Below are 72,089 nucleotides of genomic sequence, written 5' to 3'. Positions count from 1 at the left end.
CCAAAACTCGCCTAGGACAACTGGAAGCTGCTAGAGACTGGAAAATTCTGGCAGATGTTGGACAACGGCTTATTTTCCCATCTGAGATTGCCACCACTAACCTTCAACCTGATATTGTCTTGTAGTCTGGATCAGCACGCCTTCACCTGGTAGAGTTAAGAGTGACATGGGAGGATGCTGTGGATGAGCCATACGAAAGGAAGAAACTTCGGTACGCTCAACTAGCTGCTGAAGGATTTGTGGCACACTCCACAACCTGGTTTCTAGAAACATTGGATTCAGTGGTCAAAAGCTGCGATACATAGTGAAGAACTTATCTGAAGCAGCAGGTAGGAGCAGCAACTGGCTCTGGAGGAGACAAAAAGATTCTGGTTGGGGACCACAAGCACAGTAGAAATAAAAAAACATTGATGTAAAGGAAGGTAAGTAAGCTGGGCTTAGCTAAGTGGGGGACGGAGGGGGTTGATGCTGGGATGCCAGAATCACTGTCGAGCCCTCTTAAGGTGTCTTGGGCTAGTCGACGAAACAACAAGATGGAAGGTGCACACTTGAAGACCCCAGAGAACTACCCTACTCAGCTCAGTCCAGATGGTTGTCATGCTGATGCGCTAGGGAGGCCGCACTGTGTGGTTGATCCCTGGAGCCAGCATTACAGCTGTTGTGTGTGCTGATGCACCAGGGGACAAAATAGGCTGATCCCTGGAGCCAGAATTACACTTCAGCCACAAACACCAAGCAGAAGGATATCTACATCATCAGATGGAAGGAAACACAGATTGATTACATTAGTTTACAGTAAAAGAAGCTGTGTCTTAGTTAGTGCTTATCTTGGTGAGAGCTGAGTCCAATATCAGCATGAAGTTTTAACACCTACTCTCATGTAATGAAAATCTTAAAAATAACTTTGTCTGTCCCCTCCCCCCGCACTCTCTCTGGTGCACTATGGAACTATCACTTCTGCTAACAATGCGGATTTCGTCTCTGCCTTTGCCTTCCACCTCTCTCTTGATTTCCTTGCTCTCATTGAATCCTGGCTGTCCCCTGATAACACTAACTCCTGCCGCCCTGTCCTCTCTCTACGTCCTGTCCTATACCCCGCGTCTCACTGGACGGGGAGGTGGGACTGTTCTTCTCCTCTCTCCCTCCTTACTCTTTTCTGTCCCCTCTGACCTCTCTTCACTCTCTGTTAACACCTTTTGAATTTCATGCAGTCCAACTAACCTGTCAACTCCTGCTAATTGTACTCTACCATCCTCCTCGACATCTCGCTCACTTTCTTGATGAACTCGACTATCTACTCTCCTCCCTCCACTCTCTGTCTACCCCAACAGTCCCCCCCCCCACCCACAAAGCTGGCTGTCAACTGGACCTCATCTTCTCCAGGGCCTGCTGCCCCTCCACCTTCTGTCACCCCCCTGGACCTCTCTGATCACTTTCATCTCTTTTTTTCTCTCCCCTCTCTCCCTGCTCATCCTACCCCCACTGTCACCTCTCGCCGTAACCTCCACTCTCTCTCCCCCTCTGTCCTTGCCTCCACCGCTCTCTCTCACCTCCCTCCTATCGACTCCTTCTCCCAACTCTCTATAGACTCTGCTACCTCAACCCTCTTCTCCTCCCTCACCTCCTCCCTTGACTCCCTCTGTCCCCTCACCTCGTGACCTGCTCGCCCCTCCCCTCCCCAACCCTGGCTCTTCTCTGTGCTCCGCTCAGCAAGAACCACACTGCGATCTGCTGAAAAGAAATGGAAGAGAACCAAACTCCCTTCTGCCCTAGACCTCTATCGCTCTCTCCTCTCCTCCTTCCTCTACTCTCTCCTCCTGCTAAATGTTCTTATTTCCAATCCATAATCCAAGCCTCCACTAACAACCCATGTAAATTATTCAATACCATCTCCTCCCTCCTAAACCCTCCCCCCTCCTCCTCCCTCCTCTATCTCCTCTGACAACTTTGCCTCTTATAAAATATAAAATCTCAGATATCCGCAAACTCTAACGCCTCTCCCTACCCCCCTGCACCCCCACCCCCTCCTGCTCCAACCCCGACACTGCGTCCCACACTAACTCACCTTCCTTCTCCACCTTCTCTCCCCTCTCAGACTCTGACCTCTCCTCTCTGCTCCAGGGTCATAAACCCACCACGTGTGCCCTGGACCCCCTTTCCACTCACCTCTTTCAAGCTGCTGCTCCTGCTCTACTTCCCTTCATTTCCTCCCTTCTCAAAACTTCGCTTCTTTTTGGTCTCTTTCCCTCTGCCTTCAAACACTCCACCTCCCTCCAGAGCTACTGTCCTGTCTCCCTCCTACCCTTCCTCTCCAAAACCCTCGAGCGGGCTGTACACCGCCAGCTCTCTTCAATCTGGTTTCCGCTCTGCTCACTTCACTGAAACCGCCCTCCTGTCTGTCACTAACTAACTAAACTCTGCCCGAGCTGCCTCTCTCTCTCTCTCTCTCTCTCTCTCTCTCTCTCTTTCTCTCTCTCCTCTGTCCTAATTCTCCTCGACCTCTCTGCTGCCTTTTGACACTGTCGTCACTCTATTTTACTATCCTCTCTCGCTGACCTGGGAATCTCTGGCACTGCTTTGGCCTGGTTCTCCTCCTACCTCTCCAACCGCACTTACCAGGTAACCTGGCGTGGAGCAACCTCCATACCTCGCCCTTTCTCAACAGGAGACCCCCAAGGGTCAGTCTTGGGTCCTCCCCTGTTCTCTCTCTCTCTCTCTCTCTCTCTCTCTCTCACTCTCTCTCTCTCTACACCCGCTCCCTGGAACCTCTCATTGCATCCTATGCTTTCTCATACGATTTCTATGCTGATGCTCAGATTTTCCTCTCCTTCCCCATCTCTGACTCCACCATCCCCTCCCGTATCTCTACCTGTCTGTCTGCTATCTCCTCTTGGATGCACTCGCATCACCTCAAACTCAACCTCTCTAAATCTGACCTCCTTTTCTTTCCCTCCTCCTCCCCCCTCCTCTGATCTCTCTATTGCCATTCCTCTGGAATCTACCACACTCTCTCCCTCCTCCTTAGCTAAGAACCTCAGTCACCTTGGACCCCTGCCTCTCTTATTCCCAGCACATCTTCACTCTGGCACGCACTTGCCGATTATTTTCTTCCTGAGGAACATACAAAGAATCCGACCCTTCCTCACCAACTACGCAACCCAGCTCCTGGTCCAGGCCCTGGTACTCTACCGCCTAGACTACTGCAAATCCCTCCTGGCTGGCCTCCCTGCATCCGCCACCCGTCCTCTCCAGCTCATCCAGAACTCCGCTGTTCGCCTGGTGTTCTCTCTGCCTCAGTTCTCCCATGCAACTCCACTGCTTTGCTCACTCCACTGGCTCCCGATCACCGCTCGCATCCAGTTAAAGACTCTTGTACTCGCCTACAGATGCCTTGACCAGACTGCACCCAGCTACCTCTAGACCCTCATCTACACCCCCACTCGACCTCTCCGCTCCTCCTGCACTAGAAGACTGGCTGTACCTCCTCTACGCTCCCTTGCCTCCAGAGCCCGCTCCTTCTCCACCCTCGCCCCGCAGTGGTGGAATGACCTTCCTACAGATGTCAGGACTGATAACCTTCCGGCGCCTCCTCAAGACTCACCTCTTCAGACAGCACCTGTAGAACTCCTCTTTTCCCTCTGGAATATTTATCACTCTTTCTTAATGCACTTTACTTGCTCTTATCTGCTCCCTATTTTACTGCATTTAATCCTGATTTTGAGTAATGTAATCTGTCACAAGTGTTTTTAATCTGTAGTATTTTGTATGTAATTTAACTGACACTTATAAGAACATAAGAACATAAGAAAGTTTACAAACGAGAGGAGGCCATTCAGCCCATCTTGCTCGTTTGGTTATTAGTAGCTTATTGATCCCAGAATCTCATCAAGCAGCTTCTTGAAGGATCCCAGGGTGTCAGCTTCAACAACATTACTGGGGAGTTGGTTCCAGACCCTCACAATTCTCTGTGTAAAAAAGTGCCTCCTATTTTCTGTTCTGAATGCCCCTTTATCTAGTCTCCATTTGTGACCCATGGTCCTTGTCCCAGGTCAAAGAAGTCCCCTGGGTTGACATTGTCTATACCTTTTAGGATTTTGAATGTTTGAATCAGATCGCCGCGTAGTCTTCTTTGTTCAAGACTGAACAGATTCAATTCTTTTAGCCTGTTGCTCTTCTTTGCACTCTTTCTAGAGCAGCAATATCCTTTTTGTAACGAGGTGACCAGAACTGAACACAATATTCTAGGTGAGGTCTTGCTAATGCATTGTAAAGTTTTTACATTACTTCCCTTGATTTAAATTCAACACTTCTCACAATATATACGAGCATCTTGTTGGCCTTTATTATAGCTTCCCCACATTGTCTAGATGAAGACATTTCTGAGTCAACATAAACTCCTAGGTCTTTTTCATAGTTCCCGTCTTCAATTTCAGTATCTCCCATATGATATTTATAATGCACATTTTTATTGCCTGCATGCAATACTTTACACTTTTCTCTATTAAATGTCATTTGCCATATGTCTGCCCAGTTCTGAATGACCTTCTCTGAATGACCTTCTCATTTTGAATGACCTTTGCTGCTGCAACAGGGTTTGCCACTCCTCCTATTTTTGTGTTTAGGAGGACATAGATATGTCCAAACCAAAGGGGTAAACCAAAGGGGTACTAATACTACTGTGATTCATTAAAACCTTAAATCGAATGGGTCTGTGTGAGCTTCTTGATTATTAAAAGTCATCTGGATATGTTGCAAAACATAACCGAGCCTCCTCCATGTTTCACTGTAGGTATGGTGTTCTTTTCTTTGAAAGCTTCATTTTTTCGTCTGTGAACATAGAGCTGATGTGACTTGCCAAAAAGCTCCAGTTTTGACTGTCCAAAGAACATTCTCACAGAAGGATTGTGGCTTGTCAATATGCATTTTAGCAAATACCAGTCTGGCTTTTTTATGTTTTTCTGTCAAAAGTGGAGTCCTCCTGGGTCTTCTTCCATGGAGCCCACTTTCGCTCAAAAAGCGACGGATGGTATGATCAGAAACTGACGTACCTTCACCTTGGAGTTCAGCTTGTATCTCTTTGGCAGTTATCCTTGGTTCTTTTTCTACCATTCGCACTATCCTTCTGTTCAATCTGGGGTCGATTTTCCTCTTGCGACCGCGCCCAGGGAGGTTGGCTACAGTTCCATGGACCTTAAACTTCTTAATAATATTTGCAACTGTTGTCACAGGAACATCAAGCTGCTTGGAAATGGTCTTGTAGCCTTTACCATTACCATGCTTGTCTATTTTCTTTCTGATCTTCTCAGACAACTCTCTCCTTTGCTTTCTCTGGTCCATGTTCAGTGTGGTGCACACAATGATACCAAACAGCACAGTGACTACTTTTCTCCATTTAAATAGGCTGAATGACTGATTACAAGATTGGAAACATGTGTGATACTAATTAAAGAAACTAATTAGTTTGAAATATCACTATAATCCAATTATTTATTATCTTTTCTAAGGGGTACCAACAAATGTGTCCAGGCCATTTTAGAATATCTTTGTAGAATAAGCAATAATTCATCTCTTTTCACAGCTTCTTTGCTTTATTCTATGACATACCAAAGGCATGCAAGTATACATGATAAAATAGCTTTTAATTTTATCACTTTTCAGGAGGAATTAAGCATTATTTCAATGAGCTGTAAGGGTACCAACAAATTTGAGCACGTCTGTGTGTATATATATATATATATATATATATATATATATATATATATATATATATATATATATATCCCTTTTAACGTCAAAAGACATCCTCCTTATTTGGTTGGCTTCATTGCATGTATAGATGTGGTTTAACAATTAACTAAAACATATTGGATAGGGGCTGGTAGAAGGCTCATAGCAAACTTCTAAGCATGCAACTATATATCCAATTATTCTCACTTAAATCCAGTCTATCAGGAACAGTCAAAATATAACAGTCCCATTTAGCCATTCAGTGCTTTAAACTAAACGTGACCTCTCTCTGTTTTTCTCTTACAAAAATACTGTTCAAGCAAGTTCCGAACCACCTGCTTCTCTATCTCTAGAAGACTCTTTTGTAAATATTTTCTCAGATGTATGGCATACCATGGTCCTATGCTATTGATCCCCCTCACTTGTACCAAGAGGTATTTCTTATATGTAATAGATCACTGTGACAGAAATATGAGTACTGGTTGTAAATCTCCCTCCAGACCTGTGAGGGCGCTAAGTAGTGAAAGGGAAAGGCTTTGGACGGGCTGGCCTGACAGTTCATTTCCTGGGTCAGGAAGTCGGTCAGCCTGGAAGAAGGCGAGACTCTGTTGCAGGAAGGTATTGACTCGGAAGGTAAATGAGGTAGCAGCTGCAGGCATTAGAGTCAGCTGCAATCGTTTACCATCATGCATGATAGCATAAAGGGGCCAGAGAATTGTAAATCTTTTCCTTCGTTTTTGGTTTTGAAATAGACCCAGAAGGATCTGTGCACTGTGTATTAAGAGTATCGTGAGTGTTTGTTTTGTTTGTCTTGTCTATAAATGTTACTTGTGTGTATATAGACGGCTAACACGTTCCGGAGCTGTTGCTAAGGAACAGTGAACCCTTAACAGCACTTCACTATTTGTCTTTAAACAGTATCACCCACCACGAGCACTACAGCACGCACCCAGAACTACTGACCATGGTTGTATATTGTGGGAGAGATACTGTGCTTATTGTTTAGGGCTGCAATCCCTGTTACTGTTCTCCATGTTTTACACATCACTGTGTATAACTGGAGTTTATTATTTGGTTACCAGACCTGGATTATAACAAAAATAAAGCAACTATTTTCCATGCCAGATTACAAATCTCTGTCTGTTTATTCCTGCACTGCATCACCTTTGCACCTGTTCATAATCAGCAACCACTTTGCCACAATCACTCATTATAGAAACCTTGGATTCCAAACCCCCAAACATCACCCTCTGCCTGGTACTGCAAATAAGCAAAGGTTACCAAGATTAATTACCTCCTCTTTGGCATGTCTACTGTATGCTTGACTGTGGCAGGATGACAGAGGTTTGAGGCTCAGAGACAGTGGAAGGGGCAAAATAATGATCTTTATTAAACAAAAATAATCAAATAAATAGGCACAAGGGCCCAAACAAAAGGTTTAAACAAAATACAGAAATGTAGGCTGGGCATTAGCCTTCACTACACTTCTTTCTCAAAAAAACTAAACAGCACAGCACACCAACAAACAAACTCACCCAAAAACCCCTCTCCCACAAAGGGTTTCATCTGCCCTTTTATAGTCTGTGGCTGGAGCCCAATTAACTAATAATTAACAATTAAACACTTAAGGCTCCAGCCACATTCTCACATGTATTTTACAGGGAGGAATTTAACCCCCTCCCTGCCAATCCAAAACAAAACAAGAATCACAAAAACATAATGAAAACAGTAAAAATAACAACAATAACAAAACACAAATTATTGGAGCGAGCTGGCACCCCATCACATTTCCCCACCCTTGTGCGCAGCACACTTGGCCCCAACGGCCACCTCCCCCCTTTGTCCCAAAGTCCCGGACAAGGGGAAGCAAGTGGCCCATGGGGGCGGCCATGGTGGGAGGTCTTCCTTCTCCCATTGCTGAGGGAGGGTCAGTCCATAGCCCGGTGCCCTCTTGGCGGGACCGAGACCTGGAGAAAGGGGACCCAGGTGCATTGGATGGGGCGTCGGGAGCAAAGGCAGGCGACCAGCCGGCTGCAGCCCCAGGCAGAGGTGCGAGCCCAGGCGACAGTGCAGCGACGTCTGGGCAACCAGGGGGAGCGGAGCAGGAGACTAGGCGACCTCCTGTGCCTGGTGGTGCTGCGACCTGGGAGTCAGGCCCAGCGACCAAAGGTCCAGACATGGAGCCTGGGTGTCCGGGAGCCCAGGCCGAGGGATCCAACCCCCAGGCGCCGGGCTGTGGCAGAGGGGTGGTGGTCGGGGCTGTGGTGGATTTGGTCTCCTCACCTCCCCCCCCTTCTTCGTGGCCGGCAGCTCCCCTTTGTGAGGCTCCGGCCACAGTACTTCCTGCTGCCATTCAGGACTGGCAGCGACTCCAGGCGAAGCAGGACCTTCGGCGACCCCAGGCAAAGCAGGACCTTCGGCGACCCCAGGCGAAGCAGGACCTTCGGCGACCCTAGGAGGAACAAAAGCAGAGCAGCAGGCAACCCCAGGTGATGCGAGGCAGGCATCCTTGGGCGTGGCCAACATTGCAGGAACCTCCGGCCAGGGTGGCAGTGGCCAGAGTTCCTCTTCTCTGTTGGCAGCAGGAGGTAGAGCCCGCTCCAGCTCCTCTGGTGGCGGACGCGGGAACAGCAGCTCGTCTCCCTCTGATGGCGGAGGTGGGAACAGCAGCTCGTCTCCCTCTGATGGCGGAGGTGAGAACAGCAGCTCGTCTCCCTCTGGTGGCGGAGGCGAGAACAGCAGCTCGTCTCCCTCTAGTGGCGGAGGCGGGAACGGCGACGCTGGTCCTTCCGGCGACGCTGGACCCTCTGGCGACGCTGGACCCTCTGGACCCCCTGGCGGCGCAGGACCCTCTGGACCCCCTGGCGGCGCTGGCCCCTCTGGCCCCTCTGGCGCTCGGGACAGTAGCTCCACCCCAGGCAACGGCGGACCAGCAGCGACCCCAGGCGACGGCGGACCAGCATCCCTAGGAGAAAGCTCATTGAGAGTTTCTCTAGACGATGCAGGCAGGCAGGCAACCCCAGGCGATGCGGACAGGCAGGCAACCCCAGGCGATGCGGACAAGCAGGCATCCTTGGGCGGTGCTGTGCCTCTTAGCCGCCGGGCAGTTTGTCCCCGCGCTCCCTTCAGCAGCCGGTACAGAGGCTGGGAGGGACCTCCAGCATCTTCTGCTGGCGGTGGAGGGAGAGACAGCGCCGGCTGTTCCCCCTCTGCTGGCGGTGGAGTGAGAGACAGCTCCAGCTGTTCCCCCTCTGCTGGCGGTGGAGGGAGAGACAGCTCTGGCTTACATTATCGGTCTCTCTAGTCTCCTATGGCTTGGTGAAGGACATCAGGACGAATGACAGTGATGGAGGAGGTGTCGATGAGAGCTGTGCAGGGGACCCCCTCAATGAGGACAGGAGCGCGCAGGAAGGCCCTGTCACCAGTGCGGCCCATAATGCGGGGTTGGCTTGGTTGGAATTCGGCTGCGGCTGTGTTCAACTGCTGGGCCCGCATTTTCCCCTCTACACTGACCCGTTCCTGTTTCCCGACAGTTCCGTCACCCCCTTTTCCCGGGGCTCTCATTGGTGACAGTCAGCGATGAGGTGCCCAGGCTGTCCACACCTCCAGCAGCTTCACTCTCTCACTCGTCGAGGGTTGGTAGTAGCCGCTCTCACATTATAAGTGAACTCTGGTTCGCTGTCACTGCCCGCAGTGTCTCTCCACGTATGCTCCTTGCAGGGGGCGTGTCTCGTTGCTATACGTCCTCTATCTCTCACTGTGTTCTGCAGTGCCTGATCTCTCTCTGCATGACGTAATGGTCACTCTGCATCTGCAGAGGTTGTCAGCCCTCTGTTCTCCATTAGCAGTCTGGCTTCCCTTGCAGCTGTCATTTGCAGGAGTTCTCTTCTGCTTGAGTTTTCCAAATTGTTCTTAATCGGCCGCCGGGGAAGGTTCCTCTCCCCCGATAGTGAAGCGCTGTGGGGTAGACAGCAAGGGAATCCCTGGTTCCAGCGTGACATTTGCTTGGGGTGGAGCTCTGGCTGCCCATCTCTCTTACTACCAGTCTGGCTATCAGGCAGCGTTGTCGTGTCGATTTCCCGGCTCTGTGCTTCCTTGTAGACCTTCTCTTCTTGCTCCTTCTCTCTCCAGCGGAGATTCTGTTCAATCCGCTGCGTCTTCTCTTTGCCCCTCCAGAGCTCTTTAATTATTGGCATTGACTTCAGCCAAGCCATAGCCCACTCTCTGCTTCTGACGGGCGCTCCGAGCTGAGGAGAAAATTCTCCAAAAGTTTTAGACAGGTGTGAAAAAATGCTGTAAAGTAAGAATGCTTTCAAAAATAGACATGTTAATAGATTATATTTATCAATTAACTAAATGCAAAGTGAGTGAACAGAAGAAAAATCTAAATCAAATCCATATTTGGTGTGACCACCCTTTGCCTTCAAAACAGCATCAATTCTTCTTGGTACTCTTGCACACAGTTTTTGAAGGAACTCGGCAGGTAGGTTGGCCCAAACATCTTGGAGAACTAACCACAGTTCTTCTGTGGATTTAGGCAGCCTCAGTTGCTTCTCTCTCTTCATGTAATCCCAGACAGACTCGATGATGTTGAGATCAGGACTCTGTGGGGGCCATACCATAACTTCCAGGACTCCTTGTTCTTCTTTACGCCGAAGATAGTTCTTAATGAATTTCGCTGTATGTTTGGAGTCGTTGTCATGCTGCAGAATAAATTTGGGGCCAATCAGATGCCTCCCTGATGGTATTGCATGATGGATAAGTATCTGCCTGTACTTCTCAGCATTGAGGAGACCATTAATTCTGACCAAATCCCTAACTCCATTTGCAGAAATGCAGCCCCAAACTTGCAAGGAACCTCCACCATGCTTCACTGTTGCCTGCAGACACTCATTCGTGTACCGCTCTCCAGCCCTTCGGCGAACAAACTGCCTTCTGCTACAGCCAAATATTTCAAATTTTGACTCATCAGTCCAGAGCACCTGCTGCCATTTTTCTGCACCCCAGTTCCTGTGTTTTCGTGCATAGTTGAGTCGCTTGGCCTTGTTTCCACGTCGGAGGTATGGCTTTTTGGCTGCAAGTCTTCCATGAAGGCCACTTCTGACCAGACTTCTCCGGACAGTAGATGGGTGTACCAGGGTCCCACTGTTTTCTGCCAATTCTGAGCTGATGGCACTGCTGTACATCTTCCGATTGCGACGGGAAGTAAGCATGATGTATCTTTCATCTGCTGCAGTAAGTTTCCTTGGCCGACCACTGCGTCTACGGTCCTCAACGTTGCTCGTTTCTTTGTGCTTCTTCAAAAGAGCTTGGACAGCACATCTGGAAACCCCTGTCTGCCTTGAAATTTCTGCCTGGGAGAGACCTTGCTGATGCAGTATAACTACCTTGTGTCTTGTTGCTGTGCTCAGTCTTGCCATGGTGTATGACTTTTGACAGTAAACTGTCTTCAGCAACCTCACCTTGTTAGCTGAGTTTGGCTGTTCCTCACCCAGTTTTATTCCTCCTACACAGCTGTTTCTGTTTCAGTTAATGATTGTGTTTCAACCTACATATTGAATTGATGATCATTAGCACCTGTTTGGTATAATTGTTTAATCATACACCTGACTATATGCCTACAAAATCCCTGACTTTGTGCAAGTGTACCTAGAAGAATTGATGCTGTTTTGAAGGCAAAGGGTGGTCACACCAAATATGGATTTGATTTAGATTTTTCTTCTGTTCACTCACTTTGCATTTAGTTAATTGATAAATATAATCTATTAACATGTCTATTTTTGAAAGCATTCTTACTTTACAGCATTTTTTCACACCTGCCTAAAACTTTTGCAGGTGTGAAAAAGTATAGGGAAGAATAGCAGACGGGAGATATATTAACCCTTTGCGGTCCATTGTCGGACCTGGTCCGACATTGCAATTATTCCTATCAGGTCCATTGTCTGACCCTGTCCGACATCATTATAGAAACGCAAAAAACGGGTTTTAGTCGTTTTTTCTCCGGAAAAAGTCGAGAAAACCATTCAATGGCCGAGTGGGAATGACAGGAGCCGAGACAAGTCGAAAAAAAAAAATAAAAGAAAAAAAAAGGCGTATCTCATGAATAGTCATACATGCCCCTGGTATCAGATAACGGGGCGGTCATAAGTAAACAAGCTGGCTGATAGAGAGTCCCCGCACAGAGAACACAGACATTGATCCAATAATGGATCGCATTATTGAGGAGTTTGGTGATAAAACGAGTGATCAGGAGATGATTGATTGGTATGTACAACTATTATTATTATTATTATTTATTTCTTACATAGGTGAAAGCTATAGCGAACGAAAGGGTGGGGCGGGGCTGGAGATGCCTAGTGAGTGCTTTGTTGATATGCAGGGCCATTTAAACCCGTTTGACTGTGTGGTAAAGTATGGGGTAGAATAGCAGAAGGGAGATATATTGAACTACATCTCCCAGAAGGCAATGGTCTATTTGGGTATAACAAATTAGTTAATTACACAGCTGGTTACAATTAACTAATAAGGGCTGGTATAAAAGACCAGTGCAAACAGTCATTGGGGGTGGTGTTGGTATGCGGTGTGGTTGTAACACTGCTGAAGGAAACAAGGAGTTTTGGTAGCTCAACTGGAAATAAAGATAAAAGCTAAAAAGATAGCCTTTTGATTTAAGGGGAGCAGGAATTAGTCCTCTCCTTTTATAGACAGGGACTAAACGAGGGAAATCACCAAAGTTAAGGTTAAGCTGTTCACAAGTATAGCACGTATTATATTGTACTTCACCACAAGCACTGACAGCACTCATTTTGGACTTGTGATCGTGTGTGTGTCTAATTGTGTGTGTTAGTACTGTGCTTATTATTTACGGAACTGCAACCCTTTTGATTACTGTGCAATACACATTGTTGTGTATTGCCAGTTCATTATTATTTGCTGGCTGGTCATCAGACCATTGGATTAATAATCATTAAATTAACCATTTCACCCGTACTTTGTTGTCTGTTTGTTCTTGGGATTACTGCATCCGCACCACACCATCTGCTACTAATTACCACTTTGCCACACAGCCCCATAACATCAAAGATCCACCACCATATTTGACAGTAGGTATGAGGTTCTTTTCTGCACACGCATCCTTCTTTCTACGCCAAATCCACCGCTGGTGTGCGTGGCCAACGAGCTCTATTTTTGTCTCATCTGACCATAGCACCCGGTTCAAATCGAAGTGCCAATGCCGTTTAGCAAACTCCAGGCACTTACGTTTGTTGGTTGCTCTCAATAAAGGCTTTTTTCTGGCAACCCTTCCAAATAGCCTGTTGGCATGGAGGTGGTGTGTAATTGTAGATTTGGAGACTTGGTGACTCCAAGATGCAACCAAGTTCTGTAATTCTCCAACTGTGGCCCTTGGATTTCCCTTTGCCTCCCAAACCATCTGCCTCACTGTGTGTGGGGGCAAGATACACTTGCGTCCTCTACCAGGCAAGTTTACCACTGTTCCAATGGTTTTGAACTTCTTAATTATTGCCCTAATAGTGGTAAGTGGAAAATTTAGTTTTTTAGCTATTGTTTTGTACCCATTGCCTGATTTATTACTTGTTAATAAAAAAACTTTTTCTCTGAGCAATTGTATTAGAATAAAAGAATATGGTTTTCCCATATATTTGAGCATAAAATATAGCTCATTATCTGTGTTGTTTATTTTATACAGCCTTTTTTGCTCATCTTTATCAAGGGTGCCAATAATTTTGGAGGTGACTGTATATAATATTGTAAGTTATATTGAAAATGAAAAAATGTAGGGATCGATTCTGGGCGTGGCTTCTCAAAATAAAAACTGTTTAGTAGCGCAGTGACAGCGCCCAGCCAATCAATGCTGAATAGGTTGGGGAATCTGCTTTCCAATCTGCTGGCCAGGCAACAATCCTTTTGAAAGACTGAATGCACAGTAGCACAGGTCAGTCAGAACAGCAAGTAGTAGGTCACTCGTAGAGAGAATATGTAAACCATGCTTCACGACACAGGAGATTGCTACATTAATAGAAGAGGTAGAGGCACTGTGGCAGGATGGCTCGCAGTGGTGAAGTGTGGTGACGTCACGGACCAGGAAGTAACTGAATCACAACAATGGATGGGCGGGTGAAACTGAACACAACGGCGTTCAGCTGATTTTATTAGTAAACAAAACAAATGATTTGAACAAAACAACAAAACAAAAGGGCATGAGGGCCAAACGAATCAGACAGACAAACAAGTAAGTGTCGTGCTGGCTAATCCAGCATGTTTTAGCAATTGTTATTTCTGTCTCCTCTCTATCTCCCCGTACCTCCTCTCTGCACCCAACCCTGCAGCACGGACAGCTGCAGATTCTTATACTCTGGCCAAGGGGTTAACTAGCTGTTAATTATCTTATTACCCCTCGGCCACAGTCTGCACGCGTTTGGTAAGGATGCATGACTGTCAGCTAGTTAAATAATCAGTAGCTGATCAGTCATGCATCCTCACAGGGTTTTTAAATTATAAATATAAAAAACAATAACAAAAGACGCAGTGCTTTTATCCGCGCCGCAAACAAAAATACAAATAATAATAAATAGGGGCAGGACACTCCGCCACACATGCTCCCCCTTGTGCGCAGCACACATGGCCTTTTCGGCCAGCTCCCCCCCCTTATTCCCTAAAGTCCCGTTTAGCAGTCCCGGCCCAGGAACAGGGGAAGCAAGTTGTCTCCGGGGGTGGCCATGGCGGGATGTCTTCCTCCCATCCCAACAACTGTAGCGTCCCAGTGGACCACGCACAGGCCGGCTCCTCTGGCCAAAAAAATTTTGGGGGTGGTCTCCAGACCTGCCCCCCCTTCTTCATGGCCGGCAGCTCCCCTCCGTGGGGCTCCAGCCACCCGTTCTCCTGCAGCGAAATTGCTGCGGGGGAAGCTGGTCTCCTGACCTCCCCCCCTTCTTCGTGGCCAACAGCTCCCCTTCATGGGGTTCCAGTCATAGTATTTCCTGCCGCATGGCAGGACTGGTAGCGACCCCAGGCAAAACAGGACCCTCGGGAGGCGACAGCAGCAGCTGCAGACCCTTGGCAGGCAATGGCAGCCGCAGCGGACCCTCGGGAGGCGACGGAAGCAGCAGCGGGCCCTCGGGAAGCGACGGCAGCAGCAGCAGACCCTCGGGAGGCGACGGCAGCAGCAGCGGACCCTCGGGAGGTGAGGGCAGCAGCAGCGGACCCTCGGGAGGCGACGGCAGCAGCAGCAGACCCTCGGGAAGTGACGGCAGCAGCAGCGGACCCTCGGGAGGCGACGGCAGCAGCAGCGGACCCACGGGGGTGAAGGCAGCAGCAGCGGACTCTTGTGAGGCGACGGCAGCAGCAGCAGCAGCGGACCCTCGGGAGGCGAACTCGGGAGGGGAGCCCCTGGCCATGGAGGCGGCAGCGGGAGCTCCACTTCTCCCTCGTACCCTGTAACTGGTGGCTCTCCAGGCGATGCGGAGCAACAGGCAGCCCCAGGCGACACGGAGCAACAGGCAGCCCCAGGCGATGCGGAGCAACAGGCAGCCCCAAGCAATGCAGAGCAACAGGCAGCCCCAGGCGATGCGGAGCAACAGGCAGTTGCAAAAACAAAAATACAAATAATAATAAATAGGGGCGGGACACTCTGCCACAGGCACGCAGGGCACTCGTTTATTATTTATAATAATTATACAAGGCACATTATTTCATTGCATTGACATTACTACATGTAAAGTGTAAAATACTTACTACCCTCCCTGATCTGTCTACCAGTAGCAGCAGCTGATTCATTTTCTGGCAGGACATGAAGTGCCGCATCACGTTCCCTCTGAGCTTGTAATGTACTAGAGTTTCAGTGTAACCAGGGCTTAAATTCTAATGGAATATTTCTCAGAGCCCAAACGTCCATCCCCACCTCCCGTCCGCCCCCATTTGTGAAAAGATCATGTAATATATTTGCATATGAGTGCATGTTCGTGCATTTGTGTAAGTTTCAGTATTTAATATACCGTTAGGTACTAACATTTATTAGCAAATTAAATGAAATACAAAGTTTTAGTAATTAAAAATAATCTAGTCATCTACAGTTTGTGTTAATCCTTCTTCTGGCTTTAGAAGAGATGCGGCGTGCCTGTGTTGTTACTGTGATATGCTTAAATGAAGTTGCTGAAACTAATCAGACTGCAGTTGTTTGATTTCAACTCGTCAGTCAAAACGGAGACTAGCTGCTATCAGGGCCGGTTTTACAATGTTGCCGGGCCCACATTCGGAAGGGGCCCATAACGACCTAAATATGTTTGTTACACATTGTGATACATTTCAATAGAAAATATGTGTTTATATTGTAATGACTTCAGGAGGGCTGGCGGCCCCTTTAAGATCCTCGGAGGACCTCTGTGATAGGCAGGTGGCTGGAGCGCTGATTGGGCGAGAGGCGAAGGCTACCAAGAAGTTTTCATCAACTGGATTCTCAGAAGCAAGAGGGGGAGAAGGTGACGAACCACCATTATAATAGCTATACAGCCGTTTCATCCACTGTTGTGATTCCCCCCACTGGAGCCTCCATGGCGGAGAGAGATAGAGAGGACGGGGAGTAACTGAAGTTGATAACACACTTCAACGAGCGTATGTTCAAAACATTCTGCTGCACTTTGAAATCATGTTCAAAACACTCCCTTTCAGGACCGAAACACTATAGCAACGTACGCCGAAAACACTCCCCTGTAACACAATCAAATCAATAAACAGTTTAACCCTTTGCGGTCCAATGTCGGACCCTGTCTGACATCATCAAAAAGACGCAAAAAACGGGTTTCTAGTCGTTTTTTCTCTGGAAAAAGCTGAGAAAACCATTCAATGGCCGAGTGGGAGCGACAGGAGCCAAGGCAAGCCGAAATAAAAAAAAAATAATGGGCGTATCTCATGAATAGTCATACTTGCCCCTGGCATCTGATAATGGAGGCCATAAGGAAACAAGCTGGCTGTGACTGCATCAGCGCTCAGAGAATATCACAGACATTTGCAGAGCTTTTTTCACATGTTATAGTAATAAAATAATGACTTGGATTGCATTATTGAGGCGTTTGGTGATAAAACGAGTGATCAGGAGATGATTGATTGGTATGTACGACTATTATTAAACCGTGTAACAAATTTTTTATTTTTTTTGGTTCCTGGGTAGTAAGTGTTATTTCCTAATTGCTTATGCCTCAAAAGTATAGAAAATGGCTATTATTCCCCACAAACTTTGCTTTTGTGACCAGGACAGTGATATTTTGAAATTTACCTATTTTCCAGAACATTCCAGATAGATTCAATGCTGAGTAAACTTGGAGTAACTTTTAGAACTTTCTAGAACTTTCCAGTAATATAAATAGTAGTATAAATACAGGGGCCTTAAGCCCACCAGTTCAGTTTAGTTCCAGCTGCCTAAGTGAATACATATCTGCATTTTTCTGAGATGGCATCAAGGTCATAGGAGACTTCAAAATGGTGGCATTCCTGATGGGTCTCCAAGACGGTTTTACCAAGTTTCCCTGCTATCTTTGCCTTTGGGACAGCAGGGACACCAAGGCCCACTACCACAGACGGGACTGGCCACAGCGGACCGAGTTCTCTGTGGGGAGAAACAACGTCAAGTGGGAGCCACTGGTGGACCCCCGGAAGGTGCTGATGCCACCACTGCACATCAAATTGGGCCTTATGAAACAATTTGTCAGAGCTCTAGATAAGGAGTCGGCAGCCTTCAAGTACCTTCAAGACTTCTTCCCTAAGCTGTCTGAAGCAAAGGTCAAAGCCGGTGTCTTCGTCAGACCACAGATAAAGAAGATCCTGGAGTGCAATGAATTCCCCAAGAAGCTCACTAGTAAGGAGAAAGCGGCTTGGAACAGCTTTGTCGCAGTGGTTCGGGGCTTCCTGGGCAATCACAAGGCCGAAAACTATGTGGAGCTGGTTGAGACTCTGGTGAAGAACTACGGCACAATGGGCTGTAGGATGTCCCTCAAAGTCCATATCCTTGATGCTCATCTTGATAAATTCAAGGAGAACATGGGAGCGTACTCGGAGGAGCAAGGCGAGCGCTTCCACCAGGATATACTGGACTTTGAACGCCGCTACCAAGGACAGTATAACGAGAACATGATGGGAGACTACATTTGGGGGCTGATTCGTGAAAGTGATTTACAGTATAATCGTAAATCTCGAAAAACTACTCACTTCTAAATCTTTTGTAGTCATTTTTGTATTACTTTAGTATAAATACATGTTAATTTGGATTCATATGTTGTTTTTTTCTGACTTTATGTGAACGAAAAGACACAAATTCGCCCGTTTTCTCATTGGAAATAGGTAAATTTCAAAATATCACTGTCCTGACGCGCCTGACACGCACTTAATAAATGGACTGCAAAGGGTTAATACTAATACCGTATTTTCTAATAACTGCTTAAATAAATAAAAACAGCTACATTCAATACATTTAGCCCATCAGTTTTATCTCATAAATGTATTTTGTTTTTAGCAGTCTATATATTTTCTTCAAAACTTGCGTAAAACGTGTGTGTGATACTGCTAATCTAAATATATCTAAACAAGGCTAAATACCAATGTCATTCTGTATTTGACTGTGTGAGAGCTATTTACAATTTAGCTAACTAAACAGAATGCAATTCTGCCTTAAGTTTATTGTTGATATTATGTACAACATCACAATCCAACCACGTGCAGAGTTTCAACGCAATGGGTAGACCTGTTGGAAAAGGAGATACCAACTTTCAAGAAATAATCAGTTATTTATCAAACAGGAAATACCCAGATGCACTTAAAGGCAACAGTGGAAGAAAGTCTAATTCTCTGAGGCAATGCCAGTGTTTTTTCATTACAGATGGCCAACTAATATACAAACACAAGGTACACAAAAAAAACGACAAAGGTGAGTGTGACAGAAATAGAATGACCTTTGGTGGTAAATCTCCCTCCCGACCTGTGAGGCCGCTAAGTAAGGGGAACAGAGTACCCTGGACTGTTTGGCCTGACACTTCATACCTAGGGTTAAAAGGAAGTCGTCATCTAGAATGGGGGTGGAGCTTCAGTGCACTAACTCATCGACCCGGAAGGGAAATGATGTGGCAGCCGCAGATTGGAGGAGCGGCTGCAATCGTTTACCAAGGGGTCATGTGTGACGGTACAAATAGGGGACGAAGAGACGTAATCTGTTCCTAAGTTTCTGGTTAAAGTATTGAGCTCGGAAGAACCTGTATTATTGTATTGTGAGTGTTTTGTTTGTTTGACTAATTGTTACTTGTTGTTATTAGACAGCTAACACGTTCCAGAGCTTTCGCCAGAAGCCAGCACGTACCCGGAACATCACTGCACCAGAGCACGATAAATCGTATATTCACCACGAGCACTACTGCACTCACTGAGGACTGGTGATTGTGTATGTGTATTGTGTGTTTGTCTTTGTGATTATCATGTACTTTATTTGGGACTGCCCCGTGCATTAATTATACAGAGCAGTACACATTGTTGTGTAATGCCTGCATTTCATTTATAATTTCTGTTGGTCAGTTTCGACCCTTGGATTACAATTAAAAAGCCATCACTTCATCAGAACTGTGTTGTTTGTTGTTGTTTGGAGCACTGCACCTGTGCACTACAACCCACTTTGCCACAGTGAGCCACAAAATAGTTACATTCTACAGTATGCACATCACTATGTTACTATTTGTTATAATATTAATTAAACATATTTTACATATTAAAAAGCTTTATTAAACAAGATAACATATTCAAAATATGTTGTATAGCGAAAACATTTATAATCCCTTGAGAATGATTGTTGTTTTTTGAGAAAAAGAACTCAAACCAGTATGCTTGAAAGAAGGTAATCCGTTCCCTTTCAATTCGAAGATGACCGCCAAATCAATACTTTTCAGATATGCCTGCTTGTCAGATATTCGCTGAGCATTTTATATCAAAGCTGCTGATAGGCCCCTCCACGGAGTGACGTCCTCGGTCATGCCTCACTGAGGTAATAAACGGTCATTATGCGGAGACGTCAGTCTCTTTTGCCTTTCACAGACAGTAGGTAAGGTGGTGAGTATTACTCTAACCCTTTTTTCCAGTTGTGATTGACTCTTTAGAGCTCCTTCTTCGACTTTTTGTGAGTTCCCTTGCAATTAATTTTTGGAAGTAGGCTTGCCACTTCTCAGGAATCAGAAACTCGGCAACTGAAGGCTGAGCTAACGCATACGCGACTGCGTTTTGTTAAAAAGAAAAATCTTCATCAGTCTACATCGCTCGGCGATTGTAGCCTGCTTTCTAACCTCTGCAGCTTGCTGCATGTTCCTTTCTGTATTTTCCTCTGCTCTTTGCAGCTGTAAAAAAAACGGAGAGAAGGGAGACACGACCCTCTGGCGAGTCCAGCCTTGCTCTGCAACCACTGTTGACTCGAGGGCTTTGGGCGACCTCAGTACACCCACTCGGTGTGTGCAGCCTAGCACCCCTACAGGCCACCGATTACTACTGATTTTAAAAAAGAACACTCCAGTTTGCTGTCGAGTGTCTCTCTTCTACTGCATTGCAGTTTTAAAAATAAATAAATAACCGCATGCTTCCTCCATTAGGCCTTGGCCTTAGTGTTGAGCAGACCGTGCGCATCACCACTCACCCATAATGTGGTGTGTTAGTGTGTAAAATAAAAAAGGAAGAGGTGTGTTTTCTTTTTTCTCTTTTTCTGTCTCTCCCTTCTCCAGGTTCATGACTGCACTACGCGCTGCACTGGTCGTGTGACTGCACTGCAACTGTCTGCAGGCTATGCTCCACACCATTGCAAGCTACATGCTACATGCTACGAAGCGTTGAGGTACACAGCCCCAATGCCTCTGTACCTCAACGCTTCGACGCACTCGGTGCCTCGAGGACTTCAACACCTCAAGGTTTTTTGAGCTCCAAACATTGCGCCCTCAGTTGCCTCGGTGCCCCTGCACTCCTTAGCCTCAGTGTCTCGGTGCCTCAACACCCTTGGTGCCTCGAGGACTTGCCGCCTCAGCACGTCAACGCTGGCGGTGCTTCACCTAGCACACTCTATCCCCTCAAGGTTTTTCGGTTCCTCAGTGCTACACAGCCTCGGTGCTTCAGACCCGTAGACGCTCTAGAGCTAAGTACCCCGACTTTCCACCCGTGCACGTCCTGCAGGAGGAAATTGCCTCCGCAGGACATACACACCCTGTGTGTAAGATGCCTGGGTATCGAGCATGCCTCTGCTGCCTTGGCAGACAGGTCATCCTGCTCTTTTTGCACTGGGTCCAAAGAGAGCATGCTGCAGAAAAAAAGGCACTTTTCTCAAACGAGAACCCTACAGCCAGCCTAGGAGAGCCGTCGTTGCCCTTGGAATCCCGGGCCTCCCCGCCCCACTCTCCGAGTCCTACGCAGAGTATTTCTTGTGAGCAGGTTTCACGGTGCCCCAACAGATCCCAAGCGCAGGTCCCAGATGCGGACAAGTCCGCATTACTAGACGCGCCTATCTCCCCTGGCCATACATTTGGACTAGCGGTAGAGGAGATCTTGCAACACTTTTACAGAGAGCGAAAGGCATCCCAGCAGGTAGCTGCGATGCTCCCCTTGGCACGGGGAAGGGTGAGGTGTTGGCATCCAGCAGTTGCCACGGTAACCCAGACTATCCCGGTCCCTACGGCACCACGGAGCGACTTGAGGCACCGCCTCCAGGCCTCTGCGGCAAGGACTGCGGAATGTCCGACGTGGGACCCCAGCGCACCAGCACCCAGGGAGACATTTTCACGTTCCTATCCGTCCAGCGCACAGGAAATATCTCTGCTTCGCCTTTCAGGGGATCATCTTCGAGTTCTCTGTGCTGCCATTCGGCCTCTCCTTAGCCCCCCTGCAAGTTTTCAAAGTGCATGGATGCCATCCTAGCTCCCTTGTGGCAGCAGGGAATCAGGGTGATGAATTACCTGGACGACTGGCTGATTTGCTTCCAGTCCCAGGAAGGAGCAGTGGCCCACACAGCATCAGAATTGTAACAGCAGGTTATTATTATTATTATTATTATTATTATTTATTTCTTAGCAGACGCCCTTATCCAGGGCGACTTACAATTGTTACAAGAGATCACATTATTTTTACATACAATTACCCATTTATACAGTTGGGTTTTTACTGGAGCAATCTAGGTAAAGTACCTTGCTCAAGGGTACAGCAGCAGTGTCCCCACCGGGCATTGAACCCACGACCCTCCGGTCAAGAGTCCAGAGCCCTAACCACTACTCCACACTGCTGTTGCCCCTGGGGTTCTCCCTCTGCAGCTGCGGAGGTCCACTTGGCGTTGACGCCCTAGCGCACAAATGGCCCAAAGCGCTTTTATACTCTTTCCCACCTATACCACTGCTACCTGACTTCCTCGAGAAGGTCAGGAGAGAGGAAGCGACTGTTCTCCAGGTGGCCCCCAGATGGCCCAGGAGAACTTGGTTTTCGAACCTCTGCCAGCTGCTGCAGGGCCAGCCTTGGGAGATCCCACTGTGCATGGATCTCCTCAGCCAGGTGAAAGGCACCCTCTGGCACCCAGAACCGGGCAGACTCCAGCTGTGGGTCTGGCCCCTGAACGGGACCGTCTGTGCGCCCTAGGGCTCTCAGACGCATTAGTTAGTATTATTATTATTATTATTTATTTCTTAGCAGACACCCTTATCCAGGGCGACTTACAATCGAACGCTAGGGCTTCTTCCACAAGGTGTTGTACGCCTATAATTGGAAATATTTTCAAAACTGGTGCATGGCCAGAGGCCATGATCCCGTGTATTGCCCTATAGCAGTTATTTTACAGTTTCTGCAAGATCTACTAGAGGCGGGTAAATCCTCCTCTACGTTGAAAGTGTACCTAGCAGCCATATCTGCTTGCCATGTTTGCTCATATACATGCCACGTTCCCATCGACTCAGTATCCCCGGGCGCTCATATTCTCTCGACCCGTTTTCTAAAGGGTGCTCAGTGGTTGCGACCTCCTATAAAGGACGTCCTCCCCGAATGGAGTCTAGATTCTGTGGTATTAGAGGCTCTCCCAAAGGCCCCGTTTAAGTCAGCTCTTCATTTGTCATGGTGAACGGACCCAAGGTCAAGCTCTCTCTAAGCAGCGACTGTCCCATTGGATAGTGGACATGGTTTCGACTGCGTATAATAATGCCGGCCTACCCCCACCTGGGAGGGTGGCCGCGCATTCAACCAGAGGTGTGGCTAAGATATAGGCTCTAGGGTCCTTGAGGTTGCACACTCACACCACCAACACTAGATGGCGGTAGCGAGATGTCCCTCAGATGCTGTCTGCGCATTCTCCCTTAAGACAGTTCTGGTATACTTTCCCAAAAGTATTCAATTTGGCGTCATCTTCGAATTGAAAGGGAATGATAGGTTACGGATGTAACCCTGGTTCCCTGAAAGAGAAGATGACCGCCAACCTTGTGAGGTCGCATCACTCGCATTTGCGGGTTCAATACAAAAGAGACTGATGTTTCCGCGCAGTGACTATTTATTACCTCGGTGAGGCGGGACTGAGGACGTCACTCCGCGGAGGGGCCTCTCAGCAGCTTTGATATAAAATGCTCAGCGAATACCTGACAAGCAGGCATATCCCAAAAGTATTGATTTGGCGGTCATCTTCGAATTGAAAGGGAACTGGGGTTACATCCATAAGTTAGCATCGTTAGCCACAGATTCCAATTTACTGCATTCGTGTGTGTGTGCGTGCGTGCGTGTGTTTCTGTATGTAGAACTGTTTTTTTTTTAATGTGTGTATAGTTAATTTTGGTAATTTTTATTTTTTGTTTGCTTTGTATTTCAACTCTGTATTTTGATATACAGTACGTTTGTACGGTTACACTTTCTATTAGTACATTGTAATGTTGGTTAATTCAGTTCGCTTTAGCTGAAAAACAATTGGGGAAAATACAAATGTAATACCATAACTGTAAAAAGCAACGTAATTGATTTTAACTTAATGTACTGTCGAGTGTTTTGAGCTTGAGAGTGTTTTGAAAGTACGTAGTGTGTTGTTTTGAATGTAGAAGTAGAGTGTTATGAACGTGACCTGAGTGTTTTGAAAGTGACTAGTAGAGTGTTTTGAACGTACACTAAAAATACTCCCCAGAGTAGTTTTTTGAGTGAGAGTTTTGAGCGTACTACACCGGCATATTGCCTGTGCAAGCTTGCAGGCGTGGGTGAGAGGCAGAGGGGGAGTGTAAGCATATAGGACGAACTATAGTGACTAAGAAAATGATGAAAAAACATTTAAGCGGCGCTGTGGCGGAGTGTCCCGCCCCTATATATATATGTGTGCTGTTTTATTATTATTTGTATTATTATTGTTTGCGGCGCGGATGTAAAGCCGCTGCCATTCTTTATTATTATTTTGTATTTTTGATTTTAAAACCTTGTGAGGATGCGTGACTGATCAGCTACTGATTATTTAACTAGCTGACAGTCATGCATCCTTATTAAACTCGTGCAGACTATGGCCAAGGGGTAATAAGATAATGAATAGCTAGTTAACCCCTCGGCCTGCAGCTGTCTTTGTTTAGGAAGGAGGGTTCAGAGTTGGAGAACGAGAGCAGAGACGTTAAAAAGATAACGATTGCTAAGTGTGCTGGTTTAAACACCAGCACGAGACTTATTTGTTATTTGTTTATTCGTTTGGCCAACACACCTTTTGTTTTGTGTCTTTTGTGTTTGTTTAAATCTTTTGTTTTGTTTATTATTTAATAAAACACTGAGTGCCGTTGCACTTCAGTTTTGCCCCGCTACTTCCTGAGTCTGTGTTTCTGGTCTGACGTCACCACTGCAAGCCATCTGTCACAGTTGGTGTCAGAGTGGGATATAGCACCACCAAACATCAGGTCAGAAATACTGCAGGTTTTTTTTGTTAAAAGGAGTTTTTTTGTTTTGGGGGAGAAAGAAAATGGGAAGAAGCGGTCGAAGGAAACAGCAGCAACAACGACAGCAGCAAGTGCAACAGCGCAGGGCCAGTTGCAGGTCCCGCTGCGTCTCTGCTACGCCGGACGTCTGCCTCACCTTTCTAGATGAGGAAGGGTGGTGCTTCCTTTGTGGCGAGGTCAGGTACCTTCCCCTTGTCAAAAACCCACCATGGCAAGGGGAAGAGGAGGATTGCCCAGAGCAGGAACCAGAGGATGAGGAGGCTGAGCGTCTACAGCCCAAGACTCCACTGGCAGGGGATGAATACTTGTTGTTCCCACCTCCACCAGCAGAGGGAGAATGCCTGCTGGTTTCACCACCACCATATTCTGAGGGAGAGGAGCAGGAGCTGCCTCTGCATCCTCTGAGGTGGACTGGTCCTCTCTCCTCAGAGGGGATCTGGGACTGGCTGACGGAGCCTGAGAGGGATATCGTTGAGGCCCTTCCTGCTGTGATCAACCTCCTGTGAGAGATGGGGAGCGCTGGGAGGCCTGGGAACAGCAACACCACCCAGCATCCCTCCCAGACATCGCAGCCATGGTGCTCAACTACCTGGCTGCAGATATGGGAGGGGCCCCGCTGCTGTTTCCAGCGCCAGAGGGAGAGGAGCCATCACTGCCATCTCCAGTGCCAGAGGGAGAGGAGTCATTGCTGTCTTTTCCAGTGCCAGAGGGAGAGGAGTCATCGCTGCCTTCTCCCGCGCCAGAGGGAGAGAAGTCATCGCTGCCTTCTCCAGCGCCAGAGGGAGAAGAGTCATCGCTGCCTTCTCCCGTGCCAGAGGGAGAGGAGCCATCACTGCCTTCTCCAGCGCCAGAGGGAGAGAAGTCATCGCTGCCTTCTCCAGCGCCAGAGGGAGAAGACTCATCGCTGCCTTCTCCCGCGCCAGAGGGAGAAGTCATCGCTGCCTTCTCCAGCGCCAGAGGGAGAAGAGTCATCGCTGCCTTCTCCAGCACCAGAGGGAGAGGAGCCATCGCTGCCTTCACCAGCGCCAGAGCGAGAGGAGCCATCGCTGCCTTCTCCAGCGCCAGAGGGAGAGGAGCCATTGCTGCCATCTCCAGCGCCAGAGGGAGAGGAGTCATCGCTGCCATCTCCAGCGCCAGAAGTAGAGGAGCCCTCACCACTGTTTCCACTGCTTCGCCTGGGGTCGCTGCCGGTCCTGCATGGCAGCAGGAAGTACTGTGGCCGGTTTCCCAGCCAGCCAGCCATGAAGAAGGGGGGGAGGTCAGGAGACCAGCTCCCCCAGCCACACTTTCGTAGTAGGAAACACTGCGGCCGGAGCCCCACGGAGGGGAGCTGCCGGCCACGAAGAAGGGGGGGAGGTCAGGAGACTAGCTTCCCCAGCCACACTTTCGCGGCAGGAGAAATGGTGTCCGACAACCCAGAGAAGGGAGCTGCTGGCCACAGAAAAGGGGGGGAAGGTCAGGAGACCACCCCCACAGACAGCCAGGCGGTTGCCAGGATTGTCTTGGCCGGAGGAGCCAGTCTGTGTGTCTTTTGTGTTTGTTTATACAGTATCTTTTGTTTTGTTTATTAGTTAATAAAACACTGAGCGTAGTTGCACTTCAGTTTTGCCCCGCTACTTCCTGAGTCTGTGTTTCTGGTCTGACGTTACCACTGCAAACCATCCTGTCACAGGCACTCAGAAACATGATGTGTCAAAGACAACTTCTGTGTCCATCTCCTGTCTTTTATAATGGTTACACAAATGGGGGCCCACAAATCTGTTTGGCACCAGGCCCACAAAATGTTAATCTGGCCCTGGTTGCTATAGTATTGTGGTTACTGTATTGCCACTGACAGCAAACACTTTCTTGATTATTTTATTTTTTTTTATCTTTACTTGCTATACTAAATTTAAATAAATAGATAGGACAGCGAGGAAGCAGCATATTTAACATTGAGAGACAAAATTCAGAGGGCGTGTGCACAACAAGAATGGAGACTTTCAAGAAGCAGGCAAAAGGTAAAATACACAAATACTGTATTTACGTATTTTCGGGCGGATTGATTTGGAACAGTGATTAAACATAATTTGAAAGATAGCATTCAAGGTCCTTCATCAGAGATTTAAGCCCTCGTATTGACCAATCAGGTTAAAGGAAATCTCCAATCCATTTTTTTATTCTTTATAATGTTTCAAACTTGTGAAACTCATACATTATCAGGCAGCGAAACCGATATCTTCTTTCAGGTCTGCCGATAGTAGTGACTTATTTCAATCACGGAAACAAAGCAAATACATTGTGTTAAGTTTACGCAACAGTTAACTTGTTTAAAGGTGCACATGATACACGCACACACACACAGCACTAGCAACAACCAGGGAAAGAAAGGACAGACATACACATACACATACAGATACAGAAGTGGCACTCCTGTTATGCTGCTCTCCATATACTGCCATATAATAAATTGCCACAGTCGTCGTGAAAATAAATGTAGTACTCCATTGTATCTGCAAAATTGGATTTTTTTAAATTCATATATTTGTTTATTATTAATTTCTGAATAATAATGTTAGTTTCTTACATTTTGTCATTTTTTTCTTTTCTTTTACTTTTCTTTCTATGTCAGTCCAAGCGCATGCAGTTGTTCAATTGTTAAAGTTCCTGATTGTGACACTAAATAAACCTGGTTTCAGCGGGTCTAACACACTGCTCATTATAATGTCTTCATTATAAATCACACATGAGAAATCAGCCAATCACAGAGCAGAATTTCCAAACATTCCTATACCTCTTACCTTGTGTATAAATGCAATCTTGTGCATAGAATTATCTGTATTGAGTGTCAACCTGAGGAGTATTTCTTTTTTTGGGGGGATTTCAATTGTACCGTTGAAGACTCATTGAAGATCAATGGGGCGTTGAGCTGTCCTTTTCCGGTGCGCAGGGGGGGTGTGTCAGGGGTGCCCCCTTTGGGGATGCTATATTCATTAGCTATTGAGCCACTAGTTCACAGACTGCGAACAGTACTAACGAGTGGTGGTTCCCCATTGCCCTATGGTACCAGTGAGAATGACCGTGTATGCTGATAACATCACCATCTTTGTAACCTGGCAGCATGAGGTGCAGGCGCTGTGCCACTGCCAGGAGTCCTTCCAGAGGGTATCTTCTGCCTGAATAAACTGGGACAAGAGCAGTGTCATGCTGCTGGGCCACTTTCAGGGACAAGCACCCTCTGTCATGCCAGGTGGCCTGCAGTGGAGACGTGGAGCTGTGAAGGTCCTTGGTGTCTTCATAGGAATAGACAAATCAGCCTCATTGCAAAATTGGGAGGAGGTGGTTGAGAAGGTAAAAAATAGGTGGCAAAGGTGGCGCTGGCTGCTCCCCCAGCTCTCCTATAGAGGTAGAGCATTGATTATTAATAATCTAGTGGCTTCCGTGCTGTGGCACCATGTGGCCTGTGTGGAGCCTCCAGAACTGCTGTTAAAAGAAATCCAAAGTGAATTACTGTGATTTTTTTGGGACAGGCTGCACTGGCTCCAGCGGGGGGTACTGTGTCTGCCCAGGGAGGAGGGGGGGCAGGGCTTGATCAATCTGGCTAGCAGAGTGGCAGTGTTTAGACTGCAGACCCTGCAGAAACTTATTTATTCTCCAGAGCCATTGAGTTGGAGGCCTTGGGTCTTTGCCTTTCTGCGGAGTGTGGGGGGGGCAGGGATATGATAAGCATATATTTTTTAACAGAGGTTGTAAGTCTAGATATATCCCAGCTCCCACATTTGTATAGTAGCATGCTTAGGGCTTGGAACCTGTTTAAAGCAGAGCGGGCTGTGGAGACAGATAGCATGTATTGGTGCCTGGAGGAACCCCTGATTAGCAATCCAGCCATGAAACTGGAGGTGCTGGACTCGCCAAGCTTTGTTTTTAGGCTAGTGAAATCTGCGGAGCCCAGGGGTAGTGGGCTGGAGCAGTCCAGAGGAGGTGGCAGCAAGGCTGGGGCTGAGCTCAGTGAAGGTGGCTGGGGTATTTATTGAGCAGCTCCGATCAGCACCGCCAGCCCGGATTGATAGAGTGGAGCCGAGTGTTAACGAGATAGAAGAACCGTTCCCCTCAATAATAGTGTCCCCAAATATAAGCACTCAGTCTAGGCTAGGAGCGCTGTTAGACCCTGCCAAGCTAGACAGCTTCTCCTTTTCTGTGGCAGAGAAAAAAAGTCTGTACACTGCGTGTGTGAGGGTGAGGCATGCCCCAGCCCTGAAGGGGATGCCAGACACACCCTGGAGGGAGTGATTGGGGGTGGGAGAGAAGGTGCGGCCGGCCTGGTGAGCTCTATATAAACCCCCGATTCCAAAGATATCTGGGGACTTACAGTGGTGAATCATACATACCATTATTGTCGTCAATTCATTCATCTCTGTAATTAATCCAGAAACTACAGATTGTTGTCCTTTTTGTGCTGAGAGGGAAACTGTGTTTCACACTTTAATGACCTGCACCTGACCTCAACCTTTTTTTAAACATCTGAGCTTTTTATTCCAAAGACTCTCCTTGATTTTTAGTAAAGAAGTTTTTATTATGGGAGTTCAATATAAAAAGAACAGGAGATTTAGATGTCAGGTGGCAAATTTTATTCAGTCTGCTCAATATTTTTAATATACTATTGGCCACAAGGATAACATTGGAACACAGTTTCTATAAAATGATGAATAATATAGACAAATTTGAAGTTGTATGGTGTGCGGATAATGCTTTGTGTGAACTAAATGATGATAATGATTTAATTTAGCTTTTTTAAAAGACAGTAATTTGGTGATTATTAGTTTGTTTTTTAAGGTTTTAGTGCTGACACGCTGGGGAGACTAAGGCTGATCCCCAGTGCCAATAAAATGACTCTTTTATTTTTAAATTTGTGACTTGATAAAAGTGATCTGTTAATAAAGGAGTGTTTAAAAAGTAAAAAGTCTTCTCTCTCTCTCTCCTCTCTCCCAGCATGGTGCATGCTGGGAGTGCGTGGGTGGAGTCAGAAGTGCAAGTGAACACTGCCGAAAAGTCTGTTTTTCTCTTTGTCTGTTTTTGCTGCGTTTTGTAAAGGGGTTTTGAAAAACCGTTTTACAGATTATTTATTGTTGAAAACGATAAACTGACTTTTGTGTCAGTGTTTGGCCACTATGGCCAGTTAGGGGGGTCCTGATCCCCCTCCTTTCCCTTTTGAAAAACTAACCTGCCAACATGGAGTGAAGATCGCCCCAGAGTGTTTCTGACCCTTGGAACGATGTGTCCTAGTGTGGAGAGGTTGTGGGGTGTGAAAATATTAGGTCTGCTCCTGAATGAATGGGGCCATAGTACTTTTCTTAAATAAAATAGAAATAGCGAACAAGCATGTGGAGATGGGAATAGTGGTAAACGATACTTTCACTCCCGTACTCCCTTTTGCAGCCCCAGCCTTGAAAATCACCCTGTCTAATGTCTCCCCTTTCCTCAAGGAGGCTGTGTGGTCCAGTGGTTAAAGAAAAGGGCTTGTAACCAGAAGGTCCCTGGTTCAAATCCCACCTCAGCCACTGACTCATTGTGTGACCCTGAGCAAGTCACTTAATCTCCTTGTGCGCCGTCTTTCGGGTGAGACGTAGTTGTAAGTGACAATGCAGCTGATGCATAGTTCACACACCCTAGTCTCTGTATGTCGCCTTGGATAAAGGCGTCTGCTAAATAAATAAATAAATAAATAGTCAAGAACGAGCTACTAGAGAGAGCTGTCCAGACACAGGCAGGTTATGTCGGGGATAAAAAGGATCCTATTGGGATGCAAAGTGCCACAGCTGAAACACATTGTTAAATTCTGAAATTAGCTTTTTATGATTCTAAATAATCCAAATGAAGAGTTAAGCATTTTTAAAGTTTAGAATTGAAAATAATGATTATGTTATTTACGTAACTTTGGAGTCAAGGAAGTGTTTCAGGTGTGGGAGAGAGGGGCATGTCATAAAAAACTGTACAGAGCAAGAGGAAGACGGGGAAGTGAGCTCCAGTGCCCTGGGGAGAAAGAACGCGGCGGGAAGCAGCAGTGCTGCCCAGCCTGGCTCACAAACAGCAGCACACAAGGACAGACAGACTCCCAGGCTGCCGGCACAGGCATTGCAGCTGAGGAATCGGAGACACGGGTTGGGATGAGCGGTCAGGGGAAGGAGGCAGGCCGCAGCGTTGAGACCGCAGGTGGAGAGGTGGCTTACAGCGGCGCCGTGGCTCTGACTGAGAGGGAGAATACGCAGTCTGCAGCCGGGGAACCCCCAAGTCAGAGCAGTCAGCCAGGTGAGACCGTAATAGTAGAGAGTGTGGGGGTGAAGGTTGAGATGGAGGCAGAAAAAGAGAACGTGCTTTTAAAAAAACCAAGAGGATAAAGAGTTAGAAGAACAGATGAAGGGACTGTAGCAAAAAAGCACAGTACACAGGCGTTGAGTGAGTGCAATGGAGCACTGCGCGCTCGGTGACGGTGAGCAAATCCGAGGAGCAGAGTTACTCTGCCGGCAAACGACCGGCCACACACTGGAGTGTATTAGCTGCGAGCACAGCCACCGGAGATTCCACCTCTGACAGCTAGTGTGAGGGAGGTTTCACTGACTCCTCTTTCACCTCAGGGTCATCAGCCAGCCGGGGCTTCAGAGGCAGATACAGCCTGTGCAGCATAAGACACTTCTTAGAGCAGACTAAGGGGAAGCGGGGAGTGGTAGTAGAGGAGTCTTTCCCCGATATGGAACTTTTTGTTAGCTCTGTTAAATATTTAATGAAGAAAAGTTCAGGGACAGAAGGTTTTAGCAATCAGGAGAGATGGAGGCTTAAAAACCTTATAGGAAAACTCAGGCATACTTGCCAACTCTCCCGTATTTGCCGGGAGGGTCCGTATTTTTTAGTCGTCTCCCTGGACAAACTTTATCCCGTATTTTAAACTTAATATTTTGCGAAAGTAATTTTGTTTGCTAATTTTTCAAGTTCTAAATCATAGTGCCCTTAGCACAATACCGGAAGATATATGCCATAGTCTAGGACCAAGGGGAAGCCAGTGAAAGGCAACACAGGCGTGTGTCAGGGTTGGTAACATTGGCGAAGCAGCTTCAGGAGACGTGAGAGAACCCGCGCCAGTGTTGTCACCCGACTCACTGCTGAAATGACTTCCTGAGATGTATTGTTTACGACTGTAAGTCGCCCTGGATAAAGCCGTCTGCTAAGAAATAAATAATAATAATAATAATAATAATAAGTCCTACTCGTCAAGTAAAAAAAATGAGGTGTTCTTGTAAATTCCAATCCTGCTGGAATACGACATTTAGTTTTCTAGCTCCAAGCAAGATTGGAAAAGGCCATGCTTACTGCAAACTATGCCGGACTGATTTTAACGTGGAGCACGGAGGACGGAATGATGTACTTCAACATGAAAAATCACAGAAACACCAAAAAGCAAATTAAACCGTCAAAGCAAACACTTCCATGACCTCGTTTATTGCTAAAGGAAAAGCGGAGATGGAAAGAATAACATATGCTGAGACCAAATTTGCAATGTCGATCACCAAACAAAACGTCCCATTTTCATTTTCTGACGAGTTCAACAGATGTGTTTGAGATGTTCCCTGACTCCGAAATTGCCAGCAAATATTCAGCGGGAAGGACTAAAGTCACGCAATTAGTGAAAGGTAAGTGAAGTGTTCACAGTTTGTATTAATATTTCAGCATGATTTTGAAATTATAAAGTAATATTACAATTGGCAGATTTTTTAATGAAGTGTAAAGATATTTAAAGAAATGCCTGGTGAGACATTGTACTGTATATGTTTTGTATTTTTGTGTTGTATTTTCTATGGTAAGACTGAGATATTTTTTTTCTAATTAGTTGCTCTCTCGTTTGATGGTGAGGTGAGCCTGCAGTGCCAAACTCAGCCATTCGGACTACTGCGCGATGAAAGTAACAATGCCAAGTGCACAAGGAGTTTGTTTTGATGGCAAGACTGTATGATGAGACATTTCAACAAGTGGTTACGAAGTTCATAGACATGCCAGTCTGTAACATCGCCAATGCTGACAATGTTTACAGTTGTTGTTTTGTTGCTCATTTGCAGTACTTTTGACTTATACTTAGATCCTTGCATTGAAAGCATTATTTTATATTAACTGACCTAGTTTATCATGTCTTCTTTTCAAATTTTGTAACTGTCTTACAGCAAAAGGAACATTCCCTGGGAAAATCTCCTTGCATTGAACTCTGACAATGCCAGTGTTATGAAGGGAAAGCCCAACTCTGTGCTGAACCCAGTGCACAATAAGCAGCCACATGTTTTGGATCTAAGGTGCATATCCACCTTGTACAGCTTGTTACAGGGTGAGGAGTCAAGATGATCAAGCTTCCAATTGAAGACTTTTTGGTTGATATATACTATTACTTTGACAAAAGGTAATACTGTTTTTTTTATCTTATCTTACTTTTCATTGGTAATTAAAAGTGTATTTATTATTCTTCATTTTCTGTGCTTATGTATTATATGTTGTGTGAATTAAAAACATGGCCTTGAACAGGAAACATGTTTAATTGTTGGTACTCCCAAACTGAATACAGATCAGAATCATAGCACAAAATGTGTTTTTACAGTGCAAAGAGGTGTGAGATCTACATGGAGGTGTGGAGTTCACTGACTCTGATATCCTGAAGTTACTGCGATATTGCAGCATCAAGTGGCTCAGCTTATTGACCTGTATCCAAAGGGTACTCAAGCAGTGGGCAGCTCTTCAGGCTTACTTTAACAGTCAAGAGGATGTGGAAAAGCATGGGAAAGTGAAAACCCTGGCCAGCCATCTTAGAAATAAAGAGATGAAATTCTACTTCCTGAGTACTGCTTTGAAACCACTGGCATAGTTCAACATTGCATTCTAGGTGGGTGCAATAATTAAATATTATTTTATCTGGTGATTCCCTATGTACTTTAGGTTTAAAATTTAACCCTTAGCGGTCCATTTATTCAGCGCGTCTCAGGCGCGTCAGGTCCAATTTATTTTCACATACGCAGTTTATTTTAGACGTGCTGTTTAAAAGTATCTTTTTCCACAGTAAAACAGGTTTAAAAGGCACTGCATATCAACAGGACACTCAGTACTGCATCTCCAGCCCCGCCCCACCCCTTGTTCGCTGTATTTTTTACATACCTCTTCATAGTCGTGCATACCGATAAATCATCTCCTGATCACTCGTTTTATCACCAAACTCCTCAATAATGAGATCCAAGTCATTATTTTATTACTATAACATATAAAAAAAAGCTTTGCAAATGTCTGTTTTATTCTTTGAGCGCTGGATGCAGAAGCAGCTTTCTTGTTTGTTTATGTCTGTGTTATCTATGTGGTGCCAGGGCTATCTGTATTCATGAGATACGCTCCTTTTTTTCGGCTTCTCTCGGCTCCTATCGGTCTCACTCAGCCATTGAATGGTTTTCTCTGCTTTTTCCGGAGAAACAACGACTAGAGACCTGTTTTTTACAGGAAAGGGAAAGGGAAAATTGCAATGTTGGACCAGGTCCGACATAGGGCCGCAAAGGGTTAAAGTATTAGGTGGTTGTGACAGGCTGACCGGGGTAAGGAGACTCAGAGTCAGGATGTGCAGGGAAAAGCGCTATGGCACGTATTTATCAAATAAAACAAACAAAATAAACAGTTTAAACAAAAACAGATCTCACACACACAGGACCAGAGATCTACCCTCTCCAGAATCCTAACACCAACTAAACCTGTGCTCTCAGTGCTCCCTTATATACACACACCTGTGCAGCAATTTACACCCACTTAATCAATTAAACCCTCCACCACATTCTCACATGTTTTTAAAGTGCTGGTGAATTAACCCTTTAATTACCCACCACCACTACAAAACACACATATACACAGGCCAGTACCCTCATTCTGCCACATTCCTCCCCCCTTATGTGCGTAGCACATACAGGCCCTCAACGGGCCCCCCCCCCCCATTCCACCAGATTTGGGAGGGAGGGTGGGAGGAAATGTTGGGGACCAGCCGACCCCTGTCAAACACCAGACGGGCAGGGCCAGTCCTCCCCCCTTGTGCACCCTGCCGTCTGGAGTCCGCTGGCCCCAACACTCCCCAGCACTCCTTCACCTCCATGGGGCTTTTGTAAGGGGGTGCCCGTTTAACCCCCGTGACTACCCCTGGGCTTCTGTAAAGGGGCGCCCGTTTAACCCCCGTGGTGACCCCTGGGCTTATGTAAGGGGGTGCCCGTTTAACCCCCGGCCTACCCCATAAACCCAATGTCTTTATTGTCCCTTCTCGGGTCCCTCCTGGATACCCGTCAGCTGGCCCAGGCAGGTTGGCCGCCCCTAGCAGCATAGGCACTGGATTGGGTCCCTCCGCTGGCACTGGAATTACTGGCGCTGACGCTGGATCCTCCTGAACCACTGGCGCTGGACCCTCCGGAACCACTGGCACTGGACCCTCCTGAACCACTGGCACTGGACCCTCCGGAACCACTGGCGCTGGACCCTCCGGTGGAGCAGCAGACAGCACGGCAACCTCGGGCGTGGCCAACAGTGCAGGAACCTCCGGCCAGGGTGGCAGCGGCCAGAGTTCCTCTTCCCTGTTGGCAACAGGAGGTAGAGCCCGCTCCAGCTCCTCTAATGGCGGAAGCGGGAACAGCAGCTCGTCTCCCTCTGGTGGAGGAGGCGGGAACAGCAGCTCGTCTCCCTCTGGTGGAGGAGGCGGGAACAGCAGCTCATCTCCTTCTGGTGGAGGAGGCGGGAACAGCAGCTCGTCTCCCTCTGGTGGCGGAAAGGCTGCCGACTCCTTCGGCAGTGGTGATGGGGCTGATGCTGTCCCTCGCTTCCCGGTCCTTCTTCCACCTCATCTTCTCTTCCTTTTTTTCCTTTTTTTTTATTTTGACCCTTTGCAGTCCATTTATTAACTGCGCGTCAGGCACGCCAGGTCTAATTAATTTTCACACGTGCAGTTAATTTTATACGCGCTGTTTAAAAGTATTTTTTTTCACAGTCAAATGGGTTTAAATGGCCCTGCATATCAACAAAGCACTCACTAGGCATCTCCAGCCCCGCCCCACCCTTTTGTTTGCAACAGCGTTCACCTATGTAAGAAATAAATAATAATAATAATAATAGTCGTACATACCGATCGATCATCTCCGGATCACTCGTTTTATCACCAAACTCCTCAATAATGCGATCCAAGTCATTATTTTCTTACTATAACATCTGAAAAAAGCTCTGCAAATGTCCATGATAGTCTCAGCCAGCTTGTTTACAATGAACGCCCCGTTATCTGATACCTGATACCATGTATGACTATTCATGAGATACGCCTTTTTTTTTTTTTTTTCGACTTGTCTCGGCTCCTGTCGCTCCCACTCGGCAATTGAATGGTTTTCTCAGCTTTTTCCGGAGAAAAAACGACTAAACACCCGTTTATTGCGTCGCTATAATGATGTCGGACCCAGTCCGACAAAGGACCTGTGAGGAATAATTGCAATGTCGGACCCAGTCCGACAATGGACCGCAAAGGGTTAAACTAAACCAAAAAAAATCCTGCACTCCTGCTCCAAGTCTCCAGAGGCGCTATCCCACTCCTGACACCAAATGTGACAGGCTGACTGGGGTAAGGAGACTCAGAGTCAGGATGTGCAGGGAAAAGCGCTACGGCACGTATTTATTAAATAAAACAAACAAAATAAACAGTTTAAACAAACAGATCTCGCGCACACACAGGATCAGAGATCTACCCTCTCCAGAATCCTAACACCAACTAAACCTGTGCTCTCAGTGCTCCCTTATATACACACACCTGTGCAGCAATTTACACCCACTTAATCAATTAAACCCTCCACCACATTCTCACATGTTTTTAAAGTGCTGGTGAATTAACCCTTTAATTACCCACCACCACTACAAAACACACATATACACAGGCCAGTACCCTCATTCTGCCACAGTGGTCCTCTACTAAAATTACAGCACACTGAATACCTGTTCTGATTGAAGATTGCATAAAATGGCACTACAGTGGAAGATTAATTTTTAGTCAGAAGGAGTGATGATTCATAAGCTGTATCCAGAGATGATCAGAGTTATGAAGAAGGTGATGGGGTACTGGATGTGTCTGTGTCAGAAGTGAAGTACAAGGGGAAAGAGACTCAGCTGACTGATACAGACATCATCATAGGTTCGGAGGGTCGTGCATATCTGCTGGAAAATGGGGGTGACATCCCCACTGCAACACTTACCAGAATCTTTGAGTACGTTTTAGTTAGTCATTCATAAAATTGTATTCAGTATTCAGTCCAGGACACAAGGGTTAATCCTTCTACGCTTATCTTTTTCTAAGAGATGCAATAGGATGAGGCTCCAAGGTGGTATGACTGCAGGATACAATTGCTGCGGAGTTTGTGATTGTGATCATTGGATCTTTTTTTATACTTCTTTATTTTAAATAGTATTTTTCATGTTTCAGGACAGTAAGAAAGTTCTATGAAGCTGCCATAGAAAAGATGATCAAGTCTTTCCCATTAAACAACCAGGTGCTGTCAGACATTAAAGTGCTTGACCCAGCTTCGGGGCTGGATGTTTTCCCCAAAGCAGGTATTAACTTAATCTTTACTTCAGTGTAACTAGTATTTTTAATTGTTACAGTCATATCTGATTAGAAGTTATCGTTCACAAAGAACAATTTTCTACAGGTAACCAGGGACAGAGGCAGATAGATAAGTTCCTGCTTCTAGTAATTTTAACAAACTACATTTGGTGAAATTGTAAGGTGGTGTTTGAATTGGCTGAGTTAGTGTGTGATTAGTACCAGGTGAGTGGCTAAATTGATTAGCAGTTGATTTTGCTATTTGATTGGTTTCCACACAGTTTAGTTGGTTCTTTTGCCAAGCAGGTGTAACATTTAATCAAGCAGCTTATTTCGGCGCCAGCACGAAGCGCCAGCAAACAGAAGAGCCCCAACAAAAGAGCCGGGAGTCTAGCTGTGGGAGTCTACAGGTAACCAGCGTCTGAAGCAAGATAGGTAATTGATCCTGCTCCTAGTAATTTTTGAATTAACTATTTAAGTATCATTATCTGGTGTTTCTATTTGGGGAGGAGTGTGTGATTTTATCCCAGGCAGTGTGTTTATTTGAGTAATACATTTGTAATTTGTAAATTGTATCAGGGAGGGTGGTTTAACTTGAATAGAGCAGTTTGCATTTGAATTGGTCTCCACACAGCTCCTGTAGTTGTGTGATCCCATTGAAGTGTGTGAAACTATTGTCTCCAGAGCAGTTAGCAGCTAGTTCCCTTGCTAAGTGAAGGGAGTTATTTAAGGGTGGGCATCTAGTAATTAGTTCAGTCTACAGGTAACCAGGGGCAGAGGCAGATAGATAAGTTCCTGCTTCTAGTAACTTTAACTAACTACATTTGGTGACATTGTAAGGTGGTGTTTGAATTGGCTGAGTTAGTGTGTGAGTAGTACCAGGTGAGTGGCTAAATTGATTAGCAGTTGATTTTGCTATTTGCTTGGTTTCCACACAGTTTAGTTGGTTCTTTTGCCAAGCAGGTGTAACATTTAATCAAGCAGCTTATTTCAGCGCCAGCACGAAGCGCCAGCAAACAGAAGAGCCTCAACAAAAGAGCCAGGAGTCTAGCTGTGGGAGTCCAACAAGGGGAGGCCTGCGCTGGGAGGTGGGATGGGTCTTGTCCTCTCTCCCTCCTTACTCTTTTCTGTCCCCTCCGATCTCACCTCACTCTCTGTCAATACCTTTGAATTTCATGCAGTCCAACTAACCTCTCCCTGTCAACTCCTGCTCATTGTTCTGTTCCGCCCCCCTGGGCCTCTCACTCACTTTCTGGATGAACTCGACTATCTACTCTCCTCCCTCCCCTCTCTGTCTACCCCGACTGTCCTGTTGGGTGACTTCAACATCCATCTCTCCAACCCCAGCCACTCTGCTGGATTCCTCCCTCTCCTTCACTCCTTCGACTTCTGTCTCTCTCCGTCCCCTCCTACCCACAAAGCTGGCCGTCAACTGGACCTCACCTTCTCCAGGGCCTGCTGCCCCTCCACCCTCTCTGTCACCCCCCTGGACCTCTCTGATCACTATTTCATCTCTTTTTCTCTGTCTATCCCCCTCTCCCTGCTCCTCCTACCCCCACTATCACCTCTCGCCGTAACCTCCGCTCTCTCTCCCCCTCTGTCCTTACCTCCACTGCTCTCTCTCACCTCCCTCCTATCGACTCCTTTTCACAACTCTCCGTAGACTCTGCTACCTCCACCCTCTTCTCCTCACTCACCTCCTCCCTCGACTCCCTCTGTCCCCTCACCTCCCGACCTGCTCGCCCCTCCCCTCCCCATCCCTGGCTCTCCTCTGCGCTCCGCTCGGCAAGAATCACACTGCGATCTGCTGAAAAGAAATGGAAGAGAACCAAACTCCCTGCTGCCCTAGACCTTTACCGCACTCTCCTCTCCTCCTTCTCCTCTACTCTCTCCTCTGCTAAATGTGCTTATTTCCAATCTGTAATCCAAGCCTCCACTAACAACCCACTTAAACTATTCTCTACCTTCTCCTCCCTCCTAAACCCTCCCCCCTCCTCCTCCCTCCTCTATCTCCCCTGATGACTTTGCCTCCTTCTCTTCTAAAATCTCAGATATCCGCAAACTCTTTAACACCTCTCTCTCCCCCGCACCCCCTCCTGCTCCAACCCCTACACCCACTACATCCCCTACTTACTCGCCCTCCTTCTCCACCTTCTTGCCCCTCTCAGACTCTGACCTCTCCTCCCTGCTCCAGGGTCACAAACCCACCACGTGTGCCTTGGACCCCCTCCCCACTCACCTCTTTCAAGCTGCTGCTCCTGCTCTACTCCCCTTCATCTCCTCCCTCCTCAACACCTCTCTACTTTCTGGTATCTTTCCCTCTGCCTTCAAAAAAGCCTCTATCACTCCCCTACCCTCGACCACACCTCCCTCCAGAGCTACTGTCCTGTCTCCCTCCTACCCTTCCTCTCTAAAACCCTCGAGCGGACTGTACACCGCCAGCTCTCTGCTTTCCTGTCCAACCACTCTCTGCTTGACCCTCTCCAATCTGGCTTCCGCTCTGCTCACTCCACTGAAACCGCCCTCCTGTCTGCCACCAACTCACTTAAGTGTGCCCGAGCTGCCTCTCTCTCCTCTGTCCTAATTCTCCTCGACCTCTCCGCTGCCTTTGACACTGTTGATCACTCTATTCTACTATCATCTCTTGCTGACCTGGGGATCTCTGGCACTGCTCTGGCCTGGTTTTCCTTTTACCTCTCCAACCGCACTTACCAGGTAACCTGGCGTGGAGCAACCTCCACACCTCACCCTCTCTTAACTGGAGTCCCCCAAGGGTCAGTCTTGGGTCCTCTCCTGTTCTCTCTCTACACCCGCTCCCTGGGCCCCCTCATCGCATCCTATGGTTTCTCATACCATTTCTATGCTGATGATGCTCAGATTTTCCTCTCCTTCCCCACCTCTGACTCCACCATCCCCTCCCGTATCTCTACCTGTCTGTCTGCTATTTCCTCCTGGATGCACTCGCATCACCTCAAACTCAACCTCTCTAAATCTGACCTCCTTTTCTTTCCCTCCTCCTCCCCCTCCTCTGATCTCTCTATCTCTGTTCCTCTGGAATCTACCACACTCTCTCCCTCTTCCTCAGCTAAGAACATTAGAGTCACCCTGGACCCCTGCCTCTCTTATTCCCAGCACATCTCCACTCTGGCACGCACTTGCCGATTCTTCCTGAGCAACATCCGAAGAATCCGACCCTTCCTCACCAACTATGCTACCCAGCTCCTGGTCCAGGCCCTGGTACTCTCCCGCCTAGACTACTGCAACTCCCTCCTGGCTGGCCTCCCTGCGTCCACCACCTGTCCGCTCCAGCTCATCCAGAACTCTGCTGCCCGCCTGGTGTTCTCTCTGCCTCGCTCGCCCACGCTACTCCACTACTCCGCTTGCTCCACTGGCTCCCGATCACCGCTCGCATCCAGTTCAAGACTCTTGTACTAGCCTACAGATGCCTTGACCAGACTGCACCCAGCTACCCCCAGACCCTCATCTCTCCCTACACCCCCACTCGACCTCTCCGCTCCGCCTGCACTAGAAGACTAGCTCTACCTCCGCTACGCTCCCCTGCCTCCAGAGCCCGCTCCTTCTCCACCCTTGCTCCGCAGTGGTGGAATGACCTTCTGTGGCGGAGTGTCCCGCCCCTATGTATTATTATTTGTATTTTTGTTTACGGCGCGGGTAAAAGCGCCGTGTCTTTTATTATATTATATTTGAAAACCCCGTGAGGATGCATGGCTGATCAGCTACTGATTATTTAACTAGCTGACAGTCATGCATCCTTACCAAATGCGTGCAGACTCTGGCCGAGGGATAATAAGATAATTAACAACTAGTTAATCCCTCGGCCAGAGTATATAAACCTGCAGCTCTCTGCACTTGAGGTTGGGTGTACAGAGGAGAGTACGGGGAGCGGAGAGAGCGAGCAACATTCGAAAAACAATTGCTAAAACATGCTGGATTGTCCAGCACGACACTTACTTGTTTGTTTGTTTATTCGTTTGGCCCTCGTGCCCTTTTGTTTTGTGTTTTGTTGGTTTGTTTAAATATTTTGTTTATTAATAAATACGCTGAGTGCCGTTGCACTCAGCTTTAACCACCCATCCATTGTTTTGGTTTCTACTTCCTGGTCCGTGACGTCACCACTGCGAGCCAACAGCCGGACCAGGAACAGCAAAAGAAGTTTTTTTTGGGTTCGTTTTTTCAAATAGTGTTTTTTTGTGTTTGAAAAAAAAAAAAAAAAAAAAAAAGGATAAAGTGGACGCCTACATGGAGAGGTGGCATGCGCATCAGAGGGAGTTAAAGGAAGGAGGGGCTACATGGCGCCTCGCCTTCCTGGAGTATGGGCACCTCCCTGAGGTGTGCCCATATGAAGACCCCCTCTTTGTGCAGGCCTTTGATCGAGGTGAGGTGGAGACTGCAGAGGAGTGGATCCATCTGAAGGCCATACCATCGCCGCAGGTGGATCAGGAAACCTGCCTCACCTGCCTCAAAGGGGAGGAACCAGCCCAAATGAGGAAGGTGAGGAGAAGGAGGCAGAGAGGGGGAAAAGTGAGGAGGAAGCAGAGGGAGCCAAGGTGGTGCACCATGTGCATTGCCTATGGGCATGAGGACAAGGACTGCCCAGAGCAGGAGCCAGGGGATGAGGAGCCCGCACGTCCTGCGCCTGAGTGGGAGGAGCCCGAACGTCCTGCGCCTGAGTGGGAGGAGCCCGAACGTCCTACGCCTGAGTGGGAGGAGCCCGAACGTCCTAAGCCCAAGAGGGGGGAGTCGGTGCGTCCACAGCCCAAAAGGGAGGAGTCGGTGCGTCCACAGCCCAAAAGGGAGGGAAGTCGGGGCTTCCACAGCCCTAGGACCCAAGCTGCAGTCCCAAGAGCCAGAAGGGGAGGAGTTACAGACTCAACCCCCTGAATTTTTCTGGGGGGGAGAAGGGCAGGATGCTGGTGTTCCCCAGCAGCCTCTATTTATGCTGCTGAAGGGAGCACGGCACACACCAGCCCAGCCGCCACAGCAGAGGGAGCCAGCACTGCCACAGCCTCCCTCTGAGTGGCCAGCATCCGCCCCATCGCCACTGCCTCCACCATAGTCCCCTGCAAGAGAGGCAGAGCCGCACCAGTCTCCTGCAAGAGAGGCAGAGCCGCACCAGTCCCCTGCAACGTCAGGAGACTACATGCTGCTCCCACCTCCATCGCCAGGAGACTACACGCTGCTCCCACCTCCACCGCTTCCTCCACTAGGAGCAGAGCAACAGGAGCTGCCTCTGTCTCCACCACCACCGTCAGGAGCAGAGCAGCAGGAGCTGCCTCTGTCTCCACCACCACCAGGAGCAGAACAGCAGGAGCTGCTTCTGTCTCCACCATCACCAGGAGCAGAGCAGCAAGAGCTGCCTCTGCCTCCGCCACCTCCACCAGCAGAGGGTGAATGCCTGCTGGTTCCGCCTCCACCGCCGTGGGAGGACTGCTTGCCCCTCCCTCCTCCACCAGCAGAGGGTGAATACCTGCTGGTTCTGCCTCAACCGCCGTGGGAGGACTGCTTGCCTCTCCCACCTCCACCAGCAGAGGGTGAATGCCTGCTGGTTCCGCCTCAACCGCTGTGGGAGGACTGCTTTACCCTCCCACCTCCACCAGCAGAGGGTGAATACCTGCTGGTTCCACATCCACCGTCATGGGAAGGACTGCTCCTGCCCTGCCTCGCACCACCCAGGGATGCCTGCCTCGCATCGCCTGGGGCTGCCTGTTGCTCCACATTGCCTGGAGAGCCACCAGCTACAGGGAACGAGGGAGAAGTGGAGCTCCCGCTGCCGCCTCCATGGCCAGGGGCTCCCCTCCCGAGTTCACCTCCCGAGGGTCCGCTGCTGCCGTCGCCTCCCGAGGGTCCGCTGCCGCTGCCGTCGCCTCCCGAGGGTCCGCTGCCGCTGCCGTCGCCTCCCGAGGGTCCGCTGCTGTCGCCTGGGGTCGCCAGGGATCCTGCTTCGACTGGGGTCGCCAGGGATCCTGCTTCGCCTGGGGTCGCCAGGGATCCTGCTTCGCCTGGGGTCACTACACTGTGGTCGGAGCCCCACGGAGGGGAGCTGCCGGCCATGAAGAAAGGGGGGGAGGTCAGGAGACCAGCTCCCCCAGCCGCACTTTCGCGGCCGGAGATCATGTGGTCAGAGCCCCACGGAGGGGAACTGCTGGCCGTGAAGAGGAGGGGGAAGGTCAGGAGACCAGCTTCCCCAGCCGCACTTTCGCGGCAGGATAGAGTGTGGAGGGAGCCCCATGAAGGGGAGCTGCCGGCCACGGAAAAGGGGGGGGAGGTCAGGAGACCAGCTCCCCCAGCCGCACTTTCGCGGCAGGAAATACTGTGGCTGGAGCCCCGTGAAGGGCAGCTACCAGTCATGAAGAAGGGGGGGGAGGTCAGGAGACCAGCTTCCCCCGCAGCGATTTCGCTGCAGGAGAAAGGGTGGCCGGAGCCCCACGGAGGGGAGCAGCCGGCCATGAAGAAGGGGGGGCAGGTCTGGAGACCACCCCCAAAAATTTTTGGGCCAGAGGAGCCGGCCGGTGCGTGGGCCTTTGGAACGCTACGGCTGTTTGGGTGGGAGGAGGACATCCCACCGTGGCCGCCACCTTTGGTCCGTTGCTGCCCCTGTTCCTGCGCCGGGACTGCTAACCGGGACTTTGGGGACTAAGGGGGGAGGTGGCCGAAAAGGCCATGTGCGCTGCGCACAAGGGGGGGCATGTGTGGCGGAGTGTCCCGCCCCTATGTATTATTATTTGTATTTTTGTTTACGGCGCGGGTAAAAGCGCAGCGTCTTTTATTATATTATATTTAAAAACCCTGTGAGGATGCATGGCTGATCAGCTACTGATTATTTAACTAGCTGACAGTCATGCATCCTTACCAAACGCGTGCAGACTCTGGCCGAGGGATAATAAGATAATTAACAACTAGCCAGAGTATATAAACCTGCAGCTCTCTGCACTTGAGTTTGGGTGTACAGAGGAGAGTACGGGGAGCGGAGAGAGCGAGCAACATTCGAAAAACAATTGCTAAAACGTGCTGGATTGTCCAGCACGACACTTACTTGTTTGTTTGTTTATTCGTTTGGCCCTCGTGCCCTTTTGTTTTGTGTTTTGTTGGTTTGTTTAAATATTTTGTTTATTAATAAATACGCTGAGTGCCGTTGCACTCAGCTTTAACCGCCCATCCATTGTTTTGGTTTCTACTTCCTGGTCCGTGACGTCACCACTGCGAGCCAGACTGCCACACCTTCCTACAGATGTCAGGACTGCCCAGTCCCTGACCACATTCCGGCGCCTCCTTAAGACTCACCTCTTCAAACAGCACCTGTAGAACTCCTCTGTTTGTATCCTGGGACACTATCACCCTTCATGTAAATGTGCTTTATTTTGCTCTTATCTGCCCCCTATTTTACTGCTTCTAATCCTGTACTTCAGAATACTGTAATCTGCCAAATGTTTAAACTGTAGTACTTTTTATTTAATCACATCCTGATGTAACTATCACTATTTAATCATATCCTGATGTAACTATCACTATTATCTACTGTATTATTGAATTTTGGTTTGTCACACTTGTACTTTGTTTGAACAAAAGTTATTGTATTTCTTGCTCTCATTGTATTGTATTGTAACACTTGAAATGTATTTGCTTACGATTGTAAGTCGCCCTGGATAAGGGCGTCTGCTAACAAATAAAAAATAATAATAATAATAATAATAATACATAATAACACTATTTTTTTATCCATCTTCTAAGTTGAAGCAGTTCATTCTGATGCAGACAGATTGAGTTCCAGATAACAGACAACACAGATATCCCCAAAGAAGGAAAGGTATACAGATTCTTGGGAGTTGTGGGAAAGCAGGCAAGATTTAGGCACTTGTCATCATTAATGACAAGTGAATCTTTGAATCCCTCACAGCAATGCAAGCAGTGAGAGAAATTTCAGCATGGTTAGGAAGATTGTGACTGAGAACAGGATGAACTTGGATAACTGTACTGTATGTGCTCTACTGTCATGCAAAATTAACTACCTTTAACCGGCTCACAAATATTGTCCTTCGAGCAAAGTACTGGCTGCTGCCAACTCTGCAACCTATGCTTACAACCAGAGCCTCAAGGGCAGAGAGAATGTTTGAATTTAATGGCTATGGATTTTGGTTGCCTCTGATGTGACCCAGACCTGGCACAAACATATTTACTCTTTGTAATAAAAGTTTAAATTTATTTTTTATTTTTTTCACATTTTAAACTATTCATTTTTTTTCATAAAGTAAACATTATTTGAAAATGTACTTAAACTGCTCAGTTAATGGCAACAGATGTAACTGGATATTGAGGCTAACAGGGACAGGGAATAACATACTTTGAATTCAGGAAAATCATTAAGCTTTAATTAATGTTTGTTAAAATAACATATTTGACAATATTTTCTATTTTCTAAGATCTGATGTGAACTCTATTTGTATAGCTGTTAATCTGTTTGCTATGCTTTGCCTTGAAAATCACTTAAAAGAAGCATTGTATCACAGCCATTCTGCCAAATAATAAAGTGAAATGTATTTTTAACCTGTATGACTTTTTTGTGTCCTTAAAACACAAAAAGAAACCTATTCATTCATTTAAAAAAACAATTTCAGACACTGCACAATATCTCCCTTATTTTGGTAACTTCACGTTAACATGTATGCTCAGGTCAAGTCAAAAAATGAATAAGACAGGTTTTCTTTTTTTCTATCTCTGTGTTTCTGTTTTTCCTTTCTGCTATGTTTCTTTTTTTAATTTTTTTAATGAATGAGTTTAAAATCGGGAGCTTAAATATAAATGGGTGTAGAGATGCGCTGGAAATAGCTGCTGTCTGAATATGTTAATCAAAAACATTGAAATGTTACTTTTCTTACAACAACGAAAATCAAATTGATTGGATAAAGAAATTGAAAGGTGATATATTTTTTTTTAGTTATGGTTCAGCTCTGAGTGCAGTTTTATTCAGTGAGAATTTTAAACCCATTTCTTTTACAGTTGACAAGGTAGTCATAGGACGCCTGCCATGTAGTGAGGCCGGTGATCGAGCAGATATATTAATTAATATTTACGCACCTACTGATGGTAAGGAAAGGAGTACATTTTTTAAAAATCTCTAGACAATGCTCTGTCAGGATGTAAAGCAGAAGAATATTTATTCTTGGGTGGTGATTTTAACTGTACTGAAAACAACAAACTAGACAGGAATCACATAGCGCCACACACACAGTGTGCAAGGGAGTTGCGCAAGATAATACAAAAGTGCAAACTCCAGGATATCTGGAGAGTTTTTAATAAAAGTAAAAGACAGTATACTTAGGGATAATGCCCTATCCTTGGCTAGATTACACAGTTTTTACTGTTTTAAACCTCATTTTAGCACTTTTAAATCTTGTTTTATTACACCAACTGGCCTGTCTGATCACTGCCTTGTAGCTTCCAGTGCTTTAATATCATCATTAAAAGTGTGCAGTTCTCATTGGCATTTTCATACCCGTGACACTCATTTTAAATCATGTTTTACTTTTTCTGGCAGAGATGGAGGGCACAGCAGAGTTCTTTTAATTCCCTTAGGCAGTAGTGGGACATAGGGAAACTGCAGATCTGCCAGTTCTGTCAATAGTACACTGTGAGTGTCACTAAGGGCATCAATGAGTCAATGAGAGCGCTGGAGACGGACATCCTGGAGCTCCAACAAGCTCTGGAGTCTATTCCTAATAGCAGGGTGATTGTAGACCTAAAAAATAAAAAAAGCATCGCTGAATGACCTGTTGGACACAAAGGTACAAGGGGCGCTAATTCAGACTCAAGGGGAGCTTCAGTCTGGAGAAGAAACATGGCCAGAGCAAGCTAATCCACTGCCTGCAGACAGAGGATGGGCATGAGCTGCGAGAGCCAGGAAAGATTTGCAGGATGGCTGTGCAGTTCTATAAACAGCTCTTCTCTACTGAGGTAGGGGAACAGGCAGCCAGCACACAGTTTCCACCAAGGGCTTTCACATATCCCTGAAGAAGAGGAGGGTGGCCTGGAGAGGGCACTTATACTGCAGTAGCTTGCAGGCCTGAAAAATGGAAAAGCCCCTGGCATTGATGGGCTCCCAGTGGACTTTTATAAGAGCTTTTAGTCCCTTGGGGAAAATCTGCTGTCAGTGTTCAAGGAAAGTCTGGAGGAAAAAAAAAATGCCACTCAGCTGTTGGAGGGCAGTTGTCAAAAAGGAGGACCTGAGTGAAGTGAAGAACTGGAGACCTGTCGCCCTGCTATGTGCAGACTACAAATTGCTTTCTAAAACACTGGCCAACCGACTGAGGGAGGTTATGGGGTCTGTGGTACACTCTGAACAAACGTACTGTGTGCCCAACAGGTCGATTTTTGACAATATTTTTTTTAATTCGGGACGCTTTGGCAGTCTCCAGGCTATTGGGACTAAATACTGGTTTTATTTCACTGGACCAGGGAAAGGCTTTTGACAGGGTTGAGCACCAGTGGAGGACCACGCAGGCTTTCGGTTTCAGCCCTGGCTTTGTAGCCGTGATTCAGGTGCTCTATAGTGACATTGACAGTGTTCTGAAGATCAACGGAGGCTTGAGAGCACCCTTTCCTGTACAGAGGGGTGTTAGGCAGGGCTGCTCTCTGTCGAGGATGTTCTACTCCCTGGCCATTGAACCCCTTCTCCACCAACTGGGCAGAGTAATTAGTGGGATGTCTCTTCCAAAATTCCAGAGGAGGCCAGAGGAGGGTGCACTTACTCTGTACTGGCTTCTGGAGGAGCCGCTGATCCACAACCCCCGTCTGGACACTGAGGCCACCCACTCTCCTACTGTCACTCGCTTGCTGACCAGTTAGGGGGTCATATAGGTGCGCCACCTGCTGGACCTGCCATGGGTGTGCTGGTGGAGAGCGGAGAACCTGGACAAGATGCTGGGCCTGTGTTCAGTGTGCTGTGTGGAGAGGTTTCTCTGCCAGCTCTGCGCTGTACTGTCCATGCCTGCTAGTGTACCCTGCTCTTAAAGACACTGACAGACCTCAGGGGCCTCTGCTGAGTATGCAGGGCCTGAGCGACCTCCCTCTGGACACTGTGAAAGGAAAGACTTTGTACCACGCTTGCGTAAAAGTGCAGCACGAGACACAGCTCCAACAGCAACATTGAAAATGGATAATTGCAAAGCATACAACATGGTTTATTTAGATTTCCAGAAAGCTTTTGACAAAGTCCTGCATAAAAGATTAATTCTCAAACTGAACGCAGTAGGGATTCAAGGAAATGCATGCACATGGATTAGGGAGTGGTTAACATGTAGAAAACAGAAAGTACTGATTAGAGGAGAAACCTCAAAATGGAGTGAGGTAACTAGTGGTGTACCACAGGGATCAGTATTAGGTCCTCTGCTATTCCTAATCGACATTAATGATTTAGATCCTGGTATAGTAAGCAAACTTGTTAAATTTGCAGACAACACAAAAATAGTGGCAAACACTGTTGCAGCAGCAAAGGTCATTCAAACTGATCTAGACAGCATTCAGAACTGGGCAGACACATGGCAAATGACATTTAATAGAGAAAAGTGTAAAGTATTGCATGCAGGCAATAAAAATGTGCATTACAAATATCATATTGGAGATACTGAAATTGAAGAAGGGAACTATGAAAAAGACCTAGGAGTTTATGCTGACTCAGAAATGTCTTCATCTAGACAATGTGGGGAAGCTATAAAAAAGACCAAGAAGATGCTCGGATATATTGTGAGAAGTGTTGAATCTAAATAAAGGGAAGTAATGTTAAAACTTTACAATGCATTAGTAAGACCTCACCTAGAATATTGTGTTCAGTTCTGGTCACCTTGTTACAAAAAGGATATTGCTGCTCTAGAAAGAGTGCAAAGAAGAGCGACCAGAATTATCCCGGGTTTAAAAGGCATGTCGTATGCAGACAGGCTAAAAGAATTGAATCTATTCAGTCTTGAACAAAGACGACTACGTGGCAATCTGATTCAAACATTCAAAATCCTAAAAGGTATAGACAATGTCGACCCAAGGGACTTTTTTGACCTGAAAAAAGAAACAAGGACTAGGGATCACAAATGGAGATTATATATATATATATATATATATATATATATATATATATATATATATATATATATATATATATATATATGTGTGTGTGTGTGGATTTTAACAATGTTTTGTGGATTTCCTGTAATCAGATAAATTAACTGCAAATAAAGTACAAATAAAAATCAAATCTCTCTCTCTCTCTCTCTCTCTCTCTCTCTCTCTCTCTCTCTCTCTCTCTCTCTATGTGGCAACATAAACCTCTCTCTTAATGGAGTTTCTAGCTCCCTTTTTAAATCAAGTGGCTGTTCCCAATTAGCACCAATTATCTCATTTGGGAACAGACACATTATTAAAATTGTGCTGGAGTGATCAGTACTGGCATAACACTGGGCCCTGGCCCACACAAAAAAACAAACAAATGTGGGTAAACATTTCTCATTGGGGCATATGCCTTGCTGTGTAAGCAATATCTGAACTTCCTGGAATTTGTTATCGAGAGCCTGTTAATAAACAACCTATACTTTACATTTTGGGAGACTGCATGTGTGACTATTGATTGTATTGCTGAAGTATACTGTGTGTGTGTGTTATAATTAAGGCTGTATTTTATTGCTCATTTCACAGCATTTCACAGTCTAAAAAAAGGTATTGGAAGATATACGGGTAAACCATACTTATTAAAGCAGAAAAAAACTGTGTTGTAACATTCAAAATTGATAATTTTCTGTAGTTTACTAATATTATACAACAAATGTTTAAATATTTAAAGGCAGATACTAATTATATCATTGTGTCAGCAAGCAGAAACTCCCATGTGGCAATAGACAAGAATGCAGATAGAAAATAATCTTGTTAATAGCAGCTTTTATTTGTATAGCCATTTCTAGAAACGGGCTAGTAACTTTTGATGACTTATGGAGATGCATGTATCTCTGGCACAATGTCAATTCAAAAGTCATCTGCATTATACACCAAACATTTTTTTAAATGTTTTTACACATTGGGTTATTTATTTATTTTGTAATACCCAAACCTCATTATTCACCTGCTATTTTTAGATGTCTAGTCCTCCCTTTGATGATAGTGGATTGAATATTTTAGGCAGGGTTCTCAACTGAACACCACTTTACGCTTGTTCCCCATCACATGCATGCAGTCCTCCATGTGGAAATGTTGGGTTTCGTTTTTTTAAATCCAGAGGGCCCAATCATTACATCACTATCCTCACGTTTATAGTACTGTATTAAATAATGCACTTGTTATCTGATGTGTTTAATGCACCTGGAAATGAAATACAAATCCTTTACAAATTAAAATGTAAGGTCCTCAAATGAGGACACTGGTGTCCTGCAGCCTGCATTTCTTCTGGTGCTTGTATAGATTTTGATTTCAGAACAGTGTATACAGGCCGATTTTTAAAATCTACTCAATTATGTTTGGTTCCTATGTAGACTTTACCACTTACATCTCAAACATGGCAGTTAGATCTAAGCTCTAAATTGTAACTATTACCAGAACAACACTATAAATGTTAACACCATTGTCTATTTTTATACTGTAGAAAAAAAATGAAAGGCTCATCTAAGAATCTTAACTATCAGTTTTAAACTTATTAGCTTGCTAATTTTAACTTATTTTATAATATTTCTGTGAACCGTATGCTGTAATAATTTCTTAAGGGTAAAAGAGTACTGTGACAGGGCACATGTGCAGGCTCTGGACGTGTAGGCTCTGGACGTGCAGGCTCTGGATGTGCAGGCTCTGGATGTGCAGGCTCTGGATGTACAGGCTCTGGATGTGTAGGCTCTGGATGTGCAGGCTCTGGATGTGCAGGCTCTGGATGTACAGGCTCTGGATGTGTAGGCTCTGGACGTACAGGCTCTGGACTTGCAGGCTCTGGATGTGTAGGCTCTGGATGTGCAGGCTTTGAACCCTCTGGACGTGCAGACTCTGGATGTGTAGGCTCTGGATGTGCAGGCTCTGGACCCTCTGGACGTGTAGGCTCTGGATGTGCAGGCTCTGGACGTGCAGGCTCTGGATGAGTAGGCTCTGGTCGTGCAGGCTCTGGATGAGTAGGCTTTGGACGTGTAGGCTCTGGACATGCGGGTTTCCATGCGGGTCAATTTACACGTGAAATGGCGATGCACGTGCACGTTTGGGAGAATTAATCATGTAAGTCAGGTTTGTGGCTGAAAAAAACATCCAAAGACAGGGCTAGGGTAAATCTCATTTACTCGTGTAAATGATGAAACACACAGTAAAATCCATGCTCAGTTTCGCATGGAAACCTGCATTTCACGTTGTTACTTTGGATTCCAAGACCACAGAAAGTAGTGGCTGATGGGCGATTTTATGGTTAGCAGTGGTGTAGTTCATCTTAATGATAATGATTATTGTTTTTTGCTGTCTCTGTTGTACATCACTTGTGGGTTTACAGCTCTGTATAAAACCACTTACCATGAACTGTGTTATTCCCTTGTTATAATATTAAAGCAGCTGTTTGAGAATACCCTTGCTGTTAAAACAGTGAGCTGCTTAAATGTCTAAATGAATTAATTCTTGTCCTTTTTTTGATCCCAGCTATGTCCACAGACAACGCGTGTCTGCCCTCCACGTTAATAAATATAGTTGGTGAACTGGATGTCATGAGCCAGCTCGATCGCCCAAAACAACGCAACAAGTTGTTGATGCCCTCTCAGAACTGACCAAATAAAATTGCGAATGAACGTATTGATTGTGTTTTATTTGTTTGCATCATTAATATTTAACACAACAGCAAATCCAACACAATTTAAAAGGAGAGAATCTCTGACAGCATGAGCCTCCTCAGATCGCTGCTGTCCAATTGAAACTGGAGGCTGAGGTAACCTTCACAATTGCCGTGTCAGCTTATAATAAGCGGGCTTGGGCTTGTTTTTTTAGAGTCGCGGGTTTACATTTGCATAAACACCCATACTCTAACATGGGTTCGCTTGTTTAGGGCTTGTTTTGAAAGGCAGCAACTGAGTCCACCTCATTTTGTTGTTGACAAGAGTTTGTGCAGGATACAGCAGGCAGTGACAATTTTGGGAACAAACTAATGCTGCGCTTCAGTCCATTTCATCAGTATCCGCCACCTCCCTTTCAAGTGCCCACTACCCGTATTTGCCCAAGTGTGGTGTTGAATGCTTCCTCAGCAGCTGTCAGCCGTCCGGACGGGTAGGGTTTCTAAGCCAGGGTAGTATACATAGTTCATTTTTAATTTATGAGTCGCAAGATAAATTAGTTGAAACAGTATTCACGACTAACGAAATGAAACCCCACTAATGACATTTGAAAAACAATTTGGGCAATAGCAGTAAAAGACATTGATTATTTGAGCCAGGCATGGGTAAGTTGTTCAGAGCAGAACAGCAACTGTGATCAGCAATATTTCATTTTTGCTTGTACTGCTTGGTTTCAATAAGTTTTTTTTCTCCATTTGATTTTTTTAGTACGCAAGCATGAATACATCAACTTTTGTATTGAAACCTCCAAAATATGCTACTGATTGAGGAAGACAGGGAAACAAGTCTGTAGGCAAGACAAACAGAGAAGAATAACTCACTAATTTCAAGAACAAACGAAGATAAATACAAATTACCAGCAGACAAGGACAGAAAACACACAGGAAATAAATAGGATATTGGTGTAAGATATCAGCAAAAATGTTCATCTTAATAACTAAGAAAGCTATATACTTTTTTGTATATAGTTTATGCAGTGTCTATTTTAGACTGCTTTGCTATTGATTACTAACCAGAAAAAACTATCATAAACACTGCAAGACTGTCCAGGCTACCAACCTTTAGACATTCTTTAGCACAAGTAATGGCGTGTATAATAACACATCTAGAGAATTCCATTCTGATGAAAATTGGTTTGGATATTATGGAGAGTATCAGACTCTTAGGGTATTTAGAGATTTTTGTCTGTATGTCAGATTTACTTTTTTTACATGGACATACTGTGGTCATTGTGATTCTACCTTTTCATGATAGCTCTAACTTTTACACCAGTGGGGTGATCAATGCCACTGACATGTATGGCAAACCGTTTTAACATTGTTGATATCAAAAATAGAATTGTCAATATTAAAAAAAAGTATGAGGACTTCCGGTCTGTACTTCCTGTCTTGTACAATGTACCACATACCTCATTTGCCGCGCAAACTATAGGAAATACATTTCTATCGAACCAGCCTTAGAACTACAATCACAGGACAACAGGAACTGCAGCAAACTGATTGAATGTAATGTCTTTAAAAACACCTGTGTGTTAATAACAGTAATGCAATTTTGATCACAAAAATTTGAACTGTTGGAATCAACAATTCTATTTTTGATATCAAAATAAAATTGAGAATTGTTGATATCAAAAGTGTTATTACTGTTCAACAAAACAATACTTATATCAGTAATATAATTGCTGATATCAGAAATTGAGGATTAAATGTTAAAAGAACTTGCCATAAACATGCTTATTTCTAATAATATATACTGTTTTAAAATACAATTAAAAGTATGGTTAAGCTTTTGAAAGTTTATCCCTTCAATGTACATGGCAAATGTGTGTTTGTGAAGTCATAGTTATAGATGGATATGCATGGGTCACAGGGTGAGTAGAACATGTTAACTTGGGTATTATAAGGTTTATGTGTTCTGAATTTTACTAGGTTAAAGAAAGCTCTCAGTTTGCTTGATTTTCCTGCCAGGAAATCTGAAGGGATGGTGACAATTCCACTCTCCAGGTGAAATGGCCAAGAAAGGGCAAGGCCTGCCAACAGGGATTTCTTAACCAGGTGTAGAATATATGTTTTAAAATCAAAATACACTTTTGGAACACACATTTCAGACTTGTGTAAGAATGGCATGGAGTGCAAAGTTTATTTTGTTTGATACATATAGTAGGCACTTTTAATCCATAAAATTCAAGTTTACAGGAACGTGCTACATTCTAGGAATAGATAGGCTATGTTAGATATTGATACTAACACAGTAGACTCTGTACTGTATACTTGGCTCAAGAGCAGTTACCATGACAATCTCTCCTGATTTAGGTTTGGCAGCGAAAGGCATGTACTCTGAGTCCCCAAACACAAAGGAACATATTTACCAAGGTCTTTTCTCCAAAGTGCAATTTTCTTCACAAATTTCAAAAAGGAAACCCAATCTGTTAACAATATTACAAAACTAGTACAAAAAAAACCTTAGTTTTTTTATATAAATCTGGCCCGTAGCGTTAAGCCTGTTATTGATACTTACTAGAAGGAGTGAGGCAATGAAGGCTTCCTGTCATGTTTCATTTCCTTATTTTAACAAACTAATGCAACACTGGCGCCCCTATTCTTGTGCTATAGATCTGCAGAAGGGCCAGCCTTGTGCACCCACGAAAAATGAACATCCCAGACAAAAAATACATGACATTTAACATCATGGTTAGAAACAGTAACTCAAAACTAGCCCATGTGTTTTCAATTTCACATTCCTTTTTTTCTTTACATTTTTAGAAAGAAAAAATCAGTTTGATCTTAATAACAGTGTTTTCAACAGCAAAGTAAAACATTCACTTCTAACACCATATGAAGAAACACTGATTTATTTATTTATTTATTTATTTATTTATTTATTTTATTTACTTTTTTACAACAAATGTAATTGGCACTGGAAAATATTAAAATAAATTAAAATGATATATTAAGGTTAACAATGCAAATCAGTATTTCTAGTTTTCAAATTATATAGTGTTTTTTTTAATATTCACTAGAATATTCAGTGGAGTACTTCCCTTTAAAGAAGAACTGAAATTAAAATAGGAGAGCTGGTTTGAGAGGTCAGCAGCACGCAACAAACAAAGTGCTAGAAGCATGGAACGGAAAGGGAATGAACAAAACTAAATTAGATGAAGTAAACCTCTCATTTACAATACAATATTGCAAGATATGTATTTTGCTGAAACAATCTTAACTATGTATAATGGAAAAATGGGTATCTGCATTTATAGAAAACTTGCAGAAAAAAGTGAAAAAAGGGACATTGCTCGACAGTTGGCTTGGAGCACTTGCTGTTCAACATGGCATCATCATCAGTGAAAGGCAACTCAAAAGAATACTGAGGGAGAAGGGACTTTATCAGGACTTTATTTTTGCAAATGATACGCAGACCTAGGCAAAGTAATTGAATACATCAGTGATCAACAGCAAGGATATGGGAATTTACATGGCTACAGGTGGATGTACAGAAAATGTAGGGGAAAAGGCCTGAACGTAAAGAAAGAAGTGAGATTAATTTAAGCAGAACTGGGTCCCAGAGGGCTCCAGTAGACTCTTACAATAAATGTTACCCTTTTGGAATATGTATCAGCGAATGCATAGATGTATTCTCGTGTAAAATTATTTGGCTTACTTTGCTAACAGTAACCCTATGATAATTGGCAGTTATTTGATAGAATCTGTGGAACAGAATGGTGGCTATCTAAGAGTTGTAAGAGCAGATCTCGGCACTGAAAATAGCCAAATACAAGATATGAGACACAATACAGTAGACAAAAGGTCCAGGGAAAAAAGCTACATCAAAGGTGCAAGCACTACAAACCAGGGATTTGAAAGTTGGTGGGGCATTCTCCGTAAAGAGGGCATTGAATTCTGGATACAGTTCAGTCAACTGAAGAAGGCAAATTCAACAGTGATTACTTAGATCAGGGGTGTCAAACTCCAGTCCTCAAGGGCCGCAGGGTCTTCTGGTTTTCATTCCAACTTAAGCTCTCAATTAACACAATTGATCTAATTATTTGTTGAATTTGACTTATTTAATATTTTTCAAGGTCTTTTACAGTTGATGATTTTAGAAATGCACTTGATTCAAGGTACACGACCTATGAAACATTTTGAGACCTGAAGAGAAGTGTTTAATGTGTCCAGTTAATCAAATAATTAGACCAATTAAAATAATTGAGAGCTCGGGTGGAACGAAAGCCAGAAGACACTGCGGCCCTCCAGGAACTGAGTTTGACACCCCTGACTTAGATAAAGCACTGCTTTAATTTTGCTTCATTGGAATAATTCAGGTGGGTAAAAAAAGTCATTCTTCATTAAAGTGTTCAGAGGGTGGCAAAACCCCTGCATTATAGATCAAACCTGCAACATGTTCTATTATACTTTAAGATCAATATAGGGAAACTCGGTTTAGGTAAGATTGTCTTTGATCCAAAATGCAATATGAGTTTTCTTTTGTGTGGGAGTGAAATAAAGTTGTTTTAATATAATTGTACTAGAGTGAAAGGGTTGTGGTAAAAACTTGACTTTACAACAGTCCATGTTTCCTGTAACATTGTGTTAAAAGAAAAGAAGCTGCTGCTTCTTCAAAACCTATTAGGGATTTCTTCAATAGACTATGTGCACAAGCCTTTTTAAAAACCTTCAATAAAGGCTCTTTGGGTTTTAGGTCAGGGTTGGCCAGTCCAGATTCAGGAACAATGCATTATGCTCTTCAAACCAGTTTTCATGTGCAGCCCAGTGCACAGCGTTCATGTACAGCCCAGTGCACAGTGTTCATGTGCAGCCCAGTGCACAGCGTTCATGAGCAGCCCAGTGCACAGTGTTCATGTGCAGCCCAGTGCACAGTTTTCTTATCACCTCTAAAGACTCATTTTGGGGGGGTAAAGTGCAAAGAACAACATAATCCACATTTCACTCACTAGTGATAATGGATCCAGTCCATGTGGGGTCACATGGGATCCTATTACCTGTAACACAGGTATGTGGAGAGAAAACCAAGCGGAGAACACAAAGAGCTATAGCAATCAAGAACTTGAGCAATATTGTTACAAGAATGAGAGGTAAAGTCAATATTTCTAAAGCCTTGGTTATTAACCTTTAACCACAAGAACCACACTCTTAGTCAAGCTTTACTGGAATTAATCATATGTAAACAAGAAAATGAATTTGTGAGACCACAACATGTTTAGCCAGTCAGCAATGGCCAAAGTCTTATCTGTCTCTCGTACAACAGGACTTGAGCAATCCTGCTGGTGTATGAAATCAGGGCATTGTAAACAACAGCGTAAGTTCTAATTGAATTACCACTGCAAAACTGTTTTCATTAAAGTTTAGCTGTTCTATGATAATCTCAATTTATACATGAAATAATGATTCAGATTCTTGACCTTAGAGGTGACGATGTTTTTCAATAGTACACACAGTTTCTATCTGTCTTGAACAACAACAGATTTTGCATTTTCTATGCAGCACACAACACTTAACTCAATGATAGGTATTACAGACCTGCTTGGTTTACTGTAAATAGTAGTAATGTCCAGTTAACCTCTTCAACTCCAGATGCAAAATGAATGTGCAATCCAGGTACCAAATTTCAACATTATTGTCATTGCTATTTTTACCCCTGAAATTGGTATAAAATAACATTTGGAAAAAAGTCAAAACATGTATTTTTATTAACCCTTTAGGCTCCTGTGTACTAGATAGTCATATTCAATAAAGCAAATCATGCTTCTGCCTACTTCAACAGCTGGGTTCAGGAAGGCAGAAGCAGGGAAAAAAGAAACTTCATCAAACACAACCACCAGAAATCCAAACATCCAACAAATTTGAGCCTTTTCAAAATTTAGATGATCAAAACCAACATGAAGAGAACGAAAGGAACAACATCCAGGACACTATAAACAGTGCTGGCCAGGCAGCAAAAAGAAGGGAGGTCATGATTGTTGGGGACTCCATATTGAGAAACACAGCAAGTTCAGTTCGCAGTTTGGACCCCCTTACTACAACAGTGTGCTGCCTTCCAGGTGCCTCTGTCAAGCACATAACTGAGAATGTGGACAGGCTCCTAGAATGAACAGGAGACAACCCGGTAGTAGTTGTCCACATTGGTACAAACAACATTGGAAGAGACAGGCCAAGATCTCTGCAAAACTATTTGATGGAGACGAATATAATATTAGTGGGTACACACTGTATAGGAAAGACAGGCAGGACAGAAGAGGTGGAGGGGTGGCGCTATACATAAGAAATAGTCTTGAGCCCAGGTGTTAAATCTGGACGAAGAAAACAACACCAAATCAATATGGTCAGAATAATGGACAAAAATTCAAAGGGCATAATAATAGGAGCATGCTATAGACCGCCAAATTCAGACGCCGAGCAAAATAATCTGTTATACAATAACATTAGAAATGTGTTTAGCAAAGGAGAAGCCATACTAATGGGGGATTTCAACTTCTCCCATATAAAATGGGAAAACCCGGTTGGGAGCACGACGGACGAAATTGAAATGGTGGAAATGACAAATGACTGCTTCCTAACGCAATTTGTCAAGGCACCGACTAGAGGGGAGGCATGCCTTGATTTAGTCTTTTCAAATAAGGAAGACAGAATAACTAAAACAGAGGTCAGAGAGCCATTGGCAAACTCAGACCACAACATGGTTCCATTTGAAGTGATTTTTAAAGCCCCAAAAGTAATCACTAAAGCTAAGGTTTACAATTTTAGAAAAGCAAACTATGAAGGTATGAATCAGAGACTAACAGAAGTAGATTGGAGTAAAATAGAGAAAACATTCACAGAAAAGGGGTGGCTGTTTTTTAAAAATGTAGTACTAGGGGCGCAAAACAATTACATCCCAAAAGTAGACAAATCTAAATCTAAAACAAAATGGCTAAAATGGTTTAAAAGATCAATTAAAAAAAAATATTCAGCAAAAAAAGGCACTTTACAGAGCGTTCAAAAGGGACCAAAAACAAAAGTACACAGAAAGAGTACTTGGAACTGCAAAAGCAAGTCAAAAAGGAAGTTAGAAAGAACAAGAGAGAGATAGAAATAAACATTGCTAAGGGGGCTAAAACCAATTCCAAAATGTTTTTCCAATATTATAACAGCAAGAGAACATTTAAAGAGGAGGTTAAATGTCCAAAAGACACAAATGGCAAAATCATAGACGAAGAAAAAAAAATAGCAAATATATTAAATTATTACTTTTCACAAGTTTTAACAAAGGAGAATAAGAACAACATGCCCCACCTGTTCCTAACCAGTTTTAAATAACTTTAGCATAAGAGAGGCAGAAGTGTTAAAGGGATTAGGAGCTCTTAAAATAAACAACTCCCCTGGGCCGGATGAGATCCTCCCAATAGTACTCAAATAAATGAAAGAAGTTATTTACAAACCGCTAACCAAGATCATGCAACAGTCTCTTGGCACAGGGGTTTTGCCAACAGACTGGAGAATTGCAAATGTAATACTGATCCACAAAAAGGGAGACAAAACCAAACCAGGTAACTACAGACCTGAACGCAGTAGGGATTCAAGGAAATACATGCACATGGATTAGGGAGTGGTTAACATATAGAAAACAGAAAGTACTGATTAGAGGAGAAACCTCAAAATGGAGCGAGGTAACCAGTGGTGTACCACTGGGATCAGTATTCGGCCCTCTGCTATTCCTAATCTACATTAATGATTTAGATTCTGGTATAGTAAGCAAACTTGTACTACAACCCAGCACAACAGAGCACCACTGTACTACAACCCAGCACAACAGAGCACCACTGTACTACAACCCAGCACAACAGAGCACCATTGTACTGCAACCCAGCACAACAGAGCACCACTGCACTACAACCCAGCACAACAGAGCACCATTGTACTGCAACCCAGCACAACAGAGCACCACTGCACTACAACCCAGCACAACAGAGCACCATTGTACTGCAACCCAGCACAACAGAGCACCACTGCACTACAATCCAAACCTAGCAGCGCTCTGGAAGACGCCATCAGGTTTGTACCCTCCCCCCTTCACTGCTCCCATTCCCACTGTGCCTATTTGTCTCGCCTGTCCTGCTATGACTGTCTCTCACATCCCTGTTCTGTCCTCTCACTCTCGTCCTCTGCCCTCTCTCCGCCGCGGCTCCTCCAACCCCTCTAACCCCTCTAACCTCATCCCTCTGCCTCTCCCCCCTCTCACCCTCTCCCCCCTCACACACTCTCTGGTGCACTCTGGAACTGTCACTCTTCTGCTAACAAAGCTGATTTCATCTCTGCCTTTGCCTCCCACCTCTCTCTCGACTTCCTTGCTCTCACTGATACCTGGCTGTCCCCTGATAACACTGTAACTCCTGCCGCTCTGTCCTCTCTCTACGTCCTGTCCCATAGCCTGTGTCTCACTGGACAGGGAGGTGGGACTGGTCTTCTCCTCTCTCCCTCCTTACCCTTTTCTGTCCCCTCCGACCTCTCCTCCTCTATTAACACCTTTGAATTTCATGCTGTCCAACTAACCTCTCCCTGTCAACTCCTGCTAATTGTACTGTACCGTCCCCCTGGACCTCTTGCTCACTTTCTCGATGAACTTGACTATCTACTCTCCTCGCTTTCCTCTCTGTCTACCCCAACTGTCCTGTTAGGTGACTTCAATATCCATCTCTCCAACCCCAGCCACTTTGCCGGATTCCTTCCTCTCCTTCAGTCCTTCGACTTCTGTCTCTCTCCATCCCCCCCTACCCACAAAGCTGGCCGTCAACTGGACCTCACCTTCTCCAGGGCCTGCTGCCCCTCCACCCTCTCGGTCACCCCCCTGGACCTCTCTGATCAATATTTCATCTCTTTTTCTCTGTCTCTCCCCTCTCTCCCTGCTCCTCCTACCCCCACTGTCACCTCTCGCCGTAACCTCCGCTCTCTCTTCCCCTCTGTACTTGCCTCTGCCACTCTCTCTCACCTCCCTCCTATCGACTCCTTCCCCCAACTCTCTATAGACTCTGCTACCTCAACCCTCAACCCTCTGTCCCCTCACCTCCCGACCTGCTCGCCCCTCCCCTCCCCAACCCTGGCTCTCCTCTGTGCTCCGCTCAGCAAGAACCACACTGCGATCTGCTGAAAAGAAATGGAAGAGAACCAAACTCCCTGCTGCCCTAGACCTAGCTCTCTCCTCTCCTCCTTCTCCTCTACTCTCTCCTCTGCTAAATGTTCTTATTTCCAATCTATAATCCAAACCTCCACTAACAACCCACGTAAACTATTCTCTACCTTCTCCTCCCTCCTAAACCCTACCCCCCTCCTCCCTCCTCTATCTCCTCTGATGACTGCCTCTTTCTTCTCTTCTAAAATCTCAGATATCCGCAAACTCTTTACCACCTCTCCCGCCCCCCCACCCCCTCCCGCTCCAACCCCTACACCCACTGCATCCCCTACTAACTCACCCTCCTTCTCTACCTTCTCTCTCCTCTCAGACTCTGACCTCTCCTCCCTGCTCCAGGGTCACAAACCCACCAAGTGGGCCCTGGACCCTCTCCCCACTCACCTCTTTCAAGCTGCTGCTCCTGCTCTACTCCCCTTCATCTCCTCCCTCCTCAACACCTCTCTCCTTTCTGGTCTCTTTCCCTCTGCCTTCAAAGAAGCCTCTATCACTCCCCTCCTCAAAAAACCTACCCTTGACCCCACCTCCCTCCAGAGCTATCATCCTGTCTCCCTCCTACTCTTCCTCTCCAAAACCCTCGAGCGGACTGTACACCGCCAGCTCTCTGCTTTCCTGTCCAACCACTCTCTGCTCAACCCTCTCCAATCTGGCTTCCGCTCTGCTCACTCCACTGAAACCACCCTCCTGTCTGTCACTAACTCACTAAACTCTGCCCGAGCTGCCTCTCTCTCCACTGTCCTAATTCTCCTCGACCTCTCTGTTGCCTTTGACACTGTCGATCACTCTATTCTACTATCCTTTCTCGCTGACCTGGGGATCTCTGGCACTGCTCTGGCCTGGTTCTCCTTTTACCTCTCCAACCGCACTTACCAGGTAACCTGGCTTGGAGCAACCTCCACACCTCGCCCTCTCTCAACAGGAGTCCCCCAAGGGTCAGTCTTGGGTCCTGTTCTCTCTCTACACCCGCTCCCTGGGCCCCCTCATCGCATCCTATGGTTTCTCATACCATTTCTATGCTGATGATGCTCAGATTTTCCTCTCCTTCCCCACCTCTGACTCTACCATCCCTCCCGTAACTCTACCTGTCTGTCTGCTATCTCCTCCTGGATGCACTCGCATCACCTCAAACTCAACCTCTCTAAATCTGACCTATTTTTCTTTCCCTCCTCCTCCCCCTCCTCTGATCTCTCTAATCTATCACACTCTCTGCCTCCTCCTCAGCTAAGAACCTCTGAGTCACCCTGGACCCATGCCTCTCTTATTCCCAGCACATCTCCACTCTGGCACGCACTTGCCGATTCTTCCTGAGCAACATACGAAGAATCCGACCCTTCCTTACCAACTACATCACCCAGCTCCTAGTCCAGGCCCTGGTACTCTCCCGCCTAGACTACTGCAACTTCCTCTTGGCTGGTCTCCCTGCGTCCGCTCCAGCTCATCCAGAACTCCGCTGTTCTCCTGGTGTTCTCTCTGCCTCGCTTCTCCCACGCAACTCCACTGCTCTGCTCACTCCACTGGCTCCCGATCACCGCTCGCATCCAGTTCAAGACTCTTGTACTCGCCTACAGATGCCTTGACCAGACTGCACCCAGCTACCTCCAGACCCTTACCTCTCCCTACTCCCCCACTCAACCTCTCCGCTCCTCCTGCACTAGAAGACTGGCTGTACCTCCTCTACGCTCCCCTGCCTCCAGAGCACGCTCCTTCTCCACCCTTGCCCCACAGTGGTGGAATGACCTCCCTACAGATGTCAGGACTGCCCAGTCCCTGACCACCTTCTGGCGCCTCCTCAAGACTCACCTCTTCAGACAGCATCTGTAGAACCCCTCTTTTCCCTCTGGACACTTTATCACTCTTCCTTAATGCTCTTTACTTGCTCTTATTTGCTCCCTATTTTACTGCATTTAATCCTGTACTTTAGAGTACTGTAATCTGTCACAAGTGTAAATTAATCTGTACTATTTGGTATTTAATTATATCCTGATGTTACTATCACTGACACTGTTATCTGCTCTGTTATTGAATTGTATTTTGTCATATACTTGTACTTGCTAGAACCAAAGTCATTGTATTTTATCTTGCTCTTAATTGTATTAATACTTGTACTGTGATTCTTGAAATGTATTTTTGTTTACAAGTGTAAGTCGCCCTGGATAAGGGTGTCTGCTAATAAATAAATAAATAAATAATAATAATACAATCTAGCACAACAGAGCACCACTGCACTACAACCCAGCACAACAGAGCACCACTGTACTACAACCCAGCACAACAACAGAGCACCACTGCAATACAACCCAGCACAACAACAGAGCACCACTGCACTACAACCCAGCACAACAGACCACCAATGTACTACAACCCAGCACAACACAGCACCACTGTACTACAACCCAGCACAACAGAGCACCACTGTACTACAACCCAGCACAACAGAGCGCCACTGTACTACAACCCAGCACAACAGAGCACCACTGCACTACAACCCAGCACAACAGAGCATCACTGTACTACAACCCAGTCCAACAGAGCTCCACTGCACTACGACCCAGCACAACAGAGCACAACAGAGCATCACTGTACTACAACCCAGCACAACAACAGAGCACCACTGCACTACAACCCAGCACAACAGAGCACAACAGAGCATCACTGTACTACAACCCAGCACAACAACAGAGCACCACTGCACTACAACCCAGCACAACAGAGTACCACTGTACTACAACCCAGCATGACAAAGCACCACTGTACAACAACCCAACACAACAGAGCACCACTGTACTACAACCCAGCACAACCCAGCACAACAGAGCACCACTGTACTACAACCACAGCACTTTCCTGTGCACTTATGGATTACTGTACTGAAGGAAAAGATTTACAATTCTCCAGCCCCTTTTATGCGATTATGCATGACCCCTTGGTAAACGATTGCAGCTGATTCTATTGCCTGCAGCTGCTACCTCGTTTACCTTCCACATTCTCGCACTGGAGTCTCGTCTTTTTCCAGGCTGATTGACTTCCCGACCCAGGGAATGAACTGTCAGGACAACCTGTCCAAAGCCTTTCCCTTTCGTTACTTCGTATCCTCACAGGTCGAGAGGGAGATTTACAACCAGAACTCATTATATTTCCGTCACAGTGATCCACAATAAAACTGAATGTCTCAGGACAGACTTTGGGCCTCATTTACTAAAGACTCTTATGCTTTAACACTAGAACGACCAATGTGGTAATTTTTACCATTATGAAAACATAGGAAGGAGAGACTTTATATTGAAGTTAGCTGAAGAGCTTCGGTACCAGCAGCTGCAGGTGCAGATTAACCCAGTGCCAGTGGCAAGAGGTGACAATGCCAGATTGCAAAATATAATGGCAACAAGACTGCTGATAGCTGTGCCAAATGCGCAGTCTGCGGTCAGTGCTCTACATGTTGAAAAGCACAGGATCTGTGTGATTTGTGCCAGCACTTAGACTTTGTAAATTATTGTAAATGAAGCCCATTCTGTTCAAATGTTTATTTATTCATGTCATTTCGATTATAGTATGTCTGTGTATAAACGGATAGCTTGTTTCAGTTGTACAGTTTTGTATGTACATGATATACCTGTATATACACACATTTATTTTCAAATATTTGTTTATTTCATTTTTTAAATTTTTTTGGGGTTGCACTTTATGTAATATGTCTGTATATGAACACATTTCTGTTCAAATGTCCATTTATTTGCAATGTTTTGGTTGTGTAGATGCTTTAGATGACGTTCCTGAATAAAACTATGACTTATATTCAATTGTTTGTCCTTTCATTAGAATATTTATGCTGTTTTTAATACGCTGGTGAAATTGACTGCTCATGGTTGTTCTTGGTATGTATATAAACACTGTAGTTCTAGTGTTAAGGCACACCTTATCGTAGGACTCCTTATTTATCAACCTAGATAAGGTGTGCGCTATTAAAATCATTATTCATCAACCCTGATAAGGTGCACTTTAAAGCACCAGGCACGCGTTAACACACACACACGCCTTAAAAATAAAGTGTTGGGCTGACTGGCATCTGCTGAATATGCCTAATGCATGGTAATATATTCAAATTATGTGGAAAGATAGCACTAATGAGGGGAATGGAATGCACATGGTATTCACTAAACAGTGCTAACCATAAGGTGCACCTTATACTGCGTTCTTAGTAGCACGGATGGAAAGCAGGTGTTATGAGCTGAGACTCTTCTTATTAAAAGCTGCCTTTCAGCAAGTTTTTTTTCCTCATGACGGAGGCACTCCCTGCTAACAGAGAAAGGCAGCATTTTCAAAGGAGAGGGAGAAGAAAGGGGTCTGGTCGACTCCACTTGCTCTGTGCTCAGGATAGAGGCTATCTGCTCCTCCACACTTCTCCTCTCAGCTCCTTGCTTAATAGGCTGCAATACTGCTAATAGCCCCTAGATGGCAACATAACACTGGAAATGATCTAGGGTTGCACTAGTTGTATTTTAACCTCCTGGTTTACATCTAAAACACTAGTCTTAAATTATTTATCCACATCACTGTCTCAGATTTTACATACAAATGTACCTGGAAGTGTTGTAGGAAGAATCCTGATATATTAGCGCTCAACTCTGAAGTTATGGCCTATAATAGGGGGATGTGACAGATGAAAACAAGCACTGAAAAGGGGCAATGTTTGAAAGGTCTGATCATTCAAAGTATTCATGATCTCTTCTTGATACTCGCTGCACATACAGAACTGCTCTTCTAGTTTAATAATGTGTCACAATTTCACCTACACTTTTTTCTACATTTGACTCCATCACTTTAGCATCTGTTACAGTGATGAAGCCAAATATAGAAAAAAGTGCAATGACACAAGTATAAATGCTGTATTGTACATGCGAGAACCCCTGAACCACTAGTTATTGTCTTCTCTGTAGTTTCTCCAGGTTAACAAACAACAACAAAGACTATACATGCAGTCAGTGTCACAGGGTAATTGGTTATAGAGTTTTGAGCCCCTGGACGTCAGGCCACAAATGGCATCCCTTCAGCACCCCAGAAATCAAAAGAGAGAGCAGATACGCACTTTTGCTTTTAATGTCTGTGGGAGGCCTCAGAAGAACACACAGAGACAGGTTTCCAAAGGAAAGGTGCAACCACGTATTATTTACATCCAGACAAAAACCAGTGCAAAAACAAAAGCTGTACTGTCGCTTTAACTAAACTATTTACAAGTTGACAGGTCCTGAAAGGAGCGTAGCCCTTTAGGTTAGTAGTTCAGATAGCCGCCAGGCAGGAAACCAGCACTGCTTATTCTGACAAAAAAAACAGTCTGTTATTTTAAAGTTTGTCTTTCGTACCTGCACGTTCTCTCTTTCCTGTCCCAGGAACACTGTCCCGACCGGTGGAAAGTTTAAAGTTTGTCTTTCGTACCTGCATGTTCTCTCTCTCCGGTCCCAGGAACACTGTCCCGACCGGTGGAAAGTTTAAAGTTTGTCTTTCGTACCTGCATGTTCTCTCTCTCCAGTCCCAGGAACACTCTCCTGCCCGGTGGAAATTTTAACGTTTGTCTTTCGTACCTGCACGTTCTCTCTCTCCGGTCCCAGGAACACTCTCCTGACCTGTGGAAAGTTTAACGTTTGTCTTTCGTACCCGCACGCTCTCTCTCTCCAGTCCCAGGAACACTGTCCCGACCGGTGGAAAGGCTGCCCCTTTTGTACACCTGGGTTCTGCCCCGTACCTGATTACCTGTAATTGGAACCAGGTGTACTCTGTGCCCCTCCGCCAGCCTCTTAACAGGCCGGCTCCTACAGAACGTTAACCCTGTAGTCGCCAGCGCCTGCTAGATAGACAGGCCTCCCATGTTCCCTCTGCTGGTAGGAGGTGAATCTATCTACCCTGTCACAATGTCATAAAGCTATGTTTTTTGTAATTGTAATGCATCCTTCTGCTTAAATATGGCACACTTCTTGAATACTCACTGGTATTTTGTAGATAGCAAATAACTGATGATGCAGATAGCAAAAAGTGGTTTCTATGTTATGTACAGTACTGTATAAAAGTTTGTCAAAACTGGCAAAACAGAAAGGTATTTGTAGGTCTGACATTGTAATTTTTTTTAAATTAATAAAATAATGGTTCCAGCAGTGTGAGCACAAGCCTATTCTAAATATACAGTGAAATGGTGAAGGTATACTGCTTTCTCTTTATGGTTGCCTGGATCTCTTTTAATGGATAAATCACTGAAAGACCTGACCTGCAGACAGGTTAGATTGATTTCTGGTTGGATAACCTATAATAAGTCGGATCAGTTACCAGGCCATGACGGACGCCGAAGCAGCCCAGTATGACCTGGTAAAGCAAGACATTCTGCGCCATCTCAACATCACGGGGGAAACACACCTGGTACAGTTCTGGGAGTACCAGAGATCCCTGGATACACGACCCAGGGTTGTTGCGCAGAAGTTGTGCAACCACATGGTGCACTGGCTCAACCCCGTCCAGAAAACGAGCTTGGAGATGGACGAGGCTATCATGGTCGAGCAGTTCTGCCATGTGGTCGGCGCCGAAACCCAGGCATGGATACGGCGCCACAACCCCAACAACATGGAAGAGGCTGTGAAACTAGCTGAGTATTTCGAGGACTCCCTGGTTTCCGCCTAGGCCGGCCTATTCACCGCTCCAGCACAACGGAGCAGCCGAGTACCACCTCCTCTCTCCGCTCCATCATCACCAGGACCGGGACCGAGACCTCCTAGACCGCCGACCCCAATGGGCAACCTTGCCTCCCCTCCATGGAGACCAAGGTTGACACTCAGCTGGGATAGAGGTCCTGCCCCTGCCCCGTTGCCATACCAACAAGAGACAAATATTTAACCTCTGCTCCCTCCTTTGACCCCTACCTGTTTTAGATGCCACCAGCTGGGACACCAGGCCAGGTCATGCCTATCTGTGATGGAGTGTGGTGCAGCAGCTTACAATTGGGCATCAGAAGCGGGTAAGTGAGGGGAAAACGGTCGGAGAGGCCTTGTATTGGTAATGTGGTTTTAGGGAATGTGAAAGCCCACGCATTAGCGGACACAGGGTGTGAGCAGACCTTAATTCGGACAGCTCTCTTGGGCGGTGTGTCGTGGCAGCCACAAGGTCAGGTGGCTCCTCCTGTATCCATGGAGACACGGCGACATACCCCACAGTCAAAGTATACTTATCGGTAGGACTGATAAAACGTCATCTGGTAGTAGGGGTGGCAGAAAGGCTATCACACCCAGTAATTTTGGGCAGAGACTGGCCAAACTACAAAGAACTGGTTAAATTAATGGCAGTCTCGACCGCACACGTAAACATGGCATAAAGAAAGGGAAATGATTGGTGATGTTTTTACCGTTCCAGCTGAAATGTTTTCCCCCTTTTTCGTCCAATAAAAACAAAGAATGAGAGACGGATCGGAAAATGGGCGGGAGCATTAATTACACAAGGCTGAGGTCTGGTGGGAGAATGCTCTGATGGTAACAAATATCAGTCAAAGGGGGTCGGAACGCAGTGTGACCGAGAGGGCGAGGTTATTGGGCCATCCAGGCCAGAGGCAGAGGTTTTTGGTAGTTTGGGGAAATGCACATTTGTTTAATTGTTTGATTGTTTTGCTGTATTGTTTATTGGACTTTGTTAATTGTTTTATTGCTTAATTATCCCCTGCACCTGGTGAGTATTAGTAAATTGGATCCAGGTGCAGGGTATAAAAGAAAAGGAGTCAGTTTGCTCGGGGCTGCTGAGAAGAAGGAGGCAGAAAGTAGTACTCTGCTTCCTGGCAGTCGTGAGGGAAAAAAGGTGCTGTATTAAACCTGTGTGGTTTTTGTTGTTTATTGTTTAGTGGGGAAACAGCCTAGCTGTCCCACTTGTAGTCAGGGTGTTCCGGTGTGTTAGTTAGTGCTCGTACAGAGCTAGGTATTTATTTTGGTTGTGGGTATTTTGTGTTTTGTTTTGTTTGATTTTGTTCTGCATTAAAACTTAGCGCAAAAGCGCTTTCAAACCCTCCATCTCTGTGTCGGGTCGGTATTTTAAAGAGCAAAACGAACCCGAGCCGCAAGGCTCATTTACAACACATATATTAGTGGTGGTAGATTATGTGACACGATACCCAGAAGCAGTTCCATTGAGGTCCACTAGTGCAGCTGCAATAGCCAAAGAACTAGTGCAGATTACGGCTAGAGTAGGGATCCCCAAGGAAATTCTGACTGATCATAAAACTAACTTTTGTCTAACACATTACAGCAACTGTACAAAATATAAAAAATACGTTCCATCAGGACATCTGTTTATCATCCACAGACGGATGGTTTGGTGGAATGTTTTAATCAGACTTTGAAGCAGATGCTGAGACGATTTGTGAATCAAGAGCAAAAACATTGGGCATCGTTTCTCCCCTACCTCCTTTTTGCAGTGACAGAGGTTCAACAGGGTTCTCCCTCTTTGAGCTCCTGTACGGCTGATAGCCTCGCGGCATCCTCGATCTGTTGAGAGAGGGGTAGAAAGAGCACAAAGGCTCATCCAAAAATGTAGTGCAGCATGTGCTCCTACTGAGAGATCACCTGGATTTGGTCAGTGGTTTGGCCCAGGACAATCTCAAATCGGCTCAGCACCGGCAACAGTAGCATTACAATCAAAATGCAAGAATTCAAACCTTTCGACCAGGAGACAAAGTAATGCTGCTTCTTCCCTCGTCATATGAGGTGATTCGGGCTATAGGAAAGGTCAGTTATGAAATTAGACAGCCCGATCGCCGTATTGAACCTGAAATTTATCATGTAAATTTATTAAAGCCCTGGCAGGCAAGGGAGGCCTTATTTATAGCCCCAGGCAAAGTAGAGGATGATTTAGGCCTTGGTCTAGAGAGACGTCTAGCACTAAAGACATTTCGATGGGGGAACATGATGGAGTTCAATGATGATTTCTCTGACTTGCCTGGTAGAACTTATCTTGTTAAATATGCCAATATCTCTCCCCCAGGTGTTACAGTGCGAGAGGGACCTTACCGGATCCCAGAAAGTCGACGAAGTAGCATTAGCAAAGAGGTATGGGCGATGCTCGACCTTGGGGTGATTGAGCGAGTGGTGCAGTCCAATTGTGATAGTAGCCAAAAAGGACAGCACCAACCGCTCTGCGTTGATTTCCGTAAGGTAAATGCTATTGCCAAGTTTGATGCTTACCCCATGCCTCAGGTCGACGAGCTTCTCGATAGACTGGGAATGGCTAGGTTTATCTTCACTCTGGACCTGACGAAGGAATACTGGTCTTACACCCACATCGTGAATATGTGGCAGCGTATATTGACGATGTGGATATTTACAGCTCCACCTGGCGAGAGCATTTGGCTAGGATCACAGCCGTCCTTCAGTCTCTAAGGTAGCCCGGCTAACAGCTAACTTGAGAAAATGTGTGTTTGCCAAAACAGAGACACAATATTTGGGATTTGTAATGGGGAATGGAAGGGTGAAACCCGTTGTAACCAAGGTCCAGGCTTTGGTGGGCACGGTAATCCCAAAAACTAAGGCTCAGGTGATGTCTCTACTGGGGTTGGCCGGTTATTACCATCGATTCAATCCCTTAGTTGACCTCACCAAAAACAGCTTACCAAATTCGATTAAATGGTCAGTAGAATGTCAGGGGGCGTCTGATACTATTAAGTAGAGACTCTGCCAGGCTCCCACTCTCATCACACCAGATTTCACCAAGAGATTCATCCTTCACACCGATGTGTCAGATGTGGGTTTGGGTGCTGTCTTGTCTCAAAAGTTAGACAGAGTAGAACACCCGATATTGTACCTCAGCAAAAAGATGCTCCCCCGGGAGCGCAACTACTCCGTTGTCAAAAAGGAGTGTTTGGCCATTAAATGGGCTACTCACTCTTTAAGATATTACCTGTTGGGACATTCATTCAGTCTTGTCACAGACCACACCCTACTCAAGTGGTTAAGCACAATGAAGGACAGCGATGCCTGGATAACTCAGTGGTATCTGGCATTGCAGCCCTTCATGTATCATATGATTCACTGTGCAGGGAAAGACCACCCAAATGCGGATTATTTTTCCCGGGAGGGGTGAGTAATGGGAAAGGTAGATTCAGCCGAGTGTTCCTTCGGCTCCACTCTGAGCGGTGGGATATGTGACAGAGACAAAATGATTCTTGGTGATAAATTTCTCTCCCGACCTGTGAGGGCACTGTGTAAAGGGAACAGAGTACCCTGGACTGGAGGGCCAGAAAATTCATTCCCAGGGTTAGAAGGAAGTCGGTCATCTAGAAAGGGGGCGGAGCTACGATACACCAAATCATCGACCCGGCAGCCGTGGAAGAACCCGGCAGAACAGAAAATAGGAGGCACTTTTTTACACAGAGAATTGTGAGGGTCTGGAACCAACTCCCCAGTAATGTTGTTGAAGCTGACACCCTGGGATCCTTCAAGAAGCTGCTTGATGAGATTCTGGGATCAATAAGCTACTAACAGCCAAACAAGCAAGATGGGCCGAATGGCCTCCTCTCGTTTGTAAACTTTCTTATGTTCTTATGTTCTTATTTATTATATAATTGTAAATTGTTGATGTGTTATTATTTAAATTTACTTTTGACAGCAATATAGTAGTGGGTAATTAAATAGGTAATTGTATATTATACTACAAAACAGTGTTAATATGGCTTCTAGAATAACTGAGGACATGGAGGAGCTCAGTTTAAAACTCCTTTAAGGGGTTTGGGTAGGGGTGAATTGCTTTGGGGTACGTTAAGTGAATTGAAGCCAGGGCAATGGTGCA

The sequence above is a fragment of the Acipenser ruthenus genome, chromosome 8, assembly GCF_902713425.1.
Source record: "Acipenser ruthenus chromosome 8, fAciRut3.2 maternal haplotype, whole genome shotgun sequence".
NCBI classification, from domain to species: Eukaryota; Metazoa; Chordata; class Actinopteri; order Acipenseriformes; family Acipenseridae; genus Acipenser; species Acipenser ruthenus.
Note: the sequence above shows the minus strand (reverse complement) of the source record.